The 72,089-nt window shown below is 43.4% G+C and overlaps 1 protein-coding gene across 1 annotated transcript; it reads left to right on the plus strand.

The window, feature by feature from the left end:
- Positions 1-34,784: 34,784 nt before the first annotated feature.
- On the plus strand, positions 34,785-49,738 carry CXCL12 (C-X-C motif chemokine ligand 12; the record flags this gene model as incomplete). The annotated part of the gene is made up of 5 exons (XM_080348118.1): positions 34,785-34,845; positions 40,150-40,267; positions 43,568-43,654; positions 47,322-47,419; positions 49,308-49,738. The coding sequence occupies 5 exons, from the start codon at positions 34,785-34,787 to the stop codon at positions 49,337-49,339; spliced, it is 396 nt and encodes a 131-aa protein (XP_080204244.1). The 3' UTR covers positions 49,340-49,738.
- Positions 49,739-72,089: the final 22,351 nt, after the last annotated feature.

Consider the following 72,089-nt stretch of genomic DNA (forward strand, 5'->3'; position numbering starts at 1 on the left):
TCACAAGGCTTAAATCCAACAGACTTACGGCAATCTTAATGTTAGCAAAGTGTGTTTTAATTTCTTAACTTAAATTAGATTTAGAAAAGTTCAAGCTATAATAATTCAAGTGATCATGGAATGACTGGGACAGGACTGTTCCCAGTGCCACAGTGCACCTCCATCCTCTCTAATATGCAGCTTCAGCACAGGACTGGCATTACCCTCCCAGGCTATGTTGTTGGAAAGAGAAGGTCCTTAGCAGAGCTGGCTTTGATCATACCAGTGGTGTTCAGCTAAGGAAGCCTATGCAGCAAAGACCCTTATCCCCACTTTTCTCCTCTTTAATCTCAGATATCTATTACATTTTCTTTTGCAGAACAGTAATGCTGAGCCTTGCAAACCAGAGCCTCTCTACAACTCAAGAGGTCCCCAGCAGCCACCTGAAGGACACTGACACCAAACAGCTGTCACAGGCAAAGGGTGTGTGGGAACAGCCTGCCATGCTCTCTCTTTCCCTCTGTAAGATAACACTTGGCAGCACTGAGCCTTTGCACCAATGACTCTAGCTGATACTGAGTAACATAAGACACACCAGTCTGATGCCACGCACGTATGTGCAGACCATATGTATCCTATAGCTATTCAGTCTCTTCTTGAACTGAACACGTGCTGTGTAGGGGCTTTTGAATGTGCACTCTACATCTGCACAGTGTAGCACCACTGTCTTCCTCCTCATCTGTGCAGCCTGAGAGTGAGCTCCAGATGTGGCCCTGCTGTGTCTCAAATGGAAGTGGCTGCTCCAGTATTTGGAAAGTCCCTGGACACTGGGGCTGAGGTTGTGGCTCATAATTATCTGTGTTACTTGTAGAAAGTAGAGAGCCAGAGCTGGCTGATAAGCTTCTGGTTCATCAATAACTTCCTAGAAACCTTCAGAGTGCTGAAGCTGAGGTATTTCATTGGAAGCAAGCCTGATTTGATCAGTGTGCCATGGGCTGGAAGAGCATCACTGGGCATCACTGTTTCTCTTGGGCATCACTGATTCTCTCCAGGAGACAGCATGTCCTTGCAGACACTCTGTGGCTAGATGCAAATGATCCAGCTGGATGGCATGTTTTACACAATAGGACTCAAAACCTTTATCTGAATTCTCCTTGCATTTTTTATGTAGGTCTCAGGGAATGTTATCATTCCTAAATAAGAAAAAAATATGAGCAGCAGCTTGCTAGTAATTGTCAGAGAGAGCTTAAGAGGTTCTGGTTTAGGATGAAAAGAGCTTGTAATTAGCTGAACATTTGCATTTCAACTACAAAAGTGAAGCAACTCCAGCCCAGCAGTGATTCCTGTGAATCCTTTGATTCAGGGTCACAGTAGGTATCAGCAGACCTGTTACAATCTGTCACCAAGTCTGTCTAAAGAGCTAGACTTGGGGCAGTCAACACACAGCACTACTGAGCATACCACAACCATAGGATAAAAGCAGATGGCTGGTAGGATTTTTATCTTTCTCAAAAGTTAGAGACACCTTTTCCTTTTGAGGAGCAAAATGTTACTGACTTCTCTCTGTTGTTAGTTTACTGGATATTTTTTGTACGTTTTCCTTTGAAATGCCTAGCTATGTGCAGAGACAAGAAGACAGCTCTACTACTTTGGAGTGCACAGGTTTCATGTAATGAATTGTATCTCAGTCCTAATTGCAGATGGTAAAGAGATAAGGGGTGGTGAAGTCTGTCTGACTCCTTCATACTAAGGTTGTCACCAGAACAAGAACCAACATCTTACCACAAGCCTGGTAATGACTGCCATTTACAGCTAACTGGGCTGCTGAGTATTAAAGTCTTCTAGTAAATTTATCCTTCCCGCTCCCCCTCACCCACATCCGTGAACATGGTCTTGTTTTGATTCTTGTGGTCCCTTGAGTATTTCTATCTGGCTCATGACTCGGGAGGCTATTTTTCTGCCACATGTTCTTAAACAGAGCTGTTTAGCACAATTTTAGCCATTTGTGGTTGTGAGGCCAATTGGAAACACATGTGCTGGTTAAAGGCAGGTGGAGGAATTTCTTTTGTTAATTAGGCTTCAAATTCCATTGTATTCCCTGTAACCAGTGGCCCAGGCTTGGGTCTTGATAACATCAGACAAACCCCATTAGTGAAGGAATAACCCTGAATTTGCATTGTTTATAAACCTCATAAGTTTGTTTGTTTGGGGTTTTTTGCCTTTGCTCAAGACCGCTGTATGTGGAACTGATTTTTTTTTTTTTTTTTTTTTTTTTCTTCCCTGAAAATAAAAGCCTCTTCAAGCCTGGAGGGGGTAAAAAAGAAACTTTCTGGGGCCAGCAGGGCTGCATGGCCAAGGCCAAGGTGCTAGGATCAGGCAGGAAAAGCAAGGGCTCTTTTCCCATCAGCATGTTGTCCCCCTGGCTCTCAGCAGTCTATTTCCCTTCTGCTTTGCACCCAATTGCTAATTTGATCTCTAAATCAAGGGGCTGCCTTTTTTCACTAGGCTGGGAGCTGCTATTCGCTCCCTGTGGGCTCCATGAGTAATTGGAGTGACACCTTATGTAACGGTTCAAGCAACAAATGCTTGTAGCTTCAGCACACCCCAGATATAATTCAGGTTCATTATCACCTTAGGAGCTCTGGCAGTAAGTACGGTGGGATTAATCTTGTTGCAAAGGAGAGTTATTCTTATGGAGAGTGTAGATGTGTGTCTTGGGAAGACAGCACAGAAAGAAACAGGAGCCTTTACAGAAAGCTAAAAGTAAGGGGAGGCTTAGGTTTATTTGTTCCTCAAGGGGCTGAGTGAAGGCATAAATGGGCCACCTACCATGCAGCTACCTTAGCTGCCTCTTTCTCGTGGACAGAAGACCCCAGGCTTAACTCCTTAACCACACTTATTACCTGCATCACAGGGGATTTCACTGTGAGTTAGGCACCTTGAATATATTTACCAATTTGGCTGTTGAGTACTTGCTGCCCGTTAAACTCAGCACATTTGAAGAAAATTAATTCCTCTGAGGTTTTTTTCCTTTATCTTTTGGGTTTTCACCATGACACTGCCTGCTGAAGCTGTTGGTTTTGTGGGAAAGCCATTGCAGTATTGAGCCTCCAGGGTCTGAGGAATTTTCACGGCTGCCATGTTTCCCCTTTGGGACAGGGGAGCTGGTGTGTGCACCTCTGTGCTGCTGTACCCCTGCTACGTTCCTCACCCATTAGGCAGGACTGGTTTTAGCTGTTGTCCCTGACTATGGAGACAGTGGAGTTTAGAGTACTAGTGTGGGGAGGGGGAAAGAGAGAAGGAGGAAATGAGACCAAAACTCCCTTTTTTCTTTTTTTTTTTTCTTTTTTTTTCTTTTTTTTTTTTTTTTTCCCCTCCCTCCAAATAAAGGTTGAGACCATTTAGAAATTTCCCTGGAGGCTACAGGGATCCTTGCACTGCACCCACTACTAAGTGCCATGTGGGAGGGGACAGGGAGGGGGGCACACCATTAACACTGAGATGGAGAAGGAGGTACAGCTGTGCCATTTGCATATCAGACTCCAGATGCTGAAGCTCTTTGTGGATTGGACTGGGTAAACAAAAGATAGTTAAACCAGCAAAGCTCTGTGATGATTCACTGCCAAATGCCAACAGAGCCACTGAGCTAAGAGTGTTTGACAGGAGAGCATTAGTGAAAGGACCACAGAGGTGCCGGAAATCACAGTGGATGTGATTTTATTTGCTAGGTTAGTTCAGATTGTGATTCCCTATGAAGCCTAGAGAGCCTGTGCATTTAACTGCCTCAACCCTGAGGAAGTTCTTTAGGGATGAGTCCTGTTCCCAACCTCATGTTTGGGAAGAGGATGCTGAAGTCAAAACCTTGCCTGCTGTTTCTCCCTGTTGTATTGCCCAACTCCTTCCTAGGTTGTTCCTATAGGTCTGGACCTCTGTCATTGCTATGAAAAGAGTAGTCACCTTTTACAAATGTGCATAAAAGCTATCATCTTTCCCTTGCTCCACTTCCTATCTAAACTGTGAAGGCTATAGAATTAGCAATCCACATCCCCTTTCCACTATGTTGTACTGAATACAAGGAGGTGGTTCAAAGTTTTCATCAAAACTACTTTTCTATGTAGAATTTGGGACTTAAATAGAAAGATACTTTAGGGGGCGGAGAGGCAGGGGGGGAATGATCTGCTTCCTGCAGAAATTTTTGGTTATATTTGTCAAAACCTAGAATGCCTGAAAACTGAAGTATTTTAGCGAAAACATCCCAGGTAAAAGACAGAAATCCACTTTGAATTGCTCTCAATGTCTCATGGGAGTTATTTACTTTATGTCCCTGTGCAACTCTGTGTTGTAGTTTCTGTGCTCAGCATACGTAGAATCATAAGTTTGTAGATATAACAGGAGAAAATACCTTCATCTAATGGGTCATCTATTCCATCCCACTGCTCTAAGGCAAGATTAATTCCACCTATCCTCTTTCTGACACGTATTTGTCAATCTCTTTCTAAAAATCTGCACGATGAAAGTTTCAACCTGTTTTCAGGCCACATATTCCAGTATTTTTTTTTTTAATTACAGCTATTTAAAATTTTTGCCTTATTGTTTTCTTTTTATTATTTCGAAGATTTGTTACCTTCAGGCTTTTCTTCCAAAGATTAAATACTAGTTTTAAGATTATTTTCCTCATATAAGTGCTGTGTTGTTTTGGGGGGGGGTTAGTTCTCTGATCATTATAATAGTTTTTAGAGAAATCTCCCAAACTTCTCTGTATCTTTAGTTCAGTGCCTGAAACTGCAGTCCACATTGCAGTTAAGACCTTGTCATTGCTGAACAGATTGAAAGAACTTCTTGCAAAGTCTTCCATAGAGCACTTCTGTTTATTTCAAATTGGCTTTTCTCACGGCAGGATTGGAGTGTTGGCTGAGTGGCTGACTTTGGCTGACTTTCAGATTTTTTTTCCATCCACTGCAATCCCCAGAACACTTTCTGCAGACCTGTTGTTTTCTTGGTCATTCTCCACCTCTTGATTTTTATGCAGCTGGTTATTTCTGCCTAAGCATAGTATTTGGCCTTTGTCAATACAGACTTGCAGCCAAGCAATTCCCAAATTTTCTGTCTAATAATTATTTCAATTGGTCAAGTTTTGGTGTAGAGGTTTGGTTTTGTTTTGCTTTTGTTTGTTTGGTTTTTGCTTGTGTGTGTTTTGTGTTGTTTGGGTTTTTGAGGTTGTGTGTTTGGTTTTTTGTATGTTTTTTAGCTTCAAAACATTGTCCAGCCTTTATTCCCTCTGCTCCATCTCACTACTTTGGTATCATATTCAGACTTTATAAGGGTAATCCCTATTCTATTGCCAAAATCACTAACAGAAATGATGAGTAGTGCCAGAGCAAGAACAGACTCTTGAGTAATTCCTTTCCATATACCTCCATATATAAGCAATTGGTAACTGTTCTGATTTTTTTGGTTTTAGATCTTTCTGGCATCAAGTTTTGAGGAGCTTCATTTAGACTGTGTTTCCCTCATTGTTTATGAAAATGTCATAGGGGACAGTGTTGTAAGTCTTCCTGAACTCAAGATATATATTATCTATTGCTTCTTGCTTTACCCTCAAGGCATGAGAAGAGAACAAGAGAAGGATCATGCATTATAGGAGATCTAGCCTAACCTAGAATCATGTCTGGGGGACAATGGGAGTGTGAAACACATGAAATATAGATTCCAAGAGGTCCTGCAGGGCCTTTGTGATGGAGCTGTTTTGGTTTCCAGCCAAATGTTTTCAGGTTTTGAAATTTTATCATTTAGAAAAGTGCATAAGGAATGTTTTCTAAGTGGTTGCAATGCATTCCCAGACCCTGCATGTACATGTTAAATAACAGCACAAGACTGAGAAGTTAACTGACACACTCTCATACACTCAGTCCTTGGTGTCTGGTAGAGTGAATTACATATCAGCACAGAAAATTGTACTGGGAGCTCAGCTGCATTGCAACAGGAGGTGACAGAGGTGTTCTCGACTTTTTTTTCATTATGAAATTGCTAATGTGCATATGCTTTCTGGTCATGTCTGGCTGTATCTGGTGCCCAGTATTCTGGTCTAGTGATAGACTGTCAGGTTGAAATTTATCCTTAAGTCCCTGCATCTTTATTTGATGAAACCTGGTGACTGTAAAAGCATGTTGCACTGTCATCAAAAAAAAGAAAGCATATGCTATAAGGAACCAGATCTGCCTAGCAAATGCTTAAATGGCTCTTCAGAGTACAGCAAACATTCTGGTCATCAGATGTGCTTCTGTTGTTCTTGGTCAGTGTCTAGATTGTGTAGTGCCTTTGGGATGTTGTCAGTCACTTGGTCCTGAATTTGATTTGGAGGATACACAAAATACCGTGGAGGGTCTAGTTTTCCGTATTCAGGTCAATGAAAATGGGCAGGAAATGGTCCTCTCAGCTTGAATGCTGTATTTCTAGTTAAAAAAAACAACTAAGGAAGAATAAATTTGAAAGATCCCTATCGTTGCTACAACACAATATTATTTCCCAACTTCAACCTGCTTGCCTTAAATAAAGGTGACACTGATATGAAGGCCAGGAAAAGGCAATAATCTTAACTACCCATCAATTAATCCTTTTCTTTTCAGGTAGAATTCATGCAAGAGTTTTCACATATGATGTTGTTTATTCAGCTAGTGGCCTTTCAATGTGTTTTCTTGTTATTAGTTAAGGTGCAGAAAAAAAACCTTGAAAACCAGGGTTCTTGACTGTCGTATTTCTGTTTTGACTATGTAGGGACAAAAGCACTGGTTGGAAAGGGGTGCTGATATATCTACCTTCTAAGAACAAGGAACGGCTCATGGCAAACTGAAGCCTAGTGTTCCTTATTTTTCAAATAAACCTGCAAGGGAAATGACCTGCATTGAGAGCACAAGTGGAGGGGGATGCTTCCATCTGAGTTTATTTTTCTTAGCGGGTAAGATCAGAAGAGGCTTAAACAAGGCTCTTTATTTTCAGCAACACTGATGATAAGCTTTGAAGTAAGATCCAAAGAAAACATACTCCCTCCTTTGTCCCAATTAAAAAGCAATAAAGGTTTTTTTTTGGTTGTTGGTTTTTGGTTTGGTTTTTTTTTTTTTTTAGTATTGAAGGGAGGATATCTGCCAAGAAGTCATTTTCCTTCATAGAGGGGCAGATGTCAAATATTGTGAGGCTGCATTCTCATCTGGTGTCGTCCAGCAACACTCTGCTGAAGTTGATCCAAGGGATTCCGAGTTGTGCTGCCTGAAGGCCTGGCTTCTTGTCTGGCAATGCCATTCAAAGATACAGCTCTGCAGAGGTCATGTGAAAACATGGTATTTATTCAATGATAATGGCCCAGACTCATTCCAGCAATTTTACACAGCAAATTATATGACCTCCTGCTTTTTGGTGATCTCCCTTTTCATCTTGAATGCTTCAGTAGCACAAGAGCAGTGCTCTGTGCAGAGCAGGAATCACTTGGGTGATAGGAAAGGGGCAGTCATCCCTCAGGCAGGTCACTTTAACCTTTCTTTTTGAGGAGAAGATCCTATCTATGACTGAAGCAAGGCAGTTTATGAAGGCAAAGAAGTGTTTTTCCATACTGGTATCTCTAAGAAATTGAAACTGGCATCTAATTTACAGTAATATGCTTAGGGTTTCTGTTTTAGCTAAAACCAATGAATCCAGTTTACTGCTGTGTTCAAGGCAATTGCTCCTTTCTGTCCTGGAGTGCATCTAATGTTATATCTGAGTTAGTTTCCCTTCCTGCTGTATCTATTAGGCTCGCCAGTGAGAGTATAAAGGATTTTTCTGAATAAAGGATTTGAGAAGTCAATGGGCATAAGAGAAGAGGTCAGAGGGGGAAAGAGCAACAGGAACAATCAACCCTATTGTCATGTAAGACAAACATTTATTAGACTTTTTTCTCTTCTAGTTTCTGTGACTTCATAACTAACCACAGATGGACACATAGGACAGACTTTGAGCTAGGAACGGGTCCTAAAGTAAGTGGACCACTCTCCCACTGTTTCTTCCTTTCCATCTCCTGCTCTTTCTTTCTGGAGGAGAAGAGTAATACAGCTATCCCCAGTGGGAATGATAATGCTGTTAGTTCAGGGATGAGTCTGTAAGGTGGAGCAGCACAAAGGAGCAACCATAACTCTTTGTTGTTCTTACAGAGATCTGTAAATGCTCCTCCCACTTATCCTCATGTTTATCAGTAACAAACTCATTGGATTTAATGGAAGAGCACTGGGTTAAAGCCAGTATGTGAGGAGAGGCCAAACCAAAGGCCACTACTCCAGTTTTAAATTAATTCCTAACAAGAAACAAGATCATGTCTGAACCTTAATCTAAAATCTGAAGTGGATTTGAATGTTTTCTGAGCCCCTACACAGTTTTCTCCAGAGAGCTTGGATCATAATCTGCTGCTGCTTCAGGTGTTCTGAACTTGGTGAAGAATAAAATGCTACAATAATTGTAACGTACTTGACCTCCTATCCCATGTTGAACACACCTATGTGCAAATCAATATGTACATAAAGCTTGTCAGTTTCTAGAATCCAAATCAAACTCTGTTCTTCCAGCTAGAGCCAGAAGCTGTAATAGTAAAATAAAGTGGCTTTCAATGGTATTTTCAGCCGGAGTCAGTAAGTTTGAGCAGTATAAATGAAACTGTAGAATCATAGATGAATTTAGATCAGATGGCACCTCTGAGGCTCATCTAGTCTGTCTGCTCAAAGAAGGCCCAACTTCAACATTAGATCAGGTTGCTCAGGGTCCCATCCAAGGAAGTTCTGAAAATCTCCAGGGATGGATATCCCATGTCATCTTTTGCCAGCTTGTTCCAATACTTAACTGCTCTCCTAGTGATGGATATTTTCCACACATCATACACAGTTGGAATTATCTTTGCTGCAACCTGTTTGCATTGTGTCATGTGCTTTCACTGTGCACCTCTGAAAAGAGCCTGGTTCCATCTTCACTACAGGACCCTTCAGGAAGTAGAAGATGCAATCAGTTCCCCCCCGCTCCAGCCTCTTCTCCAAGTTAGAAAACCCTACTTCTTTCAGCCTCTCTTTATATTTGCTGTGCTCTAGACTTTCTTAGCATTATTTCTTGGAACTCTCTACAGATCGTTAATATCTGTCTTATATAGGGTGACACAAAAGTGAACTTCAGTGTATTTCAGCTACTGATCCAGAACAAATGATGTCTAAATTTTGTAAAGTTCACCCATCACTTGCTGCATAAAGAGTCTGCCAGACTGTTGCCTTCTTGTTTTATTTTACCTTATGTTCTTCTGATAATAAAATATTGACAAACATAAAATAAGATGGATCTATGTGATTTTTAAGCTACTGGTGTGGTGACCTCTGCACTGATAGCATCATTATCTTGCATATCTCTACTCTGTCTGGATGGGGATGAACCCTGGTGTTGCCCTGAGATAAGCAAGAAAAGTATAAGACCCATAAACTTCATGGGAGACCAGGAAGCTGTTTGGTCCAGGCATTCCTCTTCCCCCCAGGCTACTTCTTTCTGGAGGAAACCATTGATCTTTGGCAAGCGGACACAGTTGGGCATTCAGTCAATCTGTCAGTGACAAGCTAACATAAAACAGTGGTAAACTGCCTCCAGTGATCTTGGGGATGGGCTCCCTGGCTGGAGAAGCACATATTCAGCATTAATTCAAACTAACTTTTGAGGAATTTCGTTCATTACAGGAAACAACTATGATAATAGTTATCGGGGGAATCTCTGTCAAGAAAGAGCCTTTGGAAAATCTCAGAAGAAAGACATCCAGGCAGGAAGTCCCACTTGGTTTTGTTCATTCAAGGAGATCTTACAGGTCTCCAGAAATATATTTGCATTTTATTCTGAATGGAATTTATGGTGGGATACACAGTAGTAGATAAATATTATTTAATTCAACTTTGAATAAATTTGAATGAGCACTCTCAGGAGAATCTGAATTTCAGAGAAACCTGGAGATGATAGAAAACAAAGTCTTCCTGGGATCTCTCTCATTCCAACCTTGGAAATTGATTCTAGTTTGCGTTTTCTACTGTACATTTCTTTAGTATTTTTTTCCAGTCTAGTTTTATGCAGTTGAAGCAAGGAGGAGATTATGCCTCTGAGTAATATCAGAAAATTCCTCCTGATAGCCATTCTGTTTTGTTAATTTCCTTTCTCTATCCCTTCTCATCTGTTCTTCTGGCACCTTGGTGAATTTGTCTGTCCTCCATGGTACTTGCATGCAGGCATTCCAATATCTGTAAATAACTGCAGTGTCTCTGCACCTCCCCTATATTGCTTTGTCAAGCTAAGCAGCTCCAGCCCCAAGAGAACACTACTACACATCAACATTGTGGCTCCACCAAAGCCACCCCTAAAGGATTACAAGATAAGCGGCTTTACTAGTTAATATGTACTGCTTTTTCCACTTCTTGATTGCTTTTGTTGGAGTCCTGGTTCATCCTTCAGAGGAAAACACTGGTCAGGTGTACTGAGCTGTTTGTGGCCGTATGTTGTCCCCTACTCCTACAGCACTGAACAGGCTGCACGTAAAGAGACACCTGTGTCTTTAGGGACCTGTGTCTAGGTCTGGGCTAACAGAGTGAGGTTATTTGATGTACCTCCAGATGATACAACATATGACTCCCATCCCTGGGAAGGATTGAAGGACAGTGGCTTTAAACCATCTTTGTGCCTTCCCAGCCTCAGCCTACTCCAGGGGCTGGAGAGACCTGTGTTGCAGCTGAGGCCAAAGTTAAGGCAGACTGGCTGAATAGACTAATGTGTAGCCCAGAAACTCCTCAGCACTGTAGGCAGAATTTGCACACCAGAATATACCAGTCATCCCCAACCTGAAATCCTCCACATCAGATCCTGGGAGGCAGCAGATGTCTTGAGAATACTTGCACCACTGGGAGTTGCATTGTCCCGGTCACACCACTGTGATCCTCTGTGTAGAGGTTAACACAGGAAGAGACTTCTCACTCAGAATTACTTCCATATTAGACAGATGCTGGAAAATATAAATTTGGACCACACTGTCCTGTAACCTGGCTAAACCTGGCATTATTTAATCTCCTCTCTTCCCCCAAAAGAAGCCTTGCTACCTTATTCCATCCAACTCTCATGAGCTCTTTTGATCAGGAGAAATGGCCACAAACATTGGAAAGACAGGATAGGCCAAGGACATCTGAGGAATTATCAGTTCCAAACACTCATTTCTAACATCATCAAACTCATCTGGTAGGTCTCTGTTGCAGAAGCAATGAATTTTGGGGCTTAGCCTGACTGTATAAGCAAGAACATGATAGAGCTGTGTCTGGTAGGACTTTCTGGGCTAGAAAGTTACTGGATTCTTGTGAATAGCTGAGGGGACTATAACAGAGCCCATATGGAATAGGATGAGGGAAACTCTCAGAATTCATGCATGTTGTATGGGCTGCACCAGCTTTTCCCTAGCAAGCAACCGCAGAGGATCAGCAGGATGAAGGCTGAGGGTTACCCAGGATTCGTTCAGCCCAACTCATTTAATTTCTGAACAGGATAAAGATGTTGCTTGGTGAATTGGCAGGTAGAAAGGCCCTTATATTTTGGTGATTTTGAGGAATAGACTAATCAGGAAAGAAATTGTTAATAACAAGCAGAGTATTGCATTGATGGACAGTTTCATCTGGTGATGCTGGTAAGTGGTCATTTTATGCCTTTGTATTGTTTCAGCTTTTGACTGATACAGTTACAGTCTGGTCTGCGTATACGGACACATATTTACATACTGATTAATCATCTTTGCCTATGCAGACTGTGTGTCTGATGACTCTTCCCCATCAGTTCAGAGGCCAGTCAATTGCCTGTGCCTATGATCTAACATCAGAAAGAAAATGGTATCATGTTCTCATTGCATATTTACAGGAGTTACATTACACAGACCTATGGGATCAAACTACTTGGAACATGAGATGTGTGTGGGTGAACTTGGCCAACGAGGCAGCCAAGAGGACAATTTACTAGCCCACCCCTGAAGAACATGATTGGACTCCAGAGGATGGAATTGGGGCCTATACAAGTACTTAGAGAAGTTATTAACTTTTTCTGTATTTTGGTGTTAGAATTTTAAGCCTCATATCAATTATCCTTCAGCAAAGAGTATTTTACTATGGAAAAACAATTATGTGCATAGTGGGAGCTCTCCCAAGTCTAAAGTGAAGCAGCAAGAGTGCTGAAACTTTAACAAAGACCTTTTTTCATGCAGGGTTTCTCAGATGCTGAGTTTAAAGCACTAGTAATAACAAGCAAACAAAACCAAACACAAAATACAAATATATGTCGAAACCTAAGATGGCACGAGTTTAAAGGCCAGTGTCTTCTGATATAACGCCACCAGTTCTGAAATATCCATGACATTCTAAGATGGAAAAGGAGCAACATTTTCAAAGATAGTAAAATAGGGATACCTTTCATCTAACTGGGCAGGTAACAGTCAACCTCCTACTCAATCTAATTGTCTTAATCCTCAGTCAATGTAGAGAGAGACTGACAGGGCCAAGGGGCAACCTAAGCCCAAAGAAATAAATAACTTCTTAGAGCAGTGCCAGCCTCCATCAGCAGCCATCATGCAAACACAGGCTACTTAACAAAACATGCTTCTACTGGATGCCTTAACTTTAGACATCTAAATTTTGACTGAATCTCAGGTGAGTGGGTTATAGGTCTTTCATTCACCAACAGTTATGCTGGAGCTTTGATTCTCTGTTTCCAGCAGAGTTTAGGAAATGTTGACTGCCCACATTACCTTAGTACCACTCAGCATCTAAGACTGTAGCATTTGCAAAGATGTGCATTATGCTCTACAGAGTCTAGAGGAATCTTTCAACATCTGGGCTGGTCCTCTCTGCTTTCATGGTCTTGAAATTCTTATGTAGAATTTGTGTTTCTGGCATACAAGTGTGGTCCTCTTGAAGAAAAGAGGGGTTTTTTTTTCCCTTTGGCTCCAGTGAGGTGTGTATGACATTCCCTACAGAGAAACAAAATGGAGAAATACCTTTTAAGTAGGAAAAACATTCAGGTCAACTATATCCCTAATAAAGAAAATATTTTTTTTTTTCTTTCAGTTTATTTCTAAGCAATGGGATTCAGTAATGTGCTTTAAAGATGTTACCTGCTTCTGATAGAAGAGCTGGGTTGCAGGACACTGAAAGGTAGTGCACTTGATGCACTTTTATCTTCTGCTCGTGGGCATTAGATCACTGAAGTGCCAAGCGAAAAAGCAGCCGCTTTAAAACAGTAATGCAGAAATAACTCAGGGAAATCAGTGCTGAACTCGCACACTTCAGTGGGATTCAGACAGAGCATTTATCTTTCTGTTTCCTCTCTAATTGTAAATGATGATTCATGTAAAAGTGAGGCTAGGGCTGATGGCGGTATTTGTCAAACAAATTCCTGCACTCTCTCCAGCCACTGTGTGCTAAATATGTTCAAGTTTTGCTGTATCCAGAGAATATTGGGCCATTGAATCTAATTATGCACCTCTGGGAAATAGACTATACCTTGAGGCTTTTGAGGAAGGGAAAATTCCACAGTTGCACCTGGTCAAATGGTTACACGTGACGGAAATGACCCTTTAACCCTTTAAGGTGCTCTGAACTTAAAACTTGTTTAACCCTCTCTTACCTGCACAGCTGTAAATGGTATTACTGTTCACAGATCTATGCAGCCCATTAAGAGAAAAGAAGAAATAAAGACCATATTTGACTGATGTTCAGCTGTGGAGATTCTTCTGGGAGGAATGAGAAAGAGCTACAGAAATTAAAATTGACTTAATCCTGAAAGTCCTATAGGTTTAGGAACTGTCTACTCTGTGTGTGGGTGCGGAATTTAGTCTAATAGTATCCAGGTCCATTCTGAAACTCTGTGGGGTGAATGCAATGCAAACAATGCAAAATCAGCAATGCTACAGCCACACGAGTTGTCATGAGGAGAGGGCTGTCATTACTTTTACCTATATGATGATGCCTTATTGCCAGGATATTTTGTCTTTATGTAACTGAAGGCAGCAAATCAAATGACTCTTCCATTCTGAATAATTTCATAAATGGTTTATGGTGGGAGTATAAGGCCTTTGTATGAGAAAATATTGTTTTGTTTTTTGAGAAGTTTTACAATGATATATTGGTAAAGGAAGGTCATAGAGGGAGTTCAGATTTGTACGTGTCATACCTTCCTCCAGGCTCCTAACAGCACATGATGCGGGAGAGGATCAATTTGAACTCTTCCATTATTACTTCCACTTTGACTCCATTGTATTACCAATGAATTTGACCTGAATTATCTGTGAAGTTAAGGATAAGAGTGATGATATTAATAACTTGGTGTGATTCATCACCTGAATGGCTCAGAGAGGTAAAGAGTAAAACAAAAAACAAGAGAAGCATGAAAAAAAATGCCAGTTGGAGACAAGTTTTCTAATTGAAATGATGCTTCATTTTACTCAAGTATATTATTTGAGTTTTTTGCATATCTGCCTGGGGCTGTAGACAGGCGATAAGACAAGCATAAGAAGTCCATCTTACACTGTCTTGTATATCAGTCTTTGAATTTGGCTTACAGGAGGAATAGGAACTCTGATTACTAGAAATAAAAAATTGTAAAGAAAAAAAGTATATTCTCCCACCCAGCGAAAACATATACCTCAGAATAAACATGAATGATGAGGTATGAAAGGGCAGCAGTCAGGAGAGAAGCTGTGAAGATGTTTCAGCCTGTCACAGCCCATTTGTAAGGCTGGGCACTCGCACGTCAGGGTTACAGGTCTGCAGTTTCCCATGAGACGCGACATGTTCTCAGGCTGCCGGGGAAGGGCCCACCGCTCCGGCAGCGCCAGCCCTGCCTGCGAGATGAAGGCACTGTCACTGTTTCCATTATTTCTATTTCAGGGCACTCTCTGTCTGCTGAGATGACTTCTCCAGGCACAGGGAATCTTGAGCCAAAGGCAAAACTTCCTTTCCTGGGGAGCCTTTCATAGAATGGATTTTTTAAAGAAAGCAGCATCCATTCCTACTGCAGGGCTCTTCCCATCCAACCTGTGGTGACACTGATTGCCATATCTGAGAAGAGCACTGGCATATAAAAAGAGCATCAAAACTAGGGAGCAAAGTGGCTTTCTTTGAATGTCAGCAGGGCTTGTCACAGCAGGTGGCACCTGCTGAGAGCTTGAGGCTTTAGCAGATAATTACTAAATCCCTTTGGTGCTCTCTACCAGCTGGGTATGAGTTTGCTGAGTGAATTCAGAGTGGCCACTGTGTTATGGGCAAGATGAGACAGGCTGCTGCTGAGCACTAGAGTGGGGGATGTGACCTGGCTTTCTCAATGCTGTAAAGAGGTGTAGCCAGCACTTTTTATCTTGAATCACCTACATGAATAAGAGCTACTCCCTTGGATATGTACACAGCTTTCAGTTGCATCAGGGCAGTTCAGACAAAGTGTGAAGGAAGATGTGAAGGATGTGAATGTGGTAGAGACTGTTGCATCTGTCAGGTGATAACCAGCACCTTTACCTGTCCCAGGGCTGAACAGTGTCAAACCATTTTATAAGATACTTCTGTGCCTTGGTACAACATTGAACATGGTGTAACAGAGTCCACAGAAACAATCAATTAGCTAGAGAAATCAAGAGGTATGCCATGAAGTAAGTATCTTTATGGAGTTGTAACTTCATGGATGCCTTCATGGTTTCCAGCTAGACCAAAGGCTTCCCTTAATTTCTAGAGACAATTGGTGGTCACTGCCAGACCCACTTCAGCTCATGTGTGCTATTGGGCAGCAGATAAATGGTGTGAGCTAAGCAGATGGTGATGCAGTAACAGTGTTGAGAACCAGGCTCTGCACAGTCCTCTTTTGCATGGCCTTTTCTATGTCCAGTATTGCAGACTTGGAGGGGTTTGAAAGATATAGAAGGGTTTGTGAGGTGTTTTCCAGAATTAATTCTTCACTTGGTGGGAGGAAGGAAACTTGAACTCCTTCTGCTGTTTGCTATTATTATACACCTCTTCTCTCTGATATGTGGTTTCAGTTCAGAAGTGAGGAAGTTTCTTTCTTGTGATAATAAAAGAGAGCTCAGTAAGAGCAAAAAGGGGAAATGTGAATATTGGCATTTTGTGCTTAAGTGAGCCCAAAGCATCTTGGCTCTTGTACTGTTCTTAGTGCAAGGAAAACAAAGCAGCAGAATATTACATCCCTCAAACTCATACCTGGCTTTGCTGTCATAAAAGCAAAATTTAAAAGCAAACCCTCACATTTTCACCAGGAGACACTAGCTATAGCAGAGACAAACAGCCAGGCTTCTTCATAGCCCCAGTTCCAATATCATCATCTTGCTGACCAGGAATCTTTCCCAGCCTGGAACACAGACACACCAGCTGGCTGGACTACCACCGTGAGTAAATACATTTGGAAATGACTGTGCTATCACAGAGCCTTACAAATACATCAAAGTGTGCTACATGCACATCTGGGGTTTGTCTCCCTGCCTGCTGCCAGGATTATGTAAAGGTTCAGCTTCTTCCCCTCAGTCTCTTCATCCATATATTCTCAGCGCTTCCTCAACCCTTCAAAAACAAGCGTGTTATTAATGATATTTTAGTTTAATAGCCACAGTATTATGGAAAGTCTGAAAAGAGATCATTCCACATGCCAATAATCTGTCCACCAATTCTTCTCTCTTAGTGTCAGATGAGCATGCAAAGTATCTTTATTGCTATTCTGGTTAAATTTAGTTCTCAGGCAAATAAGAGGCCCTGACTAGAGCTGAGGGATAGTGCTGGCAAGCAAAATGAGAAAGAACAAGGTATTTAAATCCCAAACTTCATACTTAGCAAGTGATATCACCTTGGGCTGCTGGCTGTGTTAGGATTGGTCCTGCGGCCAGGCCTGGAGAGAAAAAGGATAGCTGAGCATCAGGGGATTCTGTTCTGGACCACGCATGGAAATTTTCAGGTCTCCTGTAAAAACTGTTAACACTACATTGCAGATGACTTCCTGTAATCTTTGTGACACAGTTTGTGCACCAGGCCCTGGAGAATCTTTGTGTCCAAAAAGCTTGCCTTGGTGGATTTCCAATGATGCAGCTGGGAGGCAAACTGGGTCCATCTCATTTGTAGCAAGGATTATTGCACTCTCTGCTAATTCTTGTTTCCTGTGTTAATGATTTCTTTCCGACAAAGTGCTCTAAGACTTATTTTCTTGCAGCATAAAAGATAAAGGATAAAAATATGCCCCCCACTGCCTTGAGTCTGCTGCCCGTTTCTGCTGAGCCAGGGTGAAGATGGAAGCAGAAGGTTTTTGTCATTCTGAATTTCTTGGACAGTGAGGTCTTTTTGTTTTGTTTTGCTTTTCTTTCTTCCATATGTTTTTTGGTTACCTTTTACCCATTTGGAATTCAAGTCTCTCTGTTTCCTATGCTAGTAATCCTGCTGCCTCCAGCTGGGATTCTGCAACACAAAGTACTTACAGGATTGAATACTGGAACCAGAAGTCTTTAACTGCCTTCAGAAGCATCTCAACGTATGCAACAGTGTTAGATAAATTCCTGAAGTATGGAAGCTGGTGCCATTCTGGCCCAAATGAGTTTGTCTTACAAGTTTGATTATACCTGCAGTAGGGAAGTGTTCATAGTTTTTCCATCCTGTAACCAGGGCTGGCACCAGTGCAAAAGCACCAGGGCTTCCAGATCAGGGCTGCTTTCAGACCATTCTGTGAGTACATAAAGAGATCTCAGAACTGGACATGCTGCAGTAACTTTGCCATGAGTTGCTCAGAAACATCGTAAAGTTCATATTTCACAATCATTAGCCTCAGCAGTGCCCATCTGTTAAGCACTGGTAACAACTGCAGTGTTTCACAGCAGATGTTCTCCCTGAACAAGTGCCTGCATAGAGTTTGCTGATTTCCTGGATCACAACTGTTCAGCCCAAATAACCCTGCCAATAATTGCTAAAAGTCAGTTCAGAGTGAATGCCCTGTCTTCTGGATTTACACTGGTCTGAGCAGTGCAGAATTGCACTCATTAGCCCTGTTCTCAGATACTGATACAAATCAAGAGGGGGGTCAGTGAAGTATAAAACAGATGGAAGTGAGATCAAAATAAATCCTTCCACTTTTTCCCTGTAACACTTCAGATCACAGATGGGAGAGCTGGGATGCAGACAAAATATGACAGGAGGTTATATGAACATCTGGAGTCCAAACAAATGCTTCTTTATATAAAATAACGTTTAGTAAAGAATGCCTAAGAAATGTGAAAACTGGACCCAGGCTTCTCATGGAAGTCACTGCCAGCACTCTTGTTCACGTCAGCAGTCCTGCTCTGATGACATTACAAATGTCTTGTCTGAGTTACATCCGATGGTAAATAGAATTTTAAAAGTTTTCTCTGATTCTTTCTGGTAGAATTGACTTTGCCAAAAAAAACTTCACAAGGATATTTCAGGCAAGACCCAAATGTCTAGTATTTGGACTCTCTCTTCAAAGCCACAAATATCTATGAGGTGTCCAACTCCTCTTGAGAGCCACTGAGAAACAAGCACTTAATTCTGCTTTGTACTTTTAGAAATGTCTTATCTGATTTAGATTTTGACATAGCTGTTAAAATGGCATGGCAATTTAAGCTAACACTGTGGTCCAACCATTTGTCATAGAACCTCTTTCAGTGAGAAGATATTCTCTCACAACTATCCAGCTATGGAACAGATTTAGATGTCTGCTCTTCATGTCTTTCAGTGCAACACCAAGTTGCTGCTCAGAGACGGTACAGGATAATCTGGCTGGCTTTGCACTGGAGCTGCTGAGGAGCACTCACATGGGTTGCTTCAGCAGGAGAGTAAATGGAAATGTCACAGAATCAAGCCTGCTGAATGTCAAAGTCTCTGCAGGTGATGTTGCTGTACTTACACAGATAAGAACATCTACACAAAGCTTCAAATCCAACTTTCTTGAGAACCTGATCTTTTCAGTTCAGTTGGGAAATGTTGAGCATAGAATAAGAACAGAAGTTAGTTTGTATAAAGTTTTAAGAAAGGATGTGTTAATAAAGAAGGTCTTTGGATTGCAGAGAAGGAATCTGGAATTCTTGATAGATTATTAGAGTGGACAAAATCTGCGTATCCTAGTGCATATGTTTATGGTTTGTATAATGAAGGAAAAATAGGCAGCCCAGCCTCTACCCAACTGGAAATCTGTGTGTGATTAAGGAAGGAAGATGTGCTACCTTCACTGCCATTAAGTGGGTTACTCCCTTATATCACTGTCATGGACCACATTCTGATTTAAACCACATGTTGTAGCTGGTAACCTCAGATAAATCAATGTTTTCTGCCCTTCTAAGGTACTGTCTGTCATTGTAGGGCATTTAACAAACTGCCTGTAAGGGAATTGCTTGTTTAATCTAAAGCAGAAATACAGCCATCTTGAGGAGAGAAGGCAGAAGCAAGACCAATAGGACTTGTAACAAATATGTGAGAAGTACTGAAGTGGCTGAGATCCTCCACTGCAGGTGGTTTTCTGTGTGCAAGAGGAGGAGGGGATTTCTCTGCACTGAAGGTCAGATATGTAGTGCAGGTATACCCAGCCAAATAACACCAACTGAGCTCAGTCCTGTCTGCTGGGTCAGGGGCATGGTGACAGAGCCTCCTGTAGGTTCACACCGTTGCACGGCACCTTACTGACACAGCTGGAAACTGAAGCCTAATCAGAAGAACTACCCCAGCCACGGTGCCAGTCACATTGCACTTTTGGGTGCTCTTGGTATGTTAGTAAGACTATGCTGATCTTGTAGAGCTCTCAGGCTTAGGTTTGATCTTTTGGTGGGATTTTCTCAGGGCTTATGTACTTTAAATTCACAGATCTCCTACTAATTTTGCTGCAAACTTTTAAGTGAGGAAATTAGATGAGATACAGATTTTAGGCAGTTCTGGATGAACAGTACTCCTAGCTGGAACACTCATTCAACTCTTGAGAAGGGCAGGGATGGGGAACGAGTATACAGAACTTTTTTTTTTTGTTTATTACCTCTTCAAATGTAAAATCCTCAGCTGTGATCCAAGGGGAGTAGCCATTTTATGTTCAGATGCAGCCCAGGGGAGACATGTGCCTGCACCTTAGATAGGTTCTTGTTGTTCATTCAGATTCAACTGAATCTGTATTTTGAGTTTCAGCTGCTGACTATTTAAAACAACCAAATTTAAATGTGCCAAAGCCAAAAAGGTTGTCACTAGAATAGACAAGTTATGTACAGTGTGTGCCTGTCATTAAATGCTGTTAATTGCTTTGGCTGGGCAGCCTGCTGTTCCCCAGTTGATTTCTGCTGTAATCCCAGCCTTTGTTCCTCTTCTGCAATGGAAACATTTCTCTCTTATTTATTTTTGCGTGAGAAAACATGTTTCCATTCTGAGCCTCTAGATACCACTTGGGTGCCCCCCTGACCTTTCCTCGTGGGCCCGGCCTGTGCGAATGACCAGACCAAGGAATGTGGACAAAGGAAGTGCCATAAAGTAGAAATATTGCTGGCTCGTAAATTCCCTCCACCACAGCAAGGTTTCAAAATAAACAGAGCTACAGTCCCTAGGACAGCATAACTCAGCAGTGCAAAATTCATCACTGATTCTTGTGCAGGAGAGCAGCCTGACGTCAAAATGAAATTCCTCCAAGGGTCCCATCTACCCTCACACCAGATCTGCATTATGTTTCCATGTGGACTTCACCTGGCTTTGTTTTCCAGGTTATTCCTCTCTGTGCAACCCATATCAGACTGAATCCAGGGTGGGAAGCTGAACTATAGTTTTTATTCAGGTCACTGGGATACAGTGACCCTCATATCCTCTTGGTGACTTATATAAAAATACCCAGTTTTTTATTTAACTGCAATCTTCCAGCCTATGGCATTAATGTATCTATATCTCACATATCTGTGAGTCCAGCCATGAGAACTGCCCACTGCTGGATACCAGGATTGCTTAGGCAGATTCAAGCATCTTCTCAGTGCTGGATCTGCTCAGCTGCACTCTTGCCTCTGTTGTGGGGACACTTCTGCCTCTTTTTATAAGGGCTCGAGACCCCTTGTTTCTGAAATAAGGTTGTATCCAAACACCAGATAACTCCCACATGGTTGAAGAAGAGAAAGGTTTATGCACCACACTGCTCTCAGCTTCTGGGTGCAATATTCTGTCATCAGCTGTCCATGAGAAGACGGAAATTCCTCTTCATATTGGGAGCTTTATGAAGAAAAGGGAGCTTTCTACTACCTTTTCCCCCAAAATAAGACCTACCCCAAAAATAACATGATTTTCAGGATACTCAAAATATAAGCCCTACTCCAAAAAAAGCCCTAGTTACAGTTCATTTTAAAAAGTCACCTTAAATAGTGTCCAGGTAGGTATACACATAAAAACGTAAGAAGTTTTGGAGCAAAAATTAACATAAGGCCCTGTCTTATTTTCAGGGAAACAGGTTAATATTGCATAGGCTCACTCTGATAGGCAATGGGCAAACAGCTATCTAAGTTTCCCAAAATCTCATACAATGTGAAGAAGTTGGATCAAACTGGAATTACCTGGAAAAAAAAAAAAAAATCAGCTCTGGAATACAGGTAAAAGAATGTTTCTCAACTTCAAATACAGACACAAGTTCCCACTCAGAAGCCTGTCTTATGAGTAAGAGCAATAGAGTCAACAGACTGGCAAGCAGACACCAATCGTTATTTTTCCAAATTAAGGAACATTTGATGAGCTTGTACAGCTTGTTGAAAAATACTCCATTTTGACACAAAACATACTGCCTTCCCACTGAGAAGCAGTATCCTCCCGCTCTTCTCCCCTGACTCTGTTGTTCTTTTCTAAAAATAATCTTATTTGTTTACTCAGCAAGAAATTGAATGTTTCCAAGGACACTGAGACCTTTTTTCTCTTCATCAAGAGCTCAAATGTCCACTGAAGAAGCTTTCATGAGAAATTTTCAATCAGATCTAATGAAAAAAGAGATGGGGGAGGAAACAATGATACTTATTTTGTTGAAGCACACAACAGAGTTCCTTAACATCAGTTGTGGGAATGAAGAAGAAAGTGTCTGTCTTTGATCTGAAGGGAATCCTGTAGTTTTCCTGAATTCTGCCAGCTGCTTCAATTCGGCACTTCCACTCGGACAAAACCCTACATTATGATTGAGCCTGAGACTAACATAAACAATCCTGTGCCCTTTTAGCCCTGCTGTTAGAAGATGGAGTATCAGTAGAGATGAGAATTTACTCGGTACGTCTAAATGAAGTGTAACCTTCCAGAGTTAGATGGCATCAGCTAGATAACCTCATTCAAGTGGAAATAGATGAAGGATGACACTGAAGATCACATGATGGGGCTGTAGCTGATAGTCCTGCTTATGAGTTCTATACTAACTACACTGGACATACAAGCATCAAAAGGTTTGTAATTGCTAAATCTACAAAAATCTCCCCAAAAGGCCAGCTAAAAGTTTTGTCTGAAAGTCAAGGAGAAGAGATTCATGACACCATAGACTGTATAATGCAAGAAGAAATTTGGTATAAATGTATGAAGAAAAAACTGAGGTAGCAGTTAGAAGGAAGTCCTTAATTATTCAAGCATCCAGGCTTTGGAAGTCTGTCAGCAGACCAAGTGAGAGAAGTGCAGAATCAGAGGGTTATTTGTGTGATAACAGGGTCTGGACTCAGCCCAGAAGATCCTTCCCTGCACTGTGTAACCTTAGAGTCCACAAACCTTCATGTACTTTTTAACCTCTGCAGCTATATATCTCTTATGAATTAAATGTTTTCTAGGAATGTGAGAGAGGCACTAGTATTGTCTGAAGGTTGTACAGGGATGCTGAAAGAACTGTCCAATGGGACAGAGACACTCCCACAGACTAGAGGACATGGATGGCAGATATTTCTGAGCCCTCCTTCCTGAATGCAGGACCATTGCTCAGGATGGATGTCATAGGATGCCTTAGGCAGCATGTTGTAAGGATGCAGGTTCTACATGCCCAAGTGCAATGCCAGTGCTTGCACATCTCTAACAGACCACGTGGGACCTACTTTTATAGTAGGTGCTTCCAATGGAGCAGAGCACCTGGAAAGGGCAGGCTTTGGATAAGAAAAGGGAAATGCAAAACAGAGTCAGAGAAAAAGTAGAGAGAAGTGGAGAGCTGAAGGAGAAAATAAAAAAAGCAAACCAGAAAACAACAGAGTATAAATGTATGAGGCAGGCTAGGGGGTAGGAAAGAGGCTGAAAGGATGACAGAGATAAGAAACTGGGGAGAGTGGACAGAAAGACCAGCTGCTGAGCATGTCCTAAGCAACCTCTGGCCTTTCAGGCAGTGGAAATTAAAGAAGCTGACATCTGAGTCAGGTCTCAGTGCAAGTACCAGTTAGCTATTATTCACTTGACTCTGCCCCTGTTTCACAACAGTGTCCTACCTTGCTGCTCTGGGCTGTTTTCCCTGTTGAGTACGACCCTCCCCCTCTCTCTTCCAGCTTCCCGACCCCAGTAGAGTAAATGTTTGGGAAATTCCTGTTCCTCTTCTTTTGTAGCATCTGGTGTTAGGGCTGAATAAAGCTCTTCAGGCTGGGAGGTTTTGGAAGGAAGCCCCACACTCACTGGGCCTTTTGCCAATAAGTTAATCCTTTCTGTATTGACCCTTCTAGAGGCAGCAGTCCCAGGCCACCAAGGATCTGATAGCCTTGAACTCTCCATGCCTGGAACTGTGCTTGCTGCTTCTTAGTGCTGATCTCTTCCCAGCAATTTCCTTCTGAGGCCCCAGGCGGCAAAGCAGGGGCAATGCAGATCAGTTAAATCATTCCTTATTTTCTCAGTCAGTGCTCCAGAGCAACTGTCATTGTGTCAGTCAAGATAGAAGATGTTATGCCATGTGCTTTAGCTGCTTTTGTTTACGATACTGCTGCCTTTCATATGTACATGCCGGAAACTCTACGTTTCCCCATAGACACCCAAGGCACTTTCCCAGGGCCATTGACTGTAAGCTGTATAGATCATTGCAACATCTCCTACTCGCCTGCCTCAAGCATGGAACTGAAATCAAGTTGGGCTCAGGCAGAGCTGAAGGTACAGAGCAGTTAAATGGTGCTTGCTGAGCTGTATGTGTACGTGTGTTTGTGTTCATGGGTGTTAAAGGCAGCACAGACACATCCAGAGCAGTTCAGTGCGGTGTGCATGGGCATGCATCTGCTGTGTGGATGTTTGTCCTGTGTCCCATGGGGAGCCTGGGGTCAGTTCCATGACTTGGAGTAGGTAAATGGAAGACAGAGAATATTAATTATATTTGGCAACGTCTGAAAGTCTCTCAACTTTCACAAGGAGCCATTGTAGCTGAGAATCACTGCAGCTATGGCAGTAAACTGCACTGCTTAAGAGCCCAGGCTTAGCATTGTCTTTAAGACAGACTTTCCATGTAATCACAAATTCCATAAATAGCTCTTTGAGCCATAGTCCTCCTTCAGCAGCTGTTTCCAAAAACCAGAACACTCACACCAGGCACTGAGTCCAGCTGGAGCTGGTAGCACTCAGCATCTCCAGCAAGCAAGGTTTGGCCTCCCAGAATCTGCTTCACTCTGAGAGGATGCCCTTGCAGCCATTGCCCAGAATAACACTCCAGCTTGGTTCTCCCATCCTTAAAACAGGAATAAAAAGCCATAACGGAATCATTTTGGTGGGATTTGGGTTCCTGGATATAGTTTCCTAGTGCTGTTTGGAACAGCTCAAGTGTGCAGGTGTCAGGTGATAATAAGAAGCTTATAGACCCATGTATATCTGAGATGGCAGCTGGAGGCCAGGCAGGTATCTCACAGACTTAAAATGACCTGATGTCTGCATTCAAGGAACTGGTGCCCCTTTCTTAGGGTCTGAGAGGTGCTAAGACATCCCCGAAAAGAACTCCATGGCAACGTCTATGCAAAGATATGCTTAATACAGTCAATCGGTTGATTTCTTCTTCACCTGTATTACAGACAACTCGCAGGCAGGCTTGCTCTCACTAGCACATTAGGAGGAGTGCAGAGATGCATCTACCACCTGAGTTTTTCTTCCACAAATAAAAGCTAAGCCCAAGGGTTTTTACGACCTTTAAACAAGTTACTCTTGCTCCTGTATCCCAGCTGCAGGCAATCCACCTGGTCAGGGTGTTTGCTTGGGAGGAAAAAGCTGCCTTCTGTGGGAGATCTGAAAAGCTTTTGTTTCCTCACCAGTTCTCCTGTTTGAGAGTGCATTCAACACCTCCAAGAAATGTAAAAGGGAAAACGATGGCCCCTGAGGAACCGACAAGACTGTAAATCCAGAGAAAATCTTCCTGTGTCATTTACGAGCCAGCACATCAGATACTGGCCTCTCATGCAGAGTGGCTTGGTGCAGGCGCATTCCTTCCTCTCCTTCTCCCAGTTACAGAAGCAGGGGATGTTTACTGTCTTGTTTTTCTGGGAAAGGAGATCGCAAGAAACAACATTTAAATCTTTGGATGAGCACACTACAAAAGTTCATTTTGTTCCTCTTCACAAGGAAAACTAGTTAGCTATAATCTGCCAGATGGACATAGGGAGAAAGTCCATCATAAACTCATGGATTTATCATTCTAGGAGCAATGATGCAAGCCTAAAGACTGCCTTTTCTCTGAATTCCCTGGCTTTTTGGTGCATATTGTCCTGGGAAGTCTACTATTTTGGCTTTTCCCATGAAGTTATTGATAAGTGTTTTACTGCACAGGGATACTGCCATCAGCACTTGCTGCGAAAAGGAAGGTTCAATATTACTCTTGTTTCCGGGTGTTCTTGACTTTATCTTCATGGCAGACATTGACTATTCCATAAATTCTATCTGCAGGTTTTCAGATACTGCAGAAACTGGAAAAAGCTCTTCATAATCAGGGGTGGGAAGAGGAATGAAGCTGGGTTTTGTTTTTCAGGGAGAGTGGTGCAGAATTTTTAAAAAGTAGAGTCTATACCCCACAGTTCTTATTTCTACTGAAGTTTCTGATTCCCTGCTAAAATCAAATGATGTGAGATCTACTTGGAATTGCTGAACTCAGTGAGAAGTGAGGAGCTCCACATCCTTGCTGGAGCTGAGCCCAGACTCTTGGCCATGTGCCAAGAGGGCATGCTGCAGGAAGTTTCAGCCACTCTTGCCCTTGAGCATCTGGTCTTGACCATGATTGGAAAGAGGATTCTGGGCTATGTAGACCTTTGATGTGAAATACCACGGCCTTTGTACTGCTCTCATCCTCTGGATTCTCCGTATCTGTGAATGCCATAGTGTATGTTAGCTGGTTTTGCTGTGTCAGTGATGTCCTTCTCCTCTGTAAGACACCAGGATTGTGTCCAACACTAGTCCCGCCCCTGAACACCACTGAGGGAGCTTCACCAGAGCAGGATGAGAGCTAATGCACTGGGTGAACTCGTATTGGGCATTTCATTGCATGTGAGGAATTTCCAGCTGTGAAACTCTAAAAAAATGTCAATCTCTCTGTGCTGTGTTTGCTCTATTGAGTGGGAGCAGGGCCAAGGATTGGGTCCTCAACCTGGAACATGCTGTCAGAGCTTTGTGTACATGTTAAATTAACACACACCAAAAAAGATGTAACTCAACTGTGTTACAGATGTTGGGGAACTGATTGTATACATGTGTGAAGGAGGTAACTATGCCAAATTTAAACACCTATTTTATTCCCTTGTAGGAGGCTGATGTTCTTAGAGCTTAACTTAATGTATGTCATGAAACATGACGACTCTCACATTTCTCATGGGAAAGAAGGTGCAGGGGCTTACATACATACAAGCATTTTGAGCTAGGTCTTTTTCCTGAAAATGTGAGCAATCACCATAAATGACGAGAAATGCAAAACTCTATGACAAATTTTCTTCTAGATCACCTTGCTGTTTAGATATCAATGTTTTGGGTTTTTTTTTTCTAAATGAAGCAAGTCTTGAGGAACCAATTCCTGCAGTCATACAGTATGAACATACTGATTTTTTTGAAGGTCAGTAATTTTGAATTTACTTCAGCCGCTAAAATGGAGATTACAAGATCTTCTCATATGTTTTCATCAAATGTTTATAATTTTCACAACTGTGTTTCAGTCTGGTTAATTAAAATAACGGCTGAACTACTTAAAATGGAACTCAATCTAGATGAGTCCCACACCTTTATGCTCTTTGTTGAGTTGAAAATAGCATGCCAAACTGCCTTTGGTGAGCTAACAGAGCCACAAGTGCTTAAAAATATAAAACCACCTGCACATCAGCAAATGTCAATCCTTATTTGTGACTTAGAAACAAGAAGATCAACATTTTTTGGGACTCGTGATGTTGACAATCAAATAACATGTGCACTTATCATTTTGTTGTGTGAGTCAAAGATAAAATAGAAACCATCTCCAGAGAGGAATATTGTAAAGTAGTAAATGAGTTTAAGTAAAATTTTTACACTCCCGAAGGGAGGAATTAAAAATAGAGACATTAGGAAAAAAAAATATTTCTGATTGCAAGATGTATTGGACTATAGAAAGGCCTCCTGGGGAGAAGAAATAGAAGCTGACTCTCTAAAAACTTTTAAGCACAGATTGAACACAGTAGCAACAAATCTTGAATCAGAAACAACCCTGTACTATGAGAAAAAAAGGGCTAGATTGTTTTACTATACTTCTCCAAGTCTTGTAACTGAGTGACTCTTTGATGCTCTTTGTGGATGGTTGAAGTTTTATAAGCAGCTGGAGATCCATTAGGTTGAAAGATACTGTGAGAGTACCAGCTGGTCTCATTCCTTCTGTGTTTTGGTATGTATGGTGATAATCTCCTGAAACATATACCCAGGCCCAAATTCTGAAGCAGAAGTTAGGAAGAGTAGCTGTAGCCACAAGACCAGACCTACTCAAAAGAGGAAAAATGAGGACCTGATACTTTTGCCAACATACTGAGGGAGCAGCAGGTCACAGGTATGTACTTCAGGGACTGATTTCTGGCCGAGTATTTCCCTCTAAGTGAGCAAAAGTTTTAGGAGCTGGCTTTGAAAACCTCGGTTTACACAAATAGCTATTGATTACATGATCCAGAAAGGATCTGAGTAAAACACAATTACGACAACCAAGCCAGTGATAGAATCTGGCACAACCCAATTGCCCACATCCCAGTTTGGTCTGGTCCTGTAAGACACGTCCTTGTTGTCTAAGTGACATATATGTTAAGTGATGTTAATGATTGTTTATTATAAACTAAATGTTTTTGCCATCTGGCAACTTTAGATGACAAATGTTGGACCATTTCCAGCAAATTAAATATTTCAGTCACCATAAACAAGCAGTTTGCTGGATCTCGCTTCAATGTGATATTAATACAGCTGCCCATAGCCCTGAGAACAAATCTGTAAATACAAACTAGATTTAGTTTACACTGTCTGCCTCCTCAGCCCTCTGTGTATTCAGTGTACAGGTTGCCCAGGCACTATTGCCTGCTCCAGGCACAGAGCATCCTATCCTTTCTCTCCTACTTGATTTTTTTTTTCTTGCTTGTTTTTATCTTACCTATTACTCTAGGCTTTTAGGTGATGAAACTCTGGTTACTCTTCCCTAAAATGGCTATCTTCATGGTTACATGAAGTATAATACAGTAGTATTATACTTTTTCAAAGCAACACTAAAATAATGAAATTTTTAAATTATAAAAACTCACTTTTTAATCAATCCAACTTTCAGAAACTTCTTGAATATTCACGGAAGGAGGCGGGGAGGTGGAATTTTCAAATCTCAAAGGAAAGATAACGGCACTTTGAGGAGCGGCTTGTCAGGGCCGTACCCATCTCCCGTCACTAGAGGGCGCCCCGACACACGGGACCGCGCGGCCGCTCTCTGGGAGCTGCGGGCTTCTTGAAGCCCTCTCTCTATTCACTTTGCATTGCAGTGCTGCCTCTGAATGGGTGAGTTCGATTGCTTTGGGATTAAAGAAAGTGATAAAATGAACTCCAGAAAGGCATGTACTTCAGTTGCTAAATCAGAATGGAGTCGTTAGCACAAGACTACAGCTAGACTAAAGAACACCCTTGAAACGGGACAGGTTGTTATAATAGCATAGACAAAATCATGAGGCCCCTACACTTTGCTGAGGGAGAAGGCAGCTGGAAAGTTTGTTTCAGAGCCTGAAAATCCCCAAAGTGTGTAAATATTTGAGTTATAGTGTTTCATTCATGCCTATATTAAATTAAAAGCAAATAATTTAAAAAATTATGAGACATATGACTCATATTTGTTTAGTCAAAGGAAAACCTGAAAGAAATGAGATGAGTGCTGTATGGACTTCTGACCATTTTGACCTGGCCATCAGGCTAAATCTTTTACCTGCAGACACAAGTCTGATCAGTTCTAATGCTCTTGTCTTCTGTGTATCAGTTTCCCACAGAGAGTGTGCAAAGGCAGAACTGAGGTTGGCCCTGGCCAAGCGTCCCAGGTGCCTCTTCTTGCTGGGAACAGAGAACCTTTGTTGTTGAGGTCTAGGTTCCTTGAAGTGGCCTGCAAGCTCAATGAACCTGAACACTCCAAGCGAAACTCAAGCAAAGCCACACAGTTTTAAACACTCTTGGAATAAAATCCCCTCTACAGCTTTGGCTTGGTGCTCGGGGGAGAGGCAGAACATGCCGAACTTGGCTCTGCTTTACCCCAAGCTTTCAGGAAACTCCTCACAGTAAGGCCAAGAGCTATGTTCATAACAAAACTTAAACCCAAGCAAAATTTATCACGTTTTGAGTTTCTTCATGAAAGGTTAGACCATCTTGGGATGTGCTCTGCTGGGATAAGAGGAGAGATGGATTCTGCCCTTAAGGGCCAATTTCACATCCATTAAAATCCCAGCAAAACTCCCAGGGAAGGAAGCTTAAACCTTTAAACACTGAAAAGCAGCTACCACAGTTCTCTGTCACTCCAGTTAACCATCTATAAACAGTTACTCACTTGACCTCCATTTGATCTCTCCCTCTGCCCTCCAAGGAATCTTTTGGGGCCAACACACATTATGGATATCTCTGTGTACATGAGCATTTGAGGCTATTTTACTGCAAGGAGAACAAATGTCTTGCAATTCTATCTGTAACTTGGTTATTTGGGGAGATTATTTTTTTTCATTCTGCTTAGCACACAAATCCAACAAGCTGCTTCTATTAATTTATACTGATTTTTGCAAATAATTAATACTGAAAGTCCTGTTCACTACACATGTAAAGGAGGAGCTTGGAACCCTGACATGGCAATAAGGAGGGAAAATAGTCCTAGCACTTGAAACAAGAAGGTCAATTACAGGAGTCAATAAAAATCTTAAAACCACTCTATGTTTGTCCTCTTCTAGCTGCTGCTTGGATGTGCAGCAAGACTGCAAAGTCTTCAAGCTTTGACCTGATTAACAGTCTTGGGAAAAACAAACAAACAAACCAAAACAAACAAAAACCCCAAATCATTTAGGAATGCCACAAAAATAAGATGACTATTGAAAAAAAGAATTCTTTAGCAAAACAAGAATGTCAGTAAGATGGAGGTAAATCTAAGGGCATAGCATTAGTAACTGAAGAAAGAAGAACTTCATATGGTTGCCTTGATTTTTTTTTTTTTAAAGTATGAGAAATCAAAGAATTTTAGAGTTACAAAAGTATAAAAATACATAAAAATAATGCAACACTGAAAATTTCTAAGCAATCTCAACTCTGCAGCCTAAGGATACCATACAATGGTTAATGTCAGTTTTAACATTTTAGCTTAATTTATTTCCTTTCCATCACAGCATCATAGTATGTTGCAATAAGCAGTTTAAGCAACTATGCTTTCCAAAATATATATTTTTTTTAAAAGTTACCTCTGCAGACAGAGGTACTAAACTGTTGTACCCATTATCATGTTGCCTAGTGGATGATGTTACAACAAGGCAGAGATAAGGTTGATTTGGTACTTTAATTGTGCAGTTTCACAGCCTAATATATATAGATTTCTAAATGTAATTATCTTTAGCTCTAGATCACTGAATTTCCTGGCACTAACATGCTTGGTTTGTATTATATTTTACTCCAGATTTCTGAGATCTGCTGTGAATCTTAACTCCACTTAAACTTAGATTCTGTGTGAACACTATTGCTGTCCAAAAAATGATGCATTTAGTTACAGTTAATAAGTCCAGGAAATATTAAGGAAGATCACAGTCAAGTAGTATTAATGAAAACTAGATTAAAACAGGGGTACTATTTTCCCAATCTGAGCACATTTAGTTAAATTCTTAGCTCACAAAAAAGTTTCTTGACAATAATAAGTTGTGTTGTACTGACCAGAAATGGCTTACTTTAGACATAGTCTATGGGGATTTGAAACAACTTCATATAATGATGATTTCATTGCTGGGTTATGCCAGTCTAAAACTCTAAGCAATAGAAATGTTGCCATCTCCTCATTTAAGAGGAAATGTAATTTGATACAAACACACTAAAAATTTGGAACATTGTATTATTAAAAAAGGCTGTCTGAGGCTGTGTTGAAATCAACAGTAGGTCTATTTAAGGTTTCTGAATTCATCCTTTCTTTGTTAGCATTCAGATAAAAGATTAAATTTACTGGCTATTAAGGAGCTCTGGCTGCAGCTGTTTTGTGGAGGGGTTGGATCCAGCCAGCTCATCGAGGGGTGCAGACTGGATTTTTTGAGCTCTGAGATAAACACTGGTCAGTTCTGTGAGAGTTAACATTAAGTTGAAACGAATTTTTCAAGGAATTTAACACTAGCTAAGTCATTTGATTTCTTTTTAAAATGTGCAATTCCTTCAGATTTCCCTGAGTTCATAATTCTAGATTAAGAATGGGGGGCCCACAAACTATATGACCTGCATAGAGGATTTTTTCCTTGTTTTGATTTGCTTTGTTGTTTTGCTACTGTTTAAATCTTAAGCTGGGAATCGTTGTACTATAGGCAGCAATATGTTCTTGATGGGAAAAAAAAAAAAAAAATGCAATTCATAAAAGTTGCTCGGTGTTCAGATGAGGTCGGTTATTGTATGAAGATCTCTTCTTCATCCCAGTAGCAGGAACATAGCGGTGAAGTCCAGAAGGCAGCCCCACAGTGCAGGGCTGTATGTTGGTCGGGTCTTTCCTCCCTCCCTCTCCCTGCAGCCTCTTTCAGCGCTTGTGTTTGCTCTGGCCCGAAACAAAAGTCGTCCTCTTGACGATACCCAGCGGGGGAAACTCTGGGCACTGAGCAGGCTCGGGTGGTCCGGTAAAATTGCCCTGGCAAAATAACCCTCAAACTTGCTGTGATTTCTGATTTTTGTATAGTAGAGAGCATACCTATAGGTGGGCGCAGATGTGTGTGCGTTCGTGGGGAGGAAGGAAACAGAACACAAAATACAAGCGGTTCAAGCGGCAGCCGTCGAAAGGGAGCGGTCCAGCACTGCAGGATCGCCTTTCCTCCCATGAGAAGCTCCCGGGGACTTCGCCCAGCACCCAGCCTTGGCGGCGACGGAGCCCCGCCTCCAGGCGGTCCCCAGGTCCCCCTCACCCTCAGCCGTCAGGCGAGCCCCGAGACCAGCCCCGCCCCGCCGGACACCCCTCTTCCCGAGTGGGGAGGCAGCTCCGCGCTGCCTCAGCCGCCGCTGCCGGGACTCAGCGGGGCTGGCCCCGGCGGTCGCTGCTGCGGGGGTGCGGGGGGCGGTAGAGGGATGCTGTCGGGTGTGGTGTCCCAGGTACTCCTTTTCCCTGCTCCTCGGGAGACGCAGTCTCCCACGCAGAGGTGGCTTAGCAGAGAAGGACAGCACGGGGAATCCGGTCAGCCTCCAGCTGTAAGGAGAGTGCGAGCCCTATTTGAAGCTGGCTGCACTCGGTTGTCGAGGAGTGTAGAGAGGGCCTGTGTATCTGCGTGCTGCATCTCTTTGAGTGGGCTCTAAAGGTCTGTCCAGGCATTTGCTGGGACCCAGTCAGTTTTCCCCTTCAGTTACAACATGTATGTATGTCTGGGGATGCCGAGGGGGAGACTGCTACTCAGATTTAACTCTGATCTCATTCTGCATCCATCCAGTCTTTTTTATTAGACCCTTGAATTACTCCTTTCTGTGCCTGTAGCAACGGCAAAGATGCACTATTACTCATGTGAAGGGTTATGTGAACGTCTCCATGCACCACCCAGAGCACTGGTGGGACAGCAGTGCTCCTAGTAGTGTTTGCAGTGGGATTAGGATTCACTTCTCACATCCCTGCAGGATGTCACAACTGTCACAGCAGTTGTGGCCAGGCTCACAGCACTCATATGATTATGGGCTCTTTCAGTGCCTCAGGTTCCTGCACTACTATACTAGCTTACCTAAAAGAAAGAGGGGAGACTAAGATCAGCCTAAACAAATTCAGTGCTCCTTGGTAAGCAGGGACCAAGAAATCCAAATTACTAGGTTTAGGGAGCTGAATATGAGAAACAGCTTCACCAGTGTGTGTCACGGAGGGAGCCAGTTTGCGGCACAGTGTCAGTGCAAGCATTTGCCCCGGCGTCAGAAACAAGCTCCGCTACATGAAACAGCACAGGCGCAGTATTTGGGTTCCTATTTCCAGTCTCATGAGCTGCAGCTGAGAGAGTTTGAAGCTACTCAGGGTATAATCCGACTGTACTGCCGTCTCTGGTGGTATCGTGGACCTGTCCTGTAAATACTCAAGACCAGTATTAGCTCTACCCACTCGGCCTCCCCCTGGCCCAACGGGCACCTGTTTTAAATGCAGCCGAGGGGTCCAAATTCAGTCAAAGCCTCGATGTTTATTTAAACTATTGTATGGCAACAAACAGGGCCCTGTGGGCTTGGACTGCAGACAACGAGGACATGCTTAAGTCAATTACACTTGACAATGTAACAGCTCAGGGTAAGCGGCACCCGTTAGACCTCCCGGCTCTGCAGCGCTATCGGGCTTTCAGCCGAGGTGCCAGGGAGCCCGACGGCATCTGCAACACAAAGGAAGAGAATTGTGACAGCAAATGTACAACTGGGCTCCAGCTAATACGGGGAAAAGGTGGTGTTTTAAGCCGAACATGCGGAGGCAAAAACTGAAAGCCTCACTTTCTCTTTCCCCCAGTCCCCCAAAATCCCCAAATAAACTTCGGGGAAGATGCTTCGTATGAGGTACTGGATCTGAAGTCCAAGACACCACTGTAAATATAGATTCGCCCCCACGGGAATGGAGACGGGCTTTTCTATTCTTCCCGGTGTGAATGCTTAGACGTGACAGGGTGCCTTCCCACAGCTGTCCCAGCTCCAGCAGCTCTGGTTCAAGAGCAGCGCGGCCGGGGTGCCCAAAAGGAACTGGGGCTGGCATAGTTTAGAGAGGAAACTTTCTCCTCCGTCCTGGCTGGATGGGGTGACCGTGATCGCGGCTCCCCGCCGCAGCCCTCAGCCGCCGTGCGGGGGGACCGTGCCGCCGCTGCCGTCCCACTACGGGCTCGGGTCGCGGGGCTGCTGCGACAAGCGTTTTGCCTGGGGGAAGACTGCCGGGCTGACGGAGCGGAGAGAGGAGCCCTCGCTCCTTTGGTTCGTTTTCAAACATTTTTGACAGAGGAAGGATGTAATAACATGCCACGGGCAATAAATCATAAGCTAGCTACTCCCCCTGGCTCCCCTCCCCCAGCCCCGGCGGTCCCGGCCCCTCTATAGAGGGAGGGGCGGAGGGGACTCCAGCAGAGCGCCTCAGCCGCCGGGACCAGCAGTCCAGCTCCTGCCTCGCGCCCCGCCAGCCGCCTCAACATGGACCTCCGAGCCCTGGCTCTGCTCGCCTTCGCCCTGGCCATCATCTCCCTCTCGGAGGGTAAGTGCGTTGCCGGGACGCCGCCGCTCTTCTCGCCTGCTCGCCGCCTGCACCGCTGCTGCTCCGGGCGCCAGGGAGCCAGGCCGGGGGCGACGGTCCCGCGGAAATCCCCGCTCTTGCCCCGCTCCCCACAGCTCGCCCGCTCTCCTGGCTCTGGCTCCCGTCGCGGCTCAAATGTGCGAGTCTGGCGATCCCCGAGCGATAGCTGTTGTGAGCTGGAAGCAGGCAGGCTCTGCCTCCCTGGCTCGCTCGCTCACTTTCTTCAAAAGAAGGCTGACTAAAGCGGTCCTCTTTGCCAAACTTATCCCAGATTGAAATCGGCTGCGGGAAGACTTTCTACAGCACTTGGTCTGCAGGGAGGTGGTTTGTTTGCAAAATATACATATAGATTTCTCCTTAAAAAACCGAAAAGTTACAAGAAATGAGAAACATGCCGTTGTTCGGTTCCTTTTCTGTCCTTTTTTGTGATCTATCTTACCTCGATCAGGGCAGAAGTGCGTCAAAGTGGCCACTCAGCAGGAATTCACTGCACCCTCGGCAAGGGTGCAGGGAGAGGTTTCGGAGGGGCGCGGAGAGGTGCACCGACGAGAGGTCTAGGGAAACACGGGCTGCCAGCCGACGAGAGCTGCCGCGGCGGCAATTATCGCTAAGGCAGCGACACTGGGGCCACCTTTCCCGCATCGCGGTGCAGCGCCGTCTCACAGCCCGCCCGCCCCGCGCCAGGCCCCGCGGTACCGCCTGTCACCCCCGGCCACAGCGGCAGCTGGCCGGCTTGCTTTCCGACTGCCCGCTCTGGGACCCGCCGGGCGCGGGCGGCCCCGGAGACCGTGGCAACCTGCGCTTCTGGCTCTGCATCCTGCGGGCAGCGGGGAACCCAGTGCCGCGGAGCTCCGGAGGAGCGGAGACCGCGCGGGACAGCCCCGCTCCCCATGCGTGGCTGGACGGTGATCCTTCCCGCAGCCTCTGGGCATCTTCCCGGCGCTCCTTCTGCGGCTGGCTTCTAGCCTAGCACAGATCTGCCGCCTTTTGTCCCCTCATCGAAAGCTTGCTAGCTAGGTAACGAGCGTCCTTTCAAACTCCACTCCCGTACCGTTCTCCCATTCTGGCTCACCGAAACTTGGGTGTTCCCCGCCCAGGGCGGCAGAGGATGCCCTCCGGTGCGCTCTTTGTTTAGCCTGAGAGAGTTAATTGCTCTCGATAATTTTGCCAATGCCTTTCCACAGTGCTGTCCCAGCAGCAGCCCAGTCCCGGTGAAGCACACAAAAAGCCAGCGCAGAACAAGCACTTCCCCAGAGACTCCCACAGGCAGACCCGGCCAGGTGGGCTCTGGTCCCCGGCGCGCTGGGGCTGCGGGCTGAGAAGCGATCGCGCAGGTAGTGAAGGCAAACCCCGGGGGCCGTAGGTGGCAGAGCCAGCTCCGACCCCTCGTCCCCCGCCGACACCAGCCCCGTGGAGGACACGATGTTCGGGCACCCAGAGAGGGCTCTCCTCGCCCTTCGATGTGGGTCTGCAGCGAGGTGGGGGAGCGCTGCCGGCCTGCACTGGGGCTGCAACCCGGACGGGAGGCGCAGGCATACTGGACCGGGGCCGGCGGGGGCTCAGGGGTTCCCCATCACCGCCTCACCCCTCAGGCAGCACTTAGCGCAGGGCAGAGGGGCTGGCGGAGCCGCACGGCTGCACCTCGCTTTGCTCTCTGCTCTGCAGCACTCCTCAGCTGGCAGCAAATGGCAGTAGGTATCCTCATGACAGAATAAGCGTGCCTGGGACCTGGCTACTTGCATGAGGAAATGGCATAAAATGTTGGAGAAAAAATAGCCTAAGAAGAGAGACCCCACTGGCTTGCAGGGATCAGAGTGAAGTTCTTTGCCTACTACTTTGCATGCCTTGTAGTGCTCTCAGCCCTAATCCAGATGAGGGCTTGCAGGGCTACCTTGTTCTGAAGGGCAGGTGAACTCTGAATTCTTCCTAGCCACTGTGATAAAGCTGTATCTGCCTATCATAGCCTCAGCCTCCAGGGAAGTTGAATTGTCTTTAAAAGTTGCCAACCCTCCCCTGATATTGACAAATTCACCCTTGGATGAACAGAAGTAAAACAAGGCTTCCATGAAATGTGTTGTGTGTTCACGCTCAGCCTGCTTGTGTGGATAGAGCTTCCCTCTCCATTCAAGCGCCCGTAGCTTTCCAGCTGACACAGAAAGCTACTGATGGTAACTTTGTGGCAGACATGGCAACTCACTTGTTCCTTTACTGTGCCCAGCTCTAGCGTGAGTGAGGCAAGCCAGATCCCAATGAGGTACCATCCGATGTTGGTAACTTGCCACTCTGTGAGGGAGGTTTTTGCAAGTGCTTTCTTGCTAGACAGAATTTGCTGGCAAAAGTGGGTGTTTAGAGCCAGCAAAACTCAGCTTTGAATTAGAAAACAATAAAACTATTTATTATTGAAAAAAGCCCAAACCACTCAACACCAAGAACCTTTCAGATCCTTCTAGTCAAGATCAAAAGAGGTGTTCTCTTTTTCTTTTTGTCTGAGGAAATAAGGGTGAAGGAATGACATTGAGATGTCTGAATAGCCTCTGGCTCTTCTGTAACTTTTGACTATATTGACCCTTTTTAACCAAAAGGGCCAGACCGACAAAGGTCTTAAAAGTTTTATGTGCCGAGAGTTTAATGAAAACTAGTGTTTTAAAGTAATATTGCAATTAACAGACTACATGAATTTATCCTGCTGAGAGCATGGCTTCAGTGTTGCTCAGTGCTTGTTAGACATCAGAGAACCCACTGAGCATTAACTCATGCAGTACAAATCTGTAGAATAAATGACTTAATCAGCTCTAGTGTGCATGGAACAATTAGTTTCAAATTTTAAAATGAGATAAGGAAGATGTTTGTCAGCCTCAGGGTAAGACCAGAAATATCCCCTTCCCAAAATATGACCCCCAAATGGCCCCTTCCCCCTTCTACTTTAGGATGATAGGGGTTCATGTGTTGGGAGATGCCACATGCACTAGTTTTCCCCGATTTTAAGCCTTGCTGAGAGCAGAGTGAGCTACAGTCAAGCTCTCAGAGCCAGAGTGTTAGAGGGACAGTGGCAGGACATGCTGTTTTCTTCTAAATGATGCTGAGAACAGACGCAGTGCCTGTGCTGCTGCCCTGTGGTGCTTGGTGCCTGTTGCTGATCATCACTTGGGGGCACAGAAATGCTAAAGGAGTTCTTGTAGTGGGAGGGGAGCTGTCATTCCACCTCACATTGGGGTGTCAAGAACACTGAATGTTGGGGCTTCCCTTCTTTCTTACTGTGTTGGATGCCAGGGAGCAACTTTTGGACTCATGGATTTGTTACTCATGGTTAAATTTGCTCTGCTGCTAATTTCAAGTGATGGGATTTTAAGTTCCTCTCCCAGTCTCACAGAGGGCAGGGTTGCATTCCCAAGTCACAGATCTGAACAGTTCATCTCTTGCGTCTTTAGGATAAAGCTTGCTTACACTTGGTTGGTACAAGCTTGCAGACCCTCTTCCACTACAGCTGTGCTGAGCATTGTAGTATGACTGCATTCAATTTCAGTGTTCCTTTCAAATACAAACTCACTGATGTGTAGCTATCAGGCACAGATTTGCAGTGGGAAATCCTAGTGCCTTTCTTTCCACATTAACATTAGTCAGTCTAGTGCATATTTGTGAGGCTCACCCTGCAGGTGGGACCTTCTCCTCCCGTTTATTAACTCATAGAGGATATAATTGTTTGGTCTGCCATAAAACTGATAGAACAAGTCTTCCAATTTTGTTAACTTATAGGCCAGATCCTGGTGTGAACCTGGAGGAACTTTGCTTCCACTGATGAATTCCTCTCATGTCTGCCTATCTGCCTGTGGGATTTTGTTCTGGCTCATCTTTTAGTAGAGACACCTGGAAAATAGGGTTTTCCTTTCTGAGAACAAGGTGATTTTACCATGTTGTCTGCAGTTATATGTGCCAGAGACAGGCAGTGTGCAATCTCTGTGGATCCACTGCACTTTGAAAAGCTATCTCTTTTCTCACTTTTCTAGATGGCAGTTTAGGGATTCCAAGCCTTTCTCTGCTCTTTAACTCTCCATCTGTCTTAAAGGGAACTGGATTTGGACGCTGGGTGTGTGTCTGTGTGGCTAAATAAACAGAGCATCAGATTGCCTTGTGGGATCTAAAGCCCTGTCAGATATAGATCTGACCATCTACAGCATGAGCCAGACCTTATGGGTTAGGAGTATGAATTTTAATTCCTCCCAGAGGCTGAAAACTGCTCCGCTGAGAAATTGTTTAAAATCCTAGGCAGCTCCTCCTAGATTTTCAGGCAAGGCTTCTGTGTTTGCATTTTAGTGTGCATGGGACTTTGAAGCTTACGTACAGAGTGAAGACCTTATTTATGTGCACTTATTTACTTGTAATTAATTTCTTCCGTAGAGAAATCTGGTAGCCGAAGGACTGTATCAGAGGCTGTGGTAAGAGCCAGGCTGCTCAGTTCTGCATGCATATTCATTGCTGATTTTTAGCCTAGAGGGCTAAACATTAAGAATTAATCTGTCCCTAGTTCTGCCAGTGACGAGACATCCAGTCTGGTGGTCTCTGATTTGTATATGAGGAGCCCACTGCCCGATAAATATCTCCGCAATTGCTGTGACTTTGCCACCGGGTGGGAGTTCAAAAGACTCCAAATCTCTCCTGTGAAATCACTGTGATCTCGCACCTCTTCGTGTGAACATCTCGTCTGGGAATAAAGGTTGGCTGTAGTGGGAAAGGTCAGCTGCTGGGCCCTGGGAAAGCCTGAAAGACTCAGGGCTTTTCTGTAGCCAGTAAGTCCCCCGTGAAAAGCCTGCACCTGAGCTCAGCCGTTTTGATCTGAACTGTTTGGAATTCATCGCTTTCTTCTAGCTACCTTCTAATTTGGCCTCGGGTCAAAATCATTTGGCAAGAACAACACTGAGGACAAGTGCCCCCTCTTATGGCCTTTATCTTGTCTAATTACCAGGAGCATCACTGCACAATGGAGCGGTTCCTTATTCTAATCTCTTCTTCTTTACTTATCTCCGTTTTCTCTCCCTCTTCTTTTGTTTTCCAAAATCCCACGCATCATTATTGAAAGGCTGGGTACCGGGGTAAAGGGACTGTGCTGTGAGCTGTGGGCAAATGCCCTCCCAAAGCTACAGCTTTTCGATTGCTTTTTTTCACCTGCATATTTGGAGGGAGTTTCTGTCAGCCCTGGTCTGTGTATCTGTGCTGCTGACGGGGGAGCAAGAGGGAATAATGTGTCCTTTCTCTCCCTGTGTTTCACAGAGAAACCTGTCAGCCTGACTTACCGGTGCCCATGTCGATTCTACGAGAGCAACGTGGCAAGAGCCAACATTAAGCACCTCAAAATCCTCTCCACACCCAACTGCTCACTTCAGATTGTGTAAGTCTCTTGCTCTTTTCATCTGGTTGCAAATCTCAGGTGTCTAAAGGAAGAGTCACAGAGCTGGTTCCTGCTTTGGTGGCTGCAATTCAGTCTGTGTGTCATGCTATTATTTCCAATTCATCTCTTCACCCCATGTGTCACATACAGCTGGATCTTGCTTTGCTTCACACAAAGGATGTCCATTGCCTTAGATGTGGAACTTCACACCTTGAGAAAAAGACTTTACCATAGTCTGAGTCTCCTAATGCTCCACTTCTCCACAGAAAGGAGATAAACAGGGAAAAGGAATTCCCAGATTTTGTGTAGCCTGCACAGGAGGTACAGACCCTTAACATGTGCTCACCTGATCTGGGGACACACCAGGTACTGACAGACTCTGGTAAATCACAGATCATAACAGGACACAGATTATATGTTCCCCACAGAAAATAACCTCTTTGTTTTTGCTGTAAAAGAAACACTGATTTTCAGAAAAAAAATAGGGTTGTAGACTTCTGAGTATGTGTGTTTTTAGGAAGGTCTTTTTGGTTCATTTGTTCATGATTGTCCCCTCTCCCCTCTCCCAAAATTTAGAATCTTCAGAAGAAAAACGTTAGCATTCATCTTTTCATTGCAAGGGAGCCCTACTGCCATCAGCTTCTGTTAGTCTCTGTAACAGGGTCTTAGTGACTAGACAGTGTTCCTGTTCAGTGCTCCTAACACTAGTTTCGTCTTTGATCCATGTTGAGCCCTTCCAGTTGTAACTTACCTTCTGTGGAAATCCATCTTTTGTCATGCAAAACATTCTTGTACTCAGAAAACTGATGCAGTTGCATGAGATTTCTCAGGAATCTACAGATAGCATGCATCCATTCATGAACCAGTTTTTATTCATATGATGTTTTCCTTTTTTAAACCACTCTGGGTAAATCATATACATTTTCTCATGCACGCTTCTGCCTTAGGATTTGGTAGAAGACAGTGAGAAAAATGTAAGCCTCAGCTGAGAAATAATTTCCTTTCACAAAAATGGCAAAACCAGCTGTGACTAACTCTGATCTCTACCTATAAACAATTTTAGAGGCAAGCATCCAAAATGCAGTAGTGTATGGATTTGTGCTCTGGGATTGTAAATGAATGTCATAAGGGTCCCAGCACTAAGACTTCGTAGAGGATTTGGAATTTTCTGGAGTCATTTCAAGAAAATGACAGGCATTTAAGACAGGATAGAGTAGACATTTGTCTCTTAATTAACATGAGATTATAGTAATTAGAAATACATAGGAGCATGAAATGCAGAAACACAAGCAGCTCATGTTTGCAATATGATTTAGTGGCACACAGAACACATGAACCTATGGTTGTTGCTTTAAAAAGTAAGGCACTTAAAAACTTACCTCCAAATACCTCTGAAACATCATGAGTTTGAACTAGGTCTTTATCGAAACAGAAGCTGAAATGGAATCAAAACTAACATATGAATTTCCCATACTGGTGGTTGTAAGCACACTCTGAATTTAGTGGATAGGCATTTTACAGTGGAAGTGTTAATTAGAAGCTACTGTTTTCAGGAATAGAGAATCTCAATGAAATCAGATAGTTTCAAATTGTTTGGGTTTTTTGTTTGTTTGTTTGTTTTTTGTTTTGTTTAGTTTGGTTGGTTGGTTTCTTTTGGATACTTTTGCACAACTACATTCCCTTTTATGGTTGAAGGGAATTGTACCTGAACAAAAAGCCTAAGAGCAGGCTTTTGTCTTTGCTTCTGTTGGAAGTCATCTCTCCAAATTCAGGAATCTCCTCTGTCAATGTCTACTTCCACAACGCTCACCCTAATTTTCCTGCTTTTCATTATGGGGAAATAGGCATATTTTGCATGCAATTAATTGCATCTTAAAGTAGACACCTAATTAATACTCCATACAATTGCCTAGGTCTCTGCCATGACTCTACAAGGAACAGGGGTTAACAGGCTCAGAATTAAATGTCTAAAAAAAATCCAGGGTGACAGGAATTGCATTGCATGTGGCCTAAGGCTGGTTACGTGTGCTTTTGGTTCTGTACCCTGTGAGGCCAGCTCAAGAGTTCCCAGGCATTGCTAACATCAGCAAATCCATTCTTGCTCTCTGTTGGTATCACTCCACTGGAAATACTCCAGCTTGGCACTGCTGTAAGGGAAATATGAATTAGGCTCATTCATCTTTTTTATTGGCACAGGGCTTGCAAGACTGAATCTTCTATGTGTTTATGTTACAGCTGTGTTGTTGCATAACTTCAGACCAAGGAGCCTTTTTGACCTGTTACTTCTTACACCATAGTTTCATATTCTGCAGATTTTGTTTTATAAAGCGGGGAACATTTTGGCTTCCATCCAGCAAAATACTTTAAAAAGCACTGAACTTATTCCTATAGGCATTTCTATGAAACTGCTGTTTAAGAGGAAGTTTCTAAGCAGCTGGAGCAGTGGCAGAGCACTTTAGGGAATGTGGGAGATCACAGATCTCTCAAGAAGCCCTGAGATCCCTGGAGGGTCAGACCTGCTGAAAGGCTATTTGTACTGCTTCTGTACAAAAGACACAGATAGCCTTAATGCCAAATTCACAGGAAACTCAAATTAGCTAAACAGTTTGGTGTGCAAAGTACAGCTTGGATACTCAGGAGAAACCCCTCGGGAGGTTTCTGCTTTTGTTTCCAGTGTGGAGCAAATATATGAGGAAAAACTTGCCTCTGCCACTATGGTACTGCCAATTGTCTTCCTGCCTGCAAACTGTTAGTTCAGACTTGTATAAAACAAAAGGCTAATGAGTGATCAGACCCTTTCAGAGCATCCAAGAGGTATGATTTGGTGTCTGTCCCTAAAACATGTGAAACTTCAATTTTGGGTTGAATCCAAAAGCTGTTATTAATTAATTAATTGAGAAAATGACCTATATTTACCATGTCAGTATTTCCAAATGAAATTTAGCTATTGTCAGCACTGAGCTCATAACAGCCCAGGTATGAATTGGAAAACTTAGATTCAAATTCTGTATCTGTTCCATCCCCACATGCGTCCCAGTACAGACCACAAGAATCAGCATTAGAGACAGATGGTACCAGTGCTTTGAAACCAGGGCTATTTATAATAGGTACGTTGAGGATGGTGGGCATAACCCATCCTCTTCATGGATTAGCTTAGAGCAGCACTGACACTCAAGAAAGACATAGCTCTACTGTTCCTAATAGAATTGCAAACCTGTGTGCAAAATCAGGCATCGGGAGGTGGGTATGGACTGAGGAATATCACACACTAGACTCACTCTGACTTTTCTCCTTTGGCAGTGCAAGGCTCAAGAGCAACAGCAAGCAAGTGTGCATTGATCCCAAGTTAAAGTGGATCCAGGAATATCTGGAGAAAGCTTTAAACAAGTAAGGCAAGAGACAAATGGACTTAACACCTAACATCCAGAGTTATTAAAGGGTAGAACATTAAGGGCTGGCTCCTACCATATGGACAAACTACTCGTGGAATCAGATATTGTTTTGAAGATGGGTTTGGAGTTGACCCAGTCTGTATTAAAACAACGGCTTCTAGTATATCCTAAATGTTAAAGGGAGAGTTTTCCCAGGATTTGAGGCAAAATCTATCCTAATGAATCCATTCTGGGTTCCCCAACTCATCCTCTTTTTTAAAAGAGCCATTCTCCCAAGGAAAATACTTCCTTTATGCCCCCTATTCCTCAAACCAAACTGCAATGAGTTAAAAATCTATATTGTTCCAGTTTCTTTGGAGCCCCTTCTCCATGTTACACTGGGAGTCTGTTTGCACAGGCAGCTGAGGCTGAGGGGGTCTTCATGCTAAATATTGTTTCTGTTTTGATAAGTGTGGAGTGCTATTAATATTGGCCAAGGCAAGATGTGCTGCCATGAATAAGGTTCTCCCGCATGGTCAGGGGAAAACCAGCCATACTGGGCAAATTCAAACTTTTAAAATCTATTTTTATTCCCTTTCAAAGTGGGTGATCAAGGCTATCCCAAGGTGGACCCAGCCTATCTTAGTTCAATTTTACAGTAAGCAAGAGCAGCACAGAGAACACTTCTGTGCTGAGCAGCAGGGGAGGGCTCCAGCCTTTCTGGGATGACTTGTGATGGTACAAAGCATTTCGTCACTTGCCCAGGCCCCTGCGATTGATCCTGCAGCAGTATTTTGGCCAGCAACCCTACCTGTGCACTCAGTATCCCTTCCACCCTTGCCACCACATTCCCACCCGTCAGTAACCGCTGTAACCATGCTGAACCTTGTGCCCCTGCATCTGTAGGGTAAAGACAGAGCTGGAATCCAGTCATTTGCAAAAGCAATGCATTCTTGGAGAAATGTGAGGAGGGGTATGGCCCCAGGGCAGATGTGAGGCAGTACAGGTAGCTGAATGCCTTCCACTATTTGCTTCGCAAATGCATCTGCCAAACAAGGGGTAGAGTTGGAAAAAAAAAAAAAAAATCTTTGTTCCCTTGTACTTTTACAATAAGCAAGGCAAGAAATGCTTCCAGAGGTAGAGAGATTCCTCCATGTGGCCCATTCAAAATCACACTGGGGCCAAGAGTGAGGAGGAGGAGGGAAGGAAGCCAGCTAACAAACTGACTGAGATTCCAGCTCTGACAGCTCATCCCACCTCATCTGATGCTCAGTGCCTTCTTTGCCGCCAGCACTCAGCCTCTTGTCCTTTGGGCAAATTCTCTGCAGAGTTAATCCAGGTTAATGCTGCCAGGATGGCTTTGGATTTAGGCACAACAGAACCGAGCAGGATGTGGCTCATGCTGACTATCCTAGGGGCTTGGGCTACTTTGTTTTCCACCTTGGGAAAGTTCTCAAGCCCCTGCCTAAATTTCTGCTTGCTGTCAGCCCCAATGAACCCTTGGTGCTGTTCATAAGATCTGAAACTTAGGAGGCACTTAAGAAATTTGTAGGGTTGGACAAATGTGATTATGTGCTCCGATCCTGCCTTCCTAACTTAGGGGAACAGCTCAGCTAGTATGTGTTCTGCTCTCACTTCCACTAGTGAAGATCTAGGGCCAGCTCTACTGAAACCAGTGAGCCTGTGCCTGATCTCCAGCCAGATGCTGGGTTTTGTTTACCTAATGCTAATCCAGAAGCAGTTCTGCTAATTTGGTGGACTTCATCCTGGTTTACATTGAGTAACAGAAGATAATTTGGTCCCAGCTCTGCTGAAATAAGATGACAGGAAGCATGTATCTCCATCACCTAATCCTGTAATTATGACATTGTTTTCATTTTCCAACTAGTAATGATAGCACCAGTGGCATTTTCATGCTCCACAGACAGTCAATGTTCTGTCTGTAGTATTTTCACAAGGCATGTTTTTGACATATTTTAGTGCACAGCTTTGACTTCTTCAATGAAATGTACTTTGGAATATATTTATAGCGCATCAAACAATTCATATATTTGAATTGGAGCCATATGAATGTTGGTAGTTTAAAACACCGATATCCTTCTAAACTACTAACAACTTTTGTAAAATAAATATATATAGATCTATAAATGTTAATGTAGCTATCAATTTCAATCAGCCATATATTATATTTTTTCACTTGTACTGAAATTGTATGAAATGTGACATTACCCTATATGCACTAGCAATAAAATGGCTAATTGTTTCATGTTACGAAAACCCAATTGTAAATGGGAATTTATTTTTCTGGAATAAAACCAATACATTTTGTAGAAAGAACTCTTGTAATTGCTTAAGTAAAATCCAAACTGTCAAGACATTTCAATCTATACCAGTGCTTCAATATGAGATTATCTTTTGTGTTATAATCTGCAGCTAAGGGTAAGGAAAAGTTCATAGAATATAGTAGTCCAATACAGTTGATTGTGAGACCAGAGATGGTTTTTAGTAGGGAATTTTTTTGCTCACTAATTCTGCTTATCCTTTATTATTGCTTGATATTCATCACATCTCCATGTAATAGATACACTTATGAGACATCAATAAAATGCATTCAGGCTGTCAGGAATCCAGATTCATTAACTGGCTTTAAAAATCATTGTGCAGCTGCTGTGACCAACACCATTCAGTGTTCATCCATTTAATAGACAAGGGGCAAATCAGTGTTTCCTTGAAATATCTAACAGACCCTTTATCACTTCCAGGCGATCCCAGTCATCATTTACAGTATATTGACTGCCTTTCCTTTTTTCTTCTCCCTTTATGCAAGGATATGCAAAACCATGCCCTTGCAGACTTAATACAGCCAAAAATAAACAGAGACCAGCTTGTCCACTGTCACATTATATAGTCCCACCTGAGGAGTTCCCTCACTCTGAGATGCTGGAGTCCATTAAGCTCAGTGGCTACTGCTGGCATAAACGAGAGAGCTGATGGATTAGGAAAAGATAACAAAGTCAAATAGGAAAAAACTTTCCTTGTGTCTGCTGGGAGAAAGGAAACTCCCAACTCCTAGGGGCTGGCTGTGATGGGAGCCAAACCCTACTGCTGCCTTCTTACATAGTGTTTGTAAATCCTGGTGTGGCAGCTCTTCCTAATTTCTGACCTCATTTCTAAATAAGGGCTCAAGTACATGATGCCAAAAAACTGCCTCCCAATACCCCACTACGCATGTGCTGGGGTATAATGTAGGTGACTATCTTTACCACCTTGTTTTAAGGCACCGAATACTCACAAATCCTATAGAGTAGCCACTGGTTCTTGTTGATGGCAATGAGAATGCTGGGTGCGAAGCCAGAAATCCAGTCTTCCTCTGCTTTCATTGTAGCTCAGGGGGTATTGTGTGGATAGTGGGGCTCCTGGGTGACAAGTTCTGGCAGGCATTTTGGGGAGCTTTCGTGTTTTGGGGAAACGAATTGTTCTGGCCTCAGAATTTGCAAATGTCCTGTCACCAGGGCACTTTCATTTACCCAGCATTCCTCTGAGGCAGAGAATATAGAAAAGAGTATGTTATAATCATTTGCACCCTGCCAGCAAGATGGGAAGGGATCATAGGATAAATGTGAATAAGGCCTTTGTATATGGATAATTCATGGCAGTCTTTTTGTATTTTTCTTTTAATTTAGACCACGTCATCGCACTCATAAAAAAAAGCAACAGAAGAAACGGGGCCCACTCTGCCCTTCCCGTGCAACACCACTAAAGTCTCCAGGGAGGAAGAATGGTAGGAAGCATTAGTTTCTGAGCTGGGATATCTCATGTTCAAATCCCTGCTCTTCCACTGACCATCCTATGTGATCCTGGGCAAATATATTAGCCTGTCCAGACCTCAATCATTTTCTCATATTTGTAGAGGATAACATCTGTAACCTCCCTGCAGAGCAGTATTATATAGATAAAACTACTAAAACAGGGTCAAAGTTCAGCCACAACAAAGGTGGGAAAATTTTCCCATTTTACAGGTGGGAAAATGGACACCTAAAGAGGCCAAAATAACCTTGAGGAAAAAACAAAGTCAAAAGAGGTTAAAGGTTTGGAAGCCATATTACTTTTAGCTGGCCATATTCTTCCAATACCAAATTGACAGATTTAAGCTATAAATAACAGCTGTGAATTTGTCACTGGTGTTTTTTAATGACAAATGCAGCACTAGGTGGTGATAACATGATTTGATGCATTGGTGACTGGTTGACACCTGTCATATGGGAGATGCTAGGCAAGTCCCAGAGAACAGTATTACATATGCCAATGCTTTGAATGTCCCAGTTGTTTTTTTCCACCAAGGTGTTGTGTCTTGCCTTTCTGCACATAAAGAAGTAGGGTTACTGGTGTGGGATATTGGCAAATGTATCTTCAAAGAGGAAAATTTTGCTCGTGACTTAGTTGCCCTCTTTATGCCTGGATGAGTTTTCGAAGGCTACCTTCAATGAGAGTAACCACAACTGTCTCTGACTGTGGTCACACAGTCTTAGCTGTCCAGCAGGTATTGAATGGGAAGTTTGTCCTGATCCTGTAGGCTAGACAAGACATGCTGGGACATCAGGGTTTTTGAATACCTGGTGTTTAGCCTCTAACACTTGTAACTCAGCCTTAGTTACCTCATCTATATTGCAAAAGGCTGATCAGCCTGGACCAGAAGTAAGGGTCACTTCAGACAAAACCCAGAGGCCACCAGCACAGCCTGGCTCCCTGTTCTGAGTGAACCCTGTACACAATACACTTGCACTTTGCTGTGATGTCTAACCCACCACTCCCCCTGGGTACCATGCTCACACTGAGCATGGGAGACTTGATTTGTCTGCCTCCTACCCTGAGCTCCCTGCCTTGGCACTTAATGCCTCACACATTTACAGTTCAGCTTGTGGCTGCTCACCCTCTCTGCAACCCCACCTTCCCTGGGCAGCTGGTCACCATGAGCTGTGATGTGCTCCCTAGCTGCCCACAGCAGGTGAGGTCTCAGAACAGGGAAGCCACAGGGATGGCTTCTGGCTGGGCAGTACACTCAGCAACCTCTGGTCTACAGTCACGACATGGTGGCAGCTGAACACCAACAAGAGCAGAGCGTGGGCTAGCCTCTGTGTTCCTTCATCCCCACAGAGACATGGCACCCTGTGGAGCTGCAGTCCATGATCTCCAGCACAGCTGTGGGGTAGGGACACGTAGAGGATGCATTCCAAGTGTCACTTGTTCCACTACTGGGCTGCTTACAAAATATTAATCCCTCCTTTCCCTGCTAGTTTTTGTTTTGTGTGTGGGTTTTGGTTTTTTTTTCCTCCTGAGTCTCTTTGCCCACTGATAATTCTCTGCTTTCAAGTCCAGAATAAGCTTCCTAGCCAGCGTCCCTCCTAAGTTAGCTCTGAACACCTTACTAACTGTGATGAGCACAACCTGCCCAAAATAACTCCCATTGCTGGCGTTGCCCTGCTGGGTCCCAGTAGCTCCTTGTGGAGAACTTTCCCCAAAATATTTAGCAAATACTGGTTGGAGGGGCTGCAAAAGAAATGCCTTTGTGTTAGTCCAGACACAGATTTGCTGATTGACTAGGCCTGATATCAAAGCTTTTGCAACTGAAATAAACCTTAATAGTGTTTCACTCTGTTCTTCATCAACAGGAGGTTCAAGATGTAAGAGGCAAGCATTGTAAGCCGTCTACAGGATTTCTTACTGTAGGACCCAGAGAGCAGATAACCAGTATTAGGGAATGAATACATTTCACTGTTATCATGCAGCACAAAAGCAACGCTTCATGCATTTCCAAAGGATTTTTTTTTGTTTGTTTCTGGTTTTTTCTGATTTTTTTTTTCCCACAAATTGGCTTGCTTTCACAGTGCTATTTTTATATCGTAAGATGTAACTATTTGAGAAAAAATATGTTTTTATACAAGTTGTTTTATTACCTAGCACTGAGGGCAGATATGAATTTAAACTAACCCTATGTTATTATATAATATTTTATTTCCTTTGCTATGTAGAGGTCCTGCTTTATTTAACTTTCTTTTGGTTCATGCAAGTCTCCTGGAGTTTTAAACCTAGAAGGACATGAACTGTACAGTGCAATGATGTTGTGTAAGTAGTGGGGGAACTCCTTGCCTCCAGAAGTCATCAAGGCCAAGAACATAGGAAGGCTAAAAGGCATCAGTCATTGATGAAGGTGGATAGCGTTACTATGGGTGACATTTATAGGTATATTGAGTAAGGGATCAAACTCAGGTCTACAGGGCTGAAGCCCTTCTCTGAAGATCAGAGACCTTGGTTACAGCTGTGAGCAACTGGGTCAATGCAAGGTGCTAGTACTTGGTTTGTAGCAGTTGTGTGTTTTAGGAGCCACAACACTGGCCTGATGTCACCTGGCTTTTCCTATGTTCCTGTGTTTCTGATGACAAATTTTAGCACAAAAAGGAATGGGTTATTAAAGGTCTAACCACACGATCATGTTGGAAATCGCTGGAGCAGTCGAATATGCTGCCATGCACCAGGTGTCTCTTCCCACCCATCCACAGGAGGTGGCATCAGCTCATCTGGCTAGCTTTGCACTGAAGTATGCAGAGATGCATTCACATGACCCTTCACCAATGATGCTGTAGCCTTGGCTACTGAACAGTCACACATATAAGAGGGCAGTAACATCTCTGATTGCTCTGGAGATACCTAGAAGAGGATGTCTGGCCACATCTTTGGCAAAAAGATATGCCTGGGCAAGAGATGGTCTGCCTACTTTGTGGAAGGAGTGGTGCTTCCCAGGTGTGGAAATGAAGGCTGACACTCACTGTTCACCAGTGGTCATGGACCTGTTTGCTGGTGAACAGGATGGCCTCTGCAATTTCCTTTGCAAAGTACACCTGGGGACAGGTACCACTTCTTGCACCAATTCCCTCTCTTAGCCAGAAATGTCTTTCTCCTGATTCTTACTTGTATATGCACTGTCTTTGCTACATAGTGTATGGAAAGACACTTGGAGTACTGCGATAATCACATTGTGCTCTGCGGCTGGATCCAAGGGAAAGCACATTTGTGCAGCACAATGCTTGTGTTTGTGTGTATCTGTGTGTGTATTGTAAACAAAAAGATGTTATAAGATTGTACTTTTTTTGAGCGGGTTGCTTCAAAAGGAAACCTCCCTCTTTGCAGCCTGTGTTGGGAACATTGAGTGTTTCACTAAGCACTCCTTTTTGTGGCAGGCATCTTCTGTGCCTAAGAGGCACTTTGGCTAGCCAGAGACTACCTTATTTCCATGTGGATTCAGGTAAAAATCTTTGAAGTATTTTCCTCTCTGCAAAACAGTGCTATTACAGAGAGTGCTTCAGTTGGGACCACATCACCTCATTTGCTTTAAAGAAGAAATCAACTGCTGTGCCTAAAATGTACGTGTTATGATTTTGACATTCCTTCTGTTATTATCATTACCAACTTGATGCTTTAAGTATATTGTGTCTCTATTTTGAAAGGTCTGATACCACTATACTTGATGAGAATTGGAGTGTTGATTTAATGTCAGTAGGACCAGATTATCTGTTGTAAAGGTAAAGACAGAAAGAACTGTTATGAGGAAACCAGAGTTTCTTGTCTCCTCCCTGCACTGTACTTTATATCCCAGGGTCCATCTCTTGTCCCCACAGATGCACCCACAATTGCTAGTGGTTTGCCAGAGGTGGCCACTTGAGTGTCAAAGCCAAGAATGACTTTGGGGAAAGCGTGGAAGAATCTTAGTTCTGACACAGATGGGGAGCTTGTCCTTTTCACCCAGGACAGTGCATTCTTCACAGGTGTTTCCCATCCAAGGACAGCTTGAGGTCTGATCAGTTCTCATTGGAGTAAACAGATAATTAAATAATCCTAATTTTGATTCAGCAGCATACCTTGCTAATGATTATAGAGGCCATGAAGATTTTGTTTTTAGGGGAAACATAAGTTTTCAAGGGAAAAGATGAGGTGGGTAGATGTGACTGTACAGTCTTGCCAGAGCCCTGCTGCAGGCAGGACTTCATTAAAAGGGGGTGCATGTGGGGTCAGTGCCAGCAGGGAAAGGTCTCTGGACACATGCCAGCCCCACATTACAGCCTGGGCAAACAGACTACTTTGATAGAAGCATTGAGATGGGCAGTGCTGGAGCACCCTGGCCAAACCCTGGGGTCTCAGCTCTGGACAGTATAGCCAGGTAGTGGAGGTACTGCAGGAAATGGGGTCACCTGACAACCTCTTCTGTGGCACACTAGTGGGCATTGTAGGGGCAGACTGTGCTAAAGGGAGGGCATTTGCTCCTGGGAGAAATGCATGAGTAGCAGCAGGAAGGAAAGGGACTCCCTGCAAGGCTAGGGAGCACTGACTGCCAGGTGGTGGTTGTCTGGGTGCCTCGTGGGCTCTTTGCCTTGGGCACTTCTTGGCACTTACACTGTGACCTGGGCCCAGACACAGCTGTAGGTAAGACCACTCAGGGCATGGGGCTGCTCTAGGGAGCCAGCACCATGTTCCTCCCCGGCCTGGAGCAAGGTTGAGCCTAGTGTGAATGCGGGGTTGTCACAGACCTGGCCAGGAGTAGCTGAAGACTTAAGTGAGAACCTGGTAAAAGGTTTCTCATGCTTTGGACCAAAATTCAACCTTGAGTAGGAAGCTTTGCTTTTCGCCTGACAATATTTTCATGATACAATGGGAAGAGCAGCCGTGCCCTTCACACTAGAGAAATACATCACTTGGCTGCCCCACGCTCCCTGTGCTTCCTGTGCATGGCACACTAGCCCTTCCTTGCAGACCATGGTCTTTGAAGGTTAAAAAGCATTAGAAACCCATTCAAGGAGAGCACTAGGTTTTTCTCTCTGCCTTTAGATGTTGACCAAAGATTGAATCAAAGGAATTGTGGGCAGATGGGAGTGACACAGGGACCGCACATGAAAAGAAGGAGGGAAGAGATAACACTGAACTGGTGCTGAAAAAGCGGCTTCCATAAATGTGAAATCATCATGTGTGGTATTTTCAAAGTGCAGCTGTCGAATCCTATGGTTGGATTTTTTTCTTTTTTTTTTTAATAGAATTAATGATATTTATTGCTGTGCCAATTTTTTATTTATATTAGCTTTACACTTTTATGTATATCTTATCTGAATTCTGCCCAAGAAAGGATGAAGGGTGACTTTTTGATATGTTTTTAACTAAGGTGTTTGAACAAAGGTGACTGTTCATTTTGCAATGAAGGCTATATTTGAAGTGAAAGATACACATTTTGTGGAAAATGCAGTTCCTATAGAAGTTTTTCTTGCTGTTTCCCCTTTATTAGCATCTAGAGAGTCCTTTTTTCTGGCAGCTTGTGAGTGATGTGATCTGTAGTAACCAGGGGGTTCTGAGAACTCATCATCTAAAATCTGAATTATTTTCTTTACCAACCTACTATCAAGACAAGCCTTGTCTGCGAACATGAAACTCTGGTGGCCACAGAGAAGAAAACATGTATCATGATTAAAGGGCTGCATGAACCTCCCATTTTCCACTCCTGAAGAACTCGGTGTTGTCAGAATGTGGTAAATACTGTATTCTATTTTTTTATTAAGTAAAAAGAAATATCTTCCCAGATAATGTGAAAAGGGTTTTGTATTTGTGTTCCTGTATGGCAGCTTTTATGGAGGAGTTGTATTATGCTTTTGAAATTACTCCTTTCATAGAATATTTTGAAAATAAACACTTTTATATTGTTGTAATTTCTCCCATAAATGTGTATGCACTTAAAATTTTCTTAATAAAAATGTTTATCTAAATGAAATTATTACTTGTTTCTAATTTCTTTCCCTCACATACAAACAGCTATAAGTTTCACAACAGAAAAAACATTCAGATGTAGTTTAAGTGTCCAGTCTCAAGGATGCCTCTGTGTAGCCCCATGGGCTCAGACTCTGTATGGGAAACCTGAGGCAAAGTGCCCACAGCATTTGGCAGGGAGGGGCAGTGTAGCAGACTCAAATATGCCACCTTTTAAAGGAAAGGCTTCACCTTTTCTTCCTAAACAGAAACCTAAACTTTTTTTTTTTTTTCCTTCCAACTTGTCTTCTGCAGCAGGTTGACTTCAGTGGAACTGGGAACCTTGAGCTGTACTTACTCCAGCAACAGGGAAGCCATCATCATCTGTGCTGGGGAAGGGATGGGAGTTTCTCTGAAGAGCCCAATGGGTGTCGGGTGATGCGTTTGACAAAAGAGCAGATCTTGTGAACAACACCCTCCTTTGGGCTGCTTTTCTAGGGCACAACAGGGTTAACCTTCAGTTTGAAGTGAGGAATGTTTTTTGAGGCTCGTAGGACTGGCTTGAGATCCTGGAGGTGTAACCCTAACTTGGATAATGCCATAGGGAATTTGCTGTGAGCTTCAAAACCTGAGTTGAAAACTGGCTTTTGTCAATACCTTCCCTCATCTCTGAGTCCCCATGGCAGGAGGGAAGTGTTTCCTCAGGTCACCCTGCTCCCTCCAAAGCTGTCCTGCTCAAACATGCCAGTTCTCCTCCATTCATCCACTGCTACATAGGTGAATCGCAGCACCACAGCAGCTCTCGCTGAAGCAAAAGTTAGGGGTAATGTAATATCTCATAACAGTGAAACAGTGCTTAAGCCCTACTGAGCTTCTTATTCAATAAATATTTCTTGGCCAAATTGTTGCAAGGCAAAAGACACGTAAAAATGGAAAAAGGAAACTCAGATGACTGATTATTCTTCTGCAAATCCAGCAAGGATTTAATAAGAGATTATGAAAAATTGAGCAGGTAATTGTGAGTGCAGATGGTCAATGAGAGATTCCCAGGCCACTGGGAAATCCACTGTGAGTGATTAGCTACATTACATGTTAATATCAAGAAAAGGCTCCATGTTACGTAGAGTACTTTGCTATGACTTCCATCAGGTCTTTTCTCTTGAACGTGGAAGTTTTGGTTCTTAATTCCTCAGCAAAGCATCATGCCAATGTATCTGTGAACTGCCTAGGAATTATTGGTGAAACCACTTTATTAGCACATCTGGCTCTCTTCATAGGCAGATTTCCAACATTTGCAAGCTGAAGGAAATTTGCGTTCATGGTCTCAGCTGTCCTGACAGAAGACAGCATGGGAAATACTCCTTCTTGGGACCAGCTGGGGATGTTGCCACTGAGGATGTTGCTCAGGAGCTGCTGTGATGCTACATGACAAGGGTCAGTCCCAGCTTTTGGTGAATATCTCCCTGTTTTATAACCAGGTCATCCCAAGAGTCCCATAGACAGAACAAGTGCATAGCTTTGAGACTAGCAAAGGCAAAATGGAGAAAAAAAGGAAAAAAAAAAAAAAAAAAAAAAGAAAGAAAGAAAGAAAAAAGAAAATAAAGGAAAAAAAAACCCAAAACCAAACAAACACAAAAAAGCAACCAAACCAAACTAAAAAAAGAAGGTCTAGAACCTGAAGCCAGAGAAATTAAAACTGAAAACAGATTTCTAAGTGTGGAACAGATTAGCCTTTGAAATACATTCCAGAAGAGGAATGAAGAGGGGGAAGAACCAGTCTTTCCTATGTCTTCAGAACAGGTCTGAGTACTGTTATGGTGTTAGCCACATACAGCTCCCTAGGCTCTCAGGGGACACAGGGTGAAATTCTGTTGCTTCTGTTACCAATAGGATCAGATGAGATGAGCTAATGATCCCTCTGGCCTCAGAAATCCATATGCAGAAAGCCCCGGCTCCAAGGGAACATTCCTTAGCCTGTGATTAATAACACCAGTACATCATCAGCCATCCCAGCTCTGCTTGGACCAAGGCTGATGATGAGTCCTGCTGTTACACAGGAAACAGATTTAGGGTAAAAGGTCTTTGGTCATGAAGGTTGCCCTCCAGCTGCAGGGGCAGAAGCATGGCAGTGAGACAAGGCTGCAGCTCTGTCACTGGTCCATGCAGCCCCAGACTCTGAGGGGGTGATTTGCTCACATAGGTCCCCTCCAGCAGGAATGTTCACACTGGTGATTTTTCCGTGTATGAAACCCCCAAGTTTCTTCCTTTGTCTCTTTTTTTTCCCCTGACTCTTATTTGTCCTTCATTCTGTCCTCTGGCTCTTTGAGGATTTCCTCTTTCCTTTCAACTGCAGTTGACACAGCTCAATCAACAAGTCTTGCTGGTTTAAAGCTGTCTGTCACTCTCTGCCAGTCATCAGCACTTTCTTGCTTTCTCAGCCTTGTGGGTGATCTCTGGCTAGGGCCAGTGGTCCATTTCCACTCTCTGAAAGAGGTGGTAGGACTTTTTCTTTTCTGTCCTTTGCAGCCACTGTATCAGAGCAGGATCAAGGGCCCTTTAGGAGAGGAGCTGCCTGAACGCTGCTGCTGAGCTGTTTGGCTTATTTGGTCTTGGGCTCATTCCTGAGCATGATGTCTGATCCATGTGCCCCTGCCTGCCATAGCACCATCTTTTGTCACTTAAGCGTGTCGCTGGCTCAGGTGCCTTCCAGCACCTCCCTTTACTGTCGCGCACAGTAGCTGCTGAGGAAATCGGTGACCTGCTATTGCTTCCTTCCCACTGCCAGCAAACAGAGACCTGAACCCTGACACTCTGGCTTTGTGAGCTGGCAGAACCAAGAGGGTGCTTTGGGCTTTTGGCAAACCCAAGCCAGACCATTGTGGCTTGAATGGAGGGTGAAGTTTAGCACAGTCTGTCAAGAGGTGGAAGAACACAACCTAAGGACAGAAGGACAGAAGTTTAAAATGCTGCTGTAGCTGACTGAAACCTCAAAAACATGTGTGATTCTTCCATCCCAAAGATCTGCAATAACTTCCAGCTGCCTAGTGTGCTGCATGATTTATTGCAGTGCTTGGAAAAAGATTTTGGCTGTGGTGAAATATGTTTCTATGTTGCCTGTAAAAACAGCAAATCTGAAGAAAGGACTCTCTGGATGTTGTTCAAATTGCCAGATCGCCAAGTCCTTGCACACAGTACCACAGAAATATAAAACTAATATAAATTTAATATCTAGCACACGCTATCTGTTTGCCTCTGAACACCACAGAGAGACTTAAAATACTTCATAGTACATTGTACAATTCTTACGCAAAAGGAAGACTGCTTACATGAGCAAGTGCCAAGCCCCATTGCATAGCCTGGCTCAGGTTTTCTAAATTAGAGCCTTTCCACAAGGCAGAATACTAGTAAAATAATTCTGCACTAAATATTTGGAAAAAAAAAGGAGGAAAAAGAGAGGAAATAGCTTTTTATTTCAAAATCTAAATATTATGAATGCAAACAGGAATCAAACCCTGTGTGCTAGATCTACAGCCACAAAAGCAGCTGGATGACTACTGTCATGCTAAGTGTCCACGTTCAAAATGAAGGTCCTTACAGTAATTTTCACGGCTTTCCCCAGCCTGGTTATCCCAGTCTTTCTCCTTCCTGCATTACTGCCTGCTAAGCGATCTTCTCTAGCTTTGTTACTGATGGACTGGTACCCCTCCCTGCCCTTGAAATCCCTGGAGCAAACATCTAGTCTTATCAAGGAAGGGGGGAGATTCAAGGGGCATTTCCAGAATATATCTATTGTACAATCTTGTGCTCCCTACTCTTGCATCCCGTCTCCTTGTTTGATTTTCAGTCTGGCCACTAGTATTATAGCTGGGAAAAGTCCCCACTGTTCAGGAGTTGCATAAACACAGAAAGATAAAGACACTCCCTACCTGATTGATTTCATGGTTGAAGATCTGCTCTGCTGGGCTCTTAATCGAACATACATGTTGCAAGGAGTGCAAGTTGCTATCTCTTTGTTGGGTGTTGGAGAAGCATCACACCAGATGTAGGATGGCTTGTTAAGCAAGTGAAGAAGTACAGATCATCTAATGCCACATTCATCTCTTTCACCATATGTAAGATTTGGTTAACAGAAAGTATTTCAGTTCCTTGGAGGGGTGGAGTAATATAAAAAGATAATGGAGAAATGACAAGGAGAAGCAAGGTTTCCCAGTCATTCAGTTACAAGAGATAAAGCCTGGAGAGGGATGCTCTGCAGGCAGGAGATGAGTAGGTCTGAGTGGTTGAACTTGCTCTGCACAGTTCCCACGTGGCTTGCTCCCATGTGAATCTTAGCAGCACTCACCCCGTGTATCACTGTTTTGGGCATCCAGCCATCAAGGCTCCTCCCCTTCTCTCCATTCTCTTCTCTTCCCCTCCCTCCTTCCTCACTTTTAACTACTTTAAGATTTCTGTTTCCTGCTGCCATATTATTTGTTGCTGACTTTGGACATTCTTTATTGCCTTTCATCAGGCTTCCCGATGCTCATACACTCTATGTTGGTTTGGCCTGCTCTGCCTTTTGTCTGTGCAGAAACAAAAGCTTTATCTGTTGCCCAAAGACCATGGTGACTTGAGGGCTTTCCTAGTGCCAGCACGTAATTGCAAACAAATGGAAGTCCCCTGCTATGTCTCCAGCCATACTGTGCCTTGGTTGGGAGGGTCTGATTCTGCTCACTCTGCACTATGGGACTGGTGAAATGCTCTTGATTTACAGCAGTGTCTCTCAGAGTTCCATCTGGCCTACAGCAATCTAATTGCCTTGGAATAGGAGGCATAAAAGCCAAACGATGCTCATGACATAAATATCTCAGATGTCTGGTTTCCCTTAACATCAATGAATAAGGGGCAGCTGATTGCAATGGGCAATCTGGACACTCTTCAGAAAATCCTCACATAGCACAGAAGCAAATGGCATGACGTTTCCATGCCATTTCTGCCTCCTTTGAAACCCATAAAGGGACCATCACTCTGTGACAGGGACTGCCAGAGAGAGCATACGGAGCAGGGCATCAGGCTGCAAACGTGTAGCTCACATGCTGCACACAGACACTCCTCTCCCCAGCATGCAGAGCTGCTTGTAAATTAAACTTTCACCCAAGAAAAAGAGGGAGAGATTCTCAATAATCTGACATTTGCTTTATTTCAAAGCAGGACAGAAAAAGTCTGAATATCATGTTTTTCTAATGGAATGGAAAACTTGGAAATAATTCAATCAGGAAATGACAAAGTAAGTTGTTCTGCTCAAATTCACAGAGAGCTGGGTTTGTCTAAGTGTCATAATGACTCATAGGAGTTGTAGTTCTAGCAGTCCACCCCATCCCGGTTTTCCCAGGTTGGACTACATCTCCTATGCTTCATTGCTGCTGTGGCCCATCTATGACTTACTGGAACACATCAGCCAAAGCTGTTTCATGGGGTTTACAGTTTCTCCACAGCACCTGCCTCATAAAAGGTAGTGGGAGAATGAAGAATATGGGAGTTGGGACAGGGACTGAGCACGATGGATTTAGTCTGAAATATTTTCATTATGATTTTCCCTCTTAGCAGACAGTATAAAATTTTCTGAAAAATTCCCCTGAAAATCTTCAGTTTCATGAAAGCTATTTTAAATTGCATAAATACTCTGGCAGAAAATTCTCAATCACCTCTACATTTCCTGACAAGTTATGACTTAGCTGCTATTCATTGGGGTTTTTTTTGTCACTCTTCAGCTTATTCAACTTCACTGGGGAATCATTCTTAAGTATCAATCAGTAGATGAACAACCCCAAGTCCTGCCAGCATTATTTCTTTCTCTGTGGCTCTCAAGAGCCTCTTTGCTCCTTCTCCTGGTGGTCTGCACAGGCTCATCTCAAGCAGCGATCTCATCACCCTGTGTGAGGGCAGGTAGCAGATAAAGGAGAGGGAAGATTATTCTTGCCTGCTCTCCAGCAAACAGATCTGGAATTTTTTTTGTGTCAGGCTGATTTTCTTGGAATCCAAACATTCAGTGGGAACATGGCCACGCTGGTTAAACTTTAGTGGGAAAGTCCATATGCTCTGAGGTAACTTTTTCATTCTCTCTCAACAGTGCTCGATTGTTTCATTTTCATAATATTGAAACCTCTAGTTGTGATAAGGTAAAATGGCTTGTTTTGACTTCACTATTTTAAACATGACCTAATAATATAACACAGCAGAGCAACATCAAAAGTAGATGTTTTTATGTTTTTGAAATTAAATATAGTCCCAAATCAAATAATTTTTGTGGAAATAGTTTTCCTGCAAGAAGTCATGATATTCTGACTTCCCATGAGCCAATTAGTAATGGAAACAAATGGCAAAACATCAGTAGTTCTCAGGAAAAAAATAGATTTTTTTTTTTTAATCAGTTCTAACAGCCTCTCCAGACCAGGGTTTTGGAGAGAGGAGCTTAAGAGGAACAGAAGACCAATTTTTCCATCCAGCCATGCTGAAACATTGAGGGTGAATCCCTGCAGTGCTTCTGGGGTCTGTTGCTAGCAGCAGGGAACCTTAGTGGTAAGAAAGAGAAGGTATGAGGATGCCCAACGATGATGCTCTGGCAATATCAGTGCCTGAAAACTGTGGAAAGCAGCATGGGCAGCAGCCAACCTGGATGAGTCTTTCACATACATTTCCCTCTGGGGACTGTTCTGCAATGGATTTGAATTAGGCGCAATATATGAATCTACCAATGTGGTATTTTTGGTCATGTTGCCTGTTTTGTATTAAATCTCAGCAGCTTAGCTTCCTTCTTTTTCTTTTCTTTTTTTTTTTTTCCTCCATTTTAGCAGCTGTGCAGGGTGCAGAGCGCTGCCTTAACGTGCCTTAATGTAATCAGAAAAGAAGACAGAAGAATTATAGGAGTAGGGGAAAGGTGAAACATTCTCCTACCAGAAAAATATTTGGGGTGTCAGTGGTGGATGGACTGAAAGAGTAGAAAGGCGTTAATCAGAGAAAAAGGCCAAGTATCAGATTCCAAGTTTTGTCCATTTTAGAATTAAGGAAGAGCCTTTACAGGCAAAAAAGAATAGAACTGATTTCTGGTGTTCTGTGAATCTGAGAAGGAACCCACAATCAGATATGCGCAGTACACCCATGTCCTTTAGTCATTCTTGGTCTATAAATTCAGGACCCAGATCACTGAATGCTTTTACTCATCATACAAACTAGTCTCTGTAAAAGCAGAATGAGGTCCAAATGACTGCAAGTCATTTTGTCAATCTAGGGAAAAAAAAGAACAAAAAACAACCAAAAAACCCACCCCAAACAAAACAACAACAACAACAAAACAACAACAACAACAAAACAACAACAACCACCAAACAAACAAAAACCAAAAAAACCCAAAAAACAACAAGAAGACAAACCAAACCAAACCACCCACACACACCAAAAAAAGCCCCCACAAAGAAAACAAACAGACAAACAAACAAAAAACCTCAAAAGGCCTAAATAGTTTCAAGTATGTAGATTTAATGACATGAAGAGCTAAGTCAGTGGACTTATTTTGGATTTATACTGTATAACCAACACCAGAACTTTGCCAAGTATCCTCCCCTTGCACTGTTCATTGCTTTATTTTACTTTAGGATCTGTGGATCATAAGTCTTTGAACATTTGCCTTCAGAGAAATTAAATTAGATTATTGGTAGCTTTCATCCTGCAGTCCTAGTTGCTCAGAGTTTGGCAAATGTCCTTCCACAGAGAAGCAACCTTTGGGACCTGCAGAATAAACTGCAGAGAAGGCTGAGACAAAACCCACACTAATACACTGTGAGGAGTAACAAAACAAATGACTAGAGCTGGAAGGTGTGCTGTTCCCCAAACACAGAGATGTGCCTGGTTTCTGTGAGTAAGATAGGTGCTGCCATATTCCACAGCAGCATAATGAGCAATGCTCTGTGCTGAATCTTTCTCAGTAGATTGTGCAACAAACTTATCCTAATGCATGGAAGATCGTGAGAGGTCATGGCTATTGGTGTGTGTGCGTTTGTTTTTTTGTTTTGTTTTTAAGCGACAGTTTTGATATGGGAAAGAGGAATTTCTAGGCAGGTGCTGATAGATTGTAGTTAGGGAAGATTTTCACTTCTGAGAAGGTGGGATTTGCTTAGGGAGATAGCATAAGCAAACCAGAATGTGTAAAAGCAGTTTGCTCTCTGTTTCTCTCAGGGGCTGCATCTTCAGCAAAATGGTGTCAAGTGCTAAATGTCTTCCTACATTGCCTTATCACTTCTAATCACCCTTATTTGCTCTGCTCACAGGAGTTTCTATACAAGATGAGTTCTGCTTTTCTAATGCATTGTCCAAACTTGCATGAGCAAATCACTTTAAAGAATTGCTTAAGGAAGCCATTTAGGAAAATTCCTATTGAAATGAAGTGTTGGGTGACCCCTTCAGGGACCAGCTCTCTCCAGTGCCGCAGGACAGCGGAAGCCTGTGCTCTCCTCAGAGATGTCTTCTCCTGGAAGCTGGCCCAGAACCGGGTAGGAGCAGCCAGGGCTTTCTGGCCTCACAGCTCCTCAGAGATAAGTCACCAAAGCCCCCTTTGGTAGAGTCCAAAGTACTCTGCTTCAGAGGGGACAGTTTGCAGCTATGATCTGCATGATGTCTCCCACAGCTCCTGGACCATTCCCTGCTGCCGGGAGGTGATGCTTGCACATCTGTGATGCTGCAGGAGTGACAGTCAGTTCAGCAATTTGGCAGGGTAAGGAGATCTGATCAGACTCCTTTCTTTGCTGAGTCACCACACAGTTATTAAGCTCTTAAAATCTTTACTTATTTCCAGGGGCCTGGAACAATACCTCTTTTTCCCTACCCAAATGCTTATGTTATGAAGTGGCTGCTGGGTTTGAAATGAGTCAGGAACTGACACACTCAGTCCAACCCATCAGCTGGGGACAGTCCATTTCCTGCTCACTGAAAGCCAGAGAATATTTACAACTTTCCCCCTGCCCCCCAACAGCTAAAGAAGATCAGCACTACAACAGTGTGCCTGGTCGTTCTGTTAAAATTTATATTGTCACCTGCTCGCAAGTGCTGCCATACCAGAAAGAGCCAAATGTAAATTAGTAGGCAAATGAAAAGCACAGGATTGGGTGCTGGCAACAAAAATGGACACGAGTCCTTCTCTTTGTTCTCATGAGTGCAAGCATCCCTTCAGGGAGCCTGAACTAAGCACTGCAAAGGACACAGCAGCCCAAGAAGACCAGCATCTTAGATACACAAAGGAAAAAAAAAAAAGTGAGGAATTCCTACAGCTTGGATCCGGATCCTCATGACAGGAACAAGGAGTAATGAAAGTAGAGAAGCCTCCCACAGCAACAGGTGGATGCCTGAGGACTATGAACTTCCTCTTCCTTTGCAGTGTCTGCAGGGAGTTACAAGGCTTGCGTCTAGCTTCCAGGGGTTGCTGATGGTGCCTGGCTAGGTCCGGGTCCATGTGCAACATCTCCCTCTAAGTCATCACAAACTCCCCTTCCATCTCCCCTCTTTGCATAGCCACAACTTGTGCAGCACTGAGACTACAACAGCTTCAGCAAATGGAGGAGGGGTAGCAGTTAGCAGGTGCTGCACCATGAGTGAGAGATGATGACAAATAAGTGAAAGAACAAGGAGCTGAGCAGGTTGCAGATCACACATGAACTGAACTTACCTGCCTTCTCCTTTGGCTCTTTGATTTTCAGGTCACCCTGTAGCTTCAGTTCAGTTTGTTCTTGATTCAGCCATCTGGCATGCTTTAAAAGTTAAGAAAACAAAACAAATCGAGAAGCAAGTCTGAGTTTATTGCTTTGAAATTTGCACATTTGTGTGTAAATTTAAGAAAGGCCACTGCATGCTTCAACACTTGCTGCCCACTCAGTTGTGAAAAAACAGGAAGCTGTAATTATGCCAAACATTTTTCCTGAGTAAAATGTGTGTATAAGAGCTGTATGTGTATGAACACATACGTAAATGTACCTGTATACATATATTTATGTGTATATATAGTCATACATATAATCATTGTATAAAAGGCAGCCAGCAACCTAACAGGCCAATAAAATCACACCCCAGGTGCTCCAGCTAGAAAGCACAGAGAATTTTATTAAATTTGCTATTGAGCTTGGCATGTATATCAAGCCTTACCTAGTGCTACCCATAATATTAATAAGGAAACGGCACCGCAGAGAAATTTGAGAGTGTTCAGTCCTTGGAAGGGACACATGAGATGTACATTAGTCCTTCCAGTGGGAGCACAGAGGAGACTGTAAACACCCAGGCAAAGCTGTACTAGAGATCTGCTGGAAATTAGTGCTTTTTCTCATTGGAAGATGGAGTTATGAGAAGATTAAAGACTTTTGAGGAAACAGACTGATTTTGGCAGCATCTTCTATTTGGGAAAATTGAAGTCAAATGGCTGTAACAGGGGGATTGCCCTGCAGACCAGGAGGGGGAGGCTGGCTGGGACTAAATTCAGCACAGGTGGGGCTGAGGAACTGCAAATCACTACCAAGTCTTGCTGCAGAACAGGGGGAGAGCATCATGTTAGCCAACAGCAAATAGCTCACCATTTCTGAAAATGGTTCTTCAGTTGATCTCTCATTCTGTATCATTGCTTTTCCTTACAGTTCTGGATGAAACAGTGAAGAAAATACCAGAACTGCATAAGAGGGATTGCATTTCTCCTTTAGGCTCTAGCTGATAAGGCATTTGAAAAATTGTGTTATCCATGCAAGAATATTTTTTGGGAAAGGTCCACTTAGTTTAGAAGTAAACAAATGTTACAGGGGGGCATTGTGTTACAAACCTTTATACACTGAACTGCTGGAAAATAGACTAATTAAGCTCTGAGATAGTTCATATGTTTATAAGGTGCAAGTATCATTTACTAGCAGGACCCTTTGTGGGCAGAGAAATACTGAGTTATTGAAATATTTTGGCTAAGCTGCACTCAGCTGTTGTTTCTCAGGTTAGCCTGACCATCCTGATGAAGTTCACACCAGCAGAACTGGATTCATGTGCCATCTCAGTAGGATCAGGGCAAGGAGATGCTCAGCAGACTATATCCTACTTCAAGCCCTCATCTGCTCCATCTTTGTGCTAAATAGCATTGCCTCCCATCTCTCTATCCTTCCTTTATTCTTCCTCTATTACAGGATTATCCAAATTGCTCGGAAAGCCCTTTTTCTCCCTGACATTCTCCTTCTATTTTGGACTGGAGACTGCTCTGCAGAGAAAGGAGGAGAGAAGGAGCTGGAGGGAGGGTAATAGTGCAATAGTTACAAACCTGGTCTCATATAGATCCTGCCAAGTGGGCTGGGATATGATGTGTAACAGCCAAGGCTCTACTGTGTCACCCTCAGTCACTGTCTGTGATTTCTTCTCCACTGGGGTGACTATGTGTTGGCAACAGCCACTCCACATCTGTCCCTCAGTGCTGCTGGGTGACAGTTGTCTTTTTTATAATGAACACTACCAAAGCACAGGGGGATTGAAATTAACCACATGCTTGGCTGAATCCAGTCAACCATTTCAAATGAAAAACATGAAGTAAACCTCAAAAGTAGTTCAGCATTTCAGTTTGCCATTTTAAAACTAAAATGGTTTAATTTTTCCTTTTAAAAAAACCTTCCTTATCTAAAAGTTAATTTAATCAAAAAGATAATTTGAGACAAAACAAATTATTCTGTGTTGATAATATTTTTTTTCAATTGTTCATTAAAGAGGTTCATCTCAGTGCAAATTACCTTATTCCTTGCCTAAGTTTCCTAATTCAACTACATAAAAAGTCAGTCTCTTTCCAGCTCCTCTCCATCCATATTCTCAGTCAATGGTCTCTTCTTGATCTCACTACATACTGTTTATCAATGCTGAACAACTGGACTGCAGTGGAAGCTAAAGTACTCCAGGTATTTCCCATCTTCACTTTCTTGTCAGCAGTTTCTTGTCTATTTCTTCCTTCTTTGATGAATGTGTCACCTCATCACTAACCTCTTTGGTTTCCTCCAATGACTTTTTCTAAGGTTCAAGTCTTTTTAGTATCTCTGCTCTAAACTGCACATCAAGCAGGTGTAACTGCTCATGCTGGGGCAGAGTGTGTCTTCAGGACTAGTCAGTCACAGAAGGTCCTTTTACTTGTGAGTATGATAACAAGCACGTCTTCAACTGCTGTAAACTGGAACAGCCTCTATACCTTTGCATAGATCTGAAGTGGCTTACGCTCATTCTGAAGAGGTGGTTCATCCAGGAAGACCACAAGATACTTTGCACAGGGAGAGTTAAGGGTCATTTTGCTGTGGCTGGTGTGTAGCCAGTTTCATTCTGTTATGTCTATCACTTTTATGAGACTTGCCTTCCTTACAGGCAAACCTCTTGCAAGCCTCCTACTTGGGTAATCTGCTCTTCATCATGGTGTGTATTTCAATCTGCATATTTACACGACTGGGGTTATGTGGGAAATAAGATCCACATCACCCCACATCTGTACTCCCATTCTGGAAAATATTTTACTGCTAGGCTGTCAGGAATCATTACAAACCTGAAGAGCCAATGCCCTCGTACGAATGTTTCAGCTCACCTCCACAACCAGAGATGATGTATGACCTGTGCTAGGCTCTCTGCTTTCCCTGGTGCTCAGAAACACAGCTCCTCTCTGGAAAGGAGGATGCTTATTGCTGCAGGAGTCTAAACACATCTGCATTCAAGGAGCAGAGAGAGATAAAAGCCTGAGCCTCCCATCACTGCGAGGTGCTCCACAGGCTGTGCAACCCAAAGCATTCCAACAGAGACATAACCATACAAATAGTATTCCCAGCTAGGGAGCCAACAGACACTGGTGAGATACTGTTACAGTAAGTCATGGCTCTGTCCCAGAATGATGGATGGCATCTCGCTTAGTCTGGGGAGGATGGTGCTCATCCTCCTGCCGGCAGCTGCATTCTGTCTGTTGAGTTTATATAGCATGTTGTGATGTTGTCATCCACCGGTGACAAGTGCCTGGTGCACACCCACTCCACAGCTGCTGGTACACGTCAGAATGCCTCCTAGGACCTTTCTATAGGCAAAGTTCTTGCCTTCTCTTTACTTGTTGGCTAAAATAGGGATGACAGTATGTGCTCACCTCACAAAGATATTAGGAGTATGAATGTCTTAATGTGAGAATGCTAAAGCCCATATGAGTACTTCAAACTGATGTCCCTTCTGTCAAGACCCAGATATGCAAGGCACAAAAACTCTGTGAGTGTCTTTTAAATGCAGAAGACCAGGTTTAAAATTTTTGCTGTTGTTTCTCCTCTTCATTTGGATGGGTAAAATCCCTCCCACCATTTTTTTTCTTCTGATAATTGTGTTTAAAAAAGAAGATGGAAAAGGGCAAATAGCAGTGAGAGAAGACAAAATATTTCCCTTCTTGGCTAGTCTTCAGTGTCCCTTTCTTCACTAGGAGAAAACTGTGGAAAGGAAGTTTCAAGGCAAATAGTATTTTTAATAGAATTGGATGACTAGTTTCTTGGGAGAAGAGGGAAAAAAAATCCATAACAGAAAAAAAAAATCCATAAAAGCCCTTTCTCAGAAAATGACCACTAGCCACAGGAACTCTTCAGGGACGCCTGCTATGGGTAGCCCAGGGCTGCAGTGGCCACAGGCTTGCCCTCAGCTGCCCTGGAGAAGGCGGTGGCCCGGGCAGCCCCCAGGCAGGCACTGGTGGGACGCTTCCGGCTGGGGGCTGCACGTGTCCCCTTGGCAGTGAGGGCGTTTGAGCAAGAGCTCTTCCCTGCTGGGCCTCACCTGAGCCCCTGCAGCCAGCAGAACACCTCTGCCTGGACCCACACCTCCTCTTCCTCACCCCACACCACTTCAAGGGGTGAGAGAAAAAAGTGGCTTAGGAGTGACTTGAGAGGAGTTTGGATACTGTGACACTGAGTTTCCTATCAACACATGAAATCCAAGCCCTCTTTTCTGTCTGTTTACTGCCCATATAAAAGAATTTCCCTGTTTTATGTCAGCTCATGGGTGACACAATGTCACATTCAGAATTAACGAGGCCAGTGAGGCCAGGAGAATGTCATTAGACTAAATGCAAATGCATCACTCAGAACCAGCCCAGACCTTTGCCCCAACACCAAAAGAATTCAAGGCTAAATCTTGGACGCAAATAGCCCAGGGCATGACCCAATTCTGCTTCAGACTAAATCCAGACTTTGAACTTAAGAAAATTTTGTTAGTTTTTTACTTTTAATTTTCATGCACTACTTAGTTTCTGTCTGTATGCCAGAGATGAAAGAAGAAATGCAGAAATACTGCAAAGGAGGTCATTCTTCAGCTCCCATCAGTCAGAGTAGAAGAGGAGGCAGCTAAAAAGTCTAGATGTGTTTGAAAGATTTCCAGCATTCATTTGCAGACTCCCCAAATCTGGATCAATTCCCAGTGATCATCCAATCTGCTAGGTCTTTCATGCAAATTGATCTCAGCAAGGTCTACTCCAGCCCAGAAAAAGATGATCTATCTTTTCTGTCTGAATGATGTCTCTTAGACCTTAAATATAGAAGAACAGAAATACAAGTTCTCAGGGAACCTCTATATGGGATTCTTACCTGACATATTTTCTCTGAAATTACGAACTCAGAGTGGCCATAGCCCCTGGCCAATCTACAGCTTCTCTTATGGCACAGGTGGACAGAAGCCAGATTTACCAGCTTACACAAAATTCACCTTTTTTTTTTTCATTTTGAAATGGAACGAAAGCCAAAATAAAGAAGCAGAAGAAAAGAAATACTGAAAAGCGAAGATGAAGGGGAAAGACAATCTAATGCAGTTTTTCTAGGCATGAAAGTTCCTCATGATCCATTTTGACCAAAGTTTTCACTTTCAAAAATCCCAGTGTTCAAAACTAAAATAATTGCCATGCATTTTCTGTGTCTTTTTATTTGTTATACAATTATGAAGGTTAACCTTGCTTTTTCATTCCAGTTGCTGATTTCATTTGATGTAATTTTTTTTTTTTTTTTTTGCTGCTTCTTAGGCAGCCTGAATACTTTCTATGTTGAAAATCTTGTCTTTGCCTTCTCAATATAATTTCTTTCCTTCCCCACACAGAGATTTCCATTCCTGGCCCAGAGATCAGCATATGATCTTAATGTTACTAGAGCATCCACAATTCCTAGTCATCTCAGCACCTTCACTGAAACTGAACTGCAAAATTCAGACTTGAAATGAGGTTCAGATTTCAGCTATTCTGTTTGGAAGCTGGGCTTACTTTTAAATGTGTGCAATATACACCAGGCTGTGCTAACTTTGCCTGGTACTGCCCAGTACAAAGATTTCCTGCATTCAGGGACCAATTAAACAAATAACTCACTGCAAAAGGAAGCAGTTTCTCTCTGAAAGCTCTGCATAAAGCTTGCATCTGTACATGTTCTTCTTTTTCTCGGGTCTACTTTTATTCTTGATGGCCTGTTGCCAGGGCAGAGTTTACTAGTGAAATTCACCTGGGAGTAGTTTTGAAAGCCTAAAAATCAATCATGACTTAAGCCTTTTTCTCTCCTTTTCCATAGAAATAACGGCCCTCCATCACCCTCCCTTCTCCCCAGTTTGCATTGCTCTGGTAAGTTATTTATCAATAAAAATTCCACAGCCAACACACAATTGGATTTCTACAAAAGCTTTCAAAACTGAGCTGCACTGAGTTGTGAGAGGCTGATAATTAACTTGACAGAGGAGTTAGCACTTCCAGTTTTGCATCTGTTTTCACTGCCTGTTTCTTTCAAAGCAATCATTTTCTCATTTTATTCTGTCTGTGGAAGGAGCAGGTGAAAACAAGCTACAGTTTCTTTAGCAGCGAGCTCTAGTGACTGTCTGGTACTCATTGGAGTGTCAGTCAATTAATGCTCTGGGAACTGCTGCTGGCAATTGCCTTCAAACTAGTGCTTACTGGGAAAGGTTTTGAGGTAAGAGAAGCACATACAACAGGTTGCAGTTTAATTTCAAGAATTTTCTGCTTAAGGATACACCTCATCTGAATAAGCCAATGTCACAGGTGAGATGGGCTATGGAAGCTGGGAGGCACAAATGGTTTGGGTTTTAACCCCAGTGGTAACACTGATTTGGATGAGAGCAGATTCTTTCTGATGAACAGTGGGTATGAATCACAACCACAGAGCTCTGTACCCTCATGTCTGCCACCACAGATATTGCCACAGCACAGGATCGCTCAAGCCAGCTAGACAGTGGAACTAGCTTAAGCAGCAACAAATACCAGTTCTTTCTGAGTTGGTTTCTCCTCCTTACCTTCAGTCCATCTTTTCAAGCCTTTGTATTAGAGGGGCAAAGAGGGCTACACTTCTCCCTGAGGCAGGTAAGTGGCAGAGATGTAGATGGAATGCGGATGAATTACACAGGAGACTGACTGCTTTCTCCTCTCTCTCACCATGCCATTTTCCTGCCTTCAAAGGGGGTGTGCATAGCCCAAGAGCAAAGTTTCCCTGGTAAGGGGATCTGTACTGCTAAGGTACACAGACAATCCAGACTGGGGAATGGCTAATGAAAGGCAGGGCACAACCAATGTCACTGGCAGCACTTATCATCAGATTTGCAGCCACCAGTGTAACCAGATGTTAATGTCACAAACCCACAGTGCCCAGCAAAAAATGATTGGGTTCCTGCTCTGCTACACTGTGCAATGAGATTTCAGACTTCATTACATACCTGCAAGAGAGCAGAAGCAAAGCTGGGAGCTACTTTGTGCTGCTGGGTAAATCCCTCTCAGCTTGCAGAGTGATCTCTCCCTCTACTTCCAACAGTAGCTTTCTGGTGAGAAGTGGTTCCTTGTCCTGCTAGGGCTCAGCTGGGCTCCCTGGCAAGGAAGCACTAACGGTGTCTCCTTTGCAGCTGGCTCCACTGCTTCCCCATGGTGGCCATCAGCTTCTCCCCTCACCATCACCTGTTCCAGTCATTTTTCTTTCTTGATCTGGGAATGAAGGTGACAGAGCTCTTCCTTTTATCAAGGTCCCTTCCACATCCTCCAGGCATTTGTTCTGCTCTGCCTGTCAGCTTCCATGATCCCAGATCCTTCTCAACATTTCATATAGCAAGCCCATTCATCATCTCTGAAGCCCTGACAAGGTCTGGGTCTGAGTTTGATTTCCTAGCTGGCACCAGAAAGGAGTGGACTGCCTTGCGGCTGCAGGGCTTTGCAGGCATTTCTGATGAAGCAGGCAGAGAGTACAAATTAGACTCAGGTCTAAACCAAACTTTCAACCCCAAAAACTTCTAAAATTAAGCTCAGAACTGAATCTGGGCTTGAAGTTTAGTTTTGTTCCTATTGTGAAAAGAAGCTGGAGTTAAGCACCAGAGCTGAGCTGTCTTGAACCATCTAAATGAAACATACAGTGCATGTCTTAGCTTGTCTATCTGAGGGCTAAGAGTAGGAGGCCATAGAAGGAAAGACAAACACCTCAGCAGAGCTTGAGGTGTCGAGTCGTCTTAGAGCCACTGTCTTGGCCCAGGCCATCCACCTCTGTGTCCTTCTGCTAGTGGTGGCAGAGAGGAAGACTGGTTCTGTTGCAGGAAATAAAATGTCTTTACTATTTGCTTCCTGTTTGAACAAAACCAGAAGACCAAATTACCAATAGCAAAGGTATTTTTTAAAGGCAAAGAATTTCAGGACAATTGAATTAGGAGTATGGAAACAGCATTTATTAAAGCATTCTCAACAAAGATTAAAAAAACAACAGTAAAATTGATGGGAGCAGATTTTTCCATCTTGACTGAATGTTTTGAAACTAAATAACTTTATTTTGCGCCGAAGCTCAAGTGGAGGCAAGTTTTCTTTTTGCTTCATTTCATCTCTCTGGAATATTGAAAAACATCTGTCATGATGGCCAAGTCCCTCTTGCCTCCCCACAAATATTGCTTTCACTTGAAACCACATTTTCTGATAGGAAAAAAAATTCAGGCAGAAAAAACAGTCTGTGTGAGAATGGACACAGAGCTGTCTGGAAACAAGCTATAACTCAATGCAACTTCTCCACTCATGGGGAACTTCTCCGGCCACTTGGTTTCCCCCCAGTACTTGGGCTTGTAAATAAAACATAAAGGCCTCCTGCTCCCCACAGCCCCAGCAGATAGAAATAATCTGCTCTGGTTGTGTATCACTTTACACCCTGGGGAAATCAAGCAGGTGGTGACACAGTTACCTTTAACCAGGACTTTAAAGCAGTTGCAGTCCCCACGGTGCCCAAGGGCAGCCTTCCCCTCCAGCCAGCAGAGCCAGGGAAGGGAACAGACTCAATTGAGGGGGGGGAAGTCACACACGTGTTGTGCTCTCCCCTTCTCTTGTCTGGTGTGTTGACTCTGTACCCTCCAACTGTGGCTGCCTGTGCAGGGACCCCTGGCTTACTGTGCTGCTTGAGAGAAGCCCTTGGCATGTGCATCGCTGCCTTCTAGCTGGCTGGGAACAGCCTTCAGAGGGGCTTCACTGTCCATGGCAAAAGCTGCAGCCAAGGCTAGAACCCAAATGCTGCTTCTAGCCTCTAATCTAATATTTTTTGCCTGTTTTCAGTATGCAAATTCCCAGTCTAGAAGTGCTATTTTTCCTCACTGCAAAATTCTGCTTGGATTTAACACTGTTCTTTCTTCCCTTGCAAATGATTTCA

The sequence above is a fragment of the Nesoenas mayeri genome, assembly GCF_963082525.1.
Source record: "Nesoenas mayeri genome assembly, chromosome: 7".
NCBI lineage: Eukaryota > Metazoa > Chordata > Aves > Columbiformes > Columbidae > Nesoenas > Nesoenas mayeri.